The sequence below is a fragment of the Pempheris klunzingeri genome, chromosome 23, assembly GCF_042242105.1.
Source record: "Pempheris klunzingeri isolate RE-2024b chromosome 23, fPemKlu1.hap1, whole genome shotgun sequence".
In the NCBI taxonomy this organism is placed as follows: Eukaryota; Metazoa; Chordata; class Actinopteri; order Acropomatiformes; family Pempheridae; genus Pempheris; species Pempheris klunzingeri.
The window spans coordinates 2,942,694-3,014,782 of record NC_092034.1 but is presented as its reverse complement, the minus strand read 5'-3'; the positions used below and the strand labels follow the sequence as shown (position 1 = coordinate 3,014,782).

Sequence of the window (72,089 nt, the reverse complement as noted above, 5' to 3'; positions counted from 1 at the left end):
AATTACTGTTTTTGTCAATGGAGTCTGGTGGCTTTGAACCGAGCGACATAACAGCTGCTTCTAGTTAAAGAAACAGGAACTTTTAGGTTTATCTCTGCAGGGATCCTTCCTGTAATGAGGCACATCATTTGTGCCTGTAATTGGTGTTTCAAAGGGCTGTTTGCTTGTGCAGTGCTTTTGAGTGCTTATTTGTGACACAATCCACAGGATTACGTTACAGCCATTGAAAGCTGCTGAAAGAGATTCCTAAACTTTTTGTACCCACCAGTCATTTCAGACCCCAAATATGTAAAAAATGGAGCCCAGGTTTAGAAATAAGGACATGAAGGGCTCATTTAATTCATGAGCCCAGGATGTGATCTACTGTACTGATGCACAAAGCAAGATGTAGTAACTTTAAACATGTGATTGCAGTGTTGTGAAAAAATAAGTCCAAACTTCTCAATTTCCACTTTGTAATTTGTTTAGAACATTTTACACTCCACATAAAAAGCCAACAAGTGGTTTAATATGAATCTGTTGCACTGACGTAATTTGGTTTCTAGCCAGTCCCAATCAGTACGTGAGGTATCGATCGATCCGCCTGACGACCATCAAGTTTAGATTTTGACTGCAGCAAGCAGGACGATGAAGACCAAACGGTGGCGTCTTGGCCAAAGAGATACTCGTCTGTAAAAGCTAAAAAGAAATGTGGAGGTTTTGTATTTGAGGCAAATTCTCAAGATCGTGTCGCTGCAATTGGTCGAGTTGATAGATTCTGTTTCATGTCGACCAATCAGACGTCCTGCAGTCGTCCGATTCCACCAGCGACAACATTTCTTAAACGAAAATCCCACAAATTCAGCTTGTTTCCCATAATTCCTTCACTCCTCTTCAAACTTTGAAGGTGTTTGTGGCGTCCGTCCTCCTTCTTCCTTCTTCCTGTTTGTCTGATGGCGCACCTCCATCTCCCGACACCCGTCCATCCCCTTCTCTCACCCTTATCTATCCATCTTCATCTGCCCTTCCTTTACCCCTTCTCTCTCTCTCTCTCCCTCTCTGTTATCCATTTCTCTCCATCTGTGTCTTTTTCCGTCTCTACTCGCTCTCATTTTCTCTCATTTTCTCCCCCACATGTGGTTTTGCTCTCCATCCCTCTGCACTCCCTCCCTCCCTCCCTCCCTCCCTCCCTCCTCTTCTCTCATCCCTCGCTCACATATGGTTTCTCTCTCTCTGGATCTGTGTGTGTTTGGTGTTACCCAGAGTTCACTGGGGCTCCCTGCTCGTGTGTGTGTGTGTGTGTGTGTGTGTTTTACAGACAGAGATAGAGAGACAGAGTGTGTGTGTGTGTGTGTGTGTGTGTCTGCAGGCTTATGGGTTTGCCTGCCTGGGCCTGTTTCTGTTTGGGAGTTCAGCAGGGCAGCGGCAGGTTATGCAACACTTTCAAATGTGGGCCACTTAGAGGAAGACTTCACCCCCCTCTTCCTCAATCTCAGTCACTTTTCCTCATTCCTTCCTTCAACCCTCTCCTCTGCTGTCTCTCTCTTTGTTTACCTGAATGATTGTCCACTCGTAAAAATGCTTCCAACTGAGCTACACAGTAGTTTTCCAGGCGATCGGTCACTTAATCATCTAATTGTTGTTATGATTTGAGGTCATCTTCCATCATTTCTTCTGACGTTTCGCTCTCAACAGGTTGAGGTTGAGCCGTTAGCGTGGGCCAACGGTCTGCAGGCTGATTTAGAGGGTTTACGTTCTCCCCGCTTGACAGATAACTGAATCTCTCTCTCCAGAAGCTGGGAGTGTCCCTGTGAGTCAGCGTTTCATCTCCCTTTTGTTTGTCTTCCATGTAGTTACTGGACCTGTTCACGCAGTGGGACTGGTCCACCTACCTGGCTGACTACGGGAAACCCACCTGCAAATACCTGAGAGTCAACCCACACACTGCACTGGCCCTGCTGGAGAAGTGAGCGTTCACCCACACCTCCACTTTTGTCTGGTTTATTTGTCCTTTATCTGCTCCTGGATTCCTCATCTCCTTCTTTTAAGCCAGTAAAATTATACTAAAATGATAAATCGGCTATTTGGCCAATTTGAGCAATTATGAGGATCAATTTATTTTATAGTCTTATAGAACTGTAAACTCAATATCTTTTATTATTTTGACTGTTGGTCACACAAAACAAACAGTATAAAGGTAAACTGTGGTTAGCTAGCTTAGCATAAAGACAACAGATAGGAGTTCATTGACATCTCAATCAGCCCAGGTGCTAGTTTTAACATTTATGTTTGAGTACAAATCAAAGAAATGAGATACAACATGCTAATTATTATATAGATAGATAGATATAGATATAAATATATAGCTGATTCCAGCTTCACACATAAAACACACACGTGAGACTGAAAGCAATCGTCAAAACCTTTATTTGAAAGAAAGTTAATAAGCCAAACACGTGACCTTTTTAACAGAGAGAAAAAAAACAGACTTGTGGATAGTGAAAAAAAATTTTAAACCTTTATTTAACTAGAAAATTGACATTATTGACGTTAAAAATCTCTTTTAAAAGGGAGTCCTGAACCCAAACATTAACTTTTGAGAACTCCCTCCATCTCAAATGCTCTTTTCTGTCTCCTGTCTGTCCTCCGTCATGTTTTAACAGGTTATTTAAGCCGTGAGTATTGTGTGTGTGTGTGTGTGTGTGTGTGTGTGTGTGTGATGTTAGGCTCCAGCATGTTTACATGTAGACTACTTGGATGACTACTAAAGCGTGTATTATCACCTCAGGGATTTACATGGTTAAGCACACGCACATCCTCATCACGAAGATATCAGAACCAAACAACATCCTCATCATGTATCTTTGTACCATCAGTTTATCTGTAAAGTGATAACAACACACAGAAAGATGGAAAGTTCGCACACAGGCTCAGACGGTCGTATGACCCAGTCCATTGTTGAGTACAGTCCCGCTGTCCTTCCTTAATCAGGCCCAGCATTGTCTCTCCAGAGAGCCCAGGCCCGGTGGTCCCTCTGTGCCCCAGGAGGAAGCACCCTGCTGGGGCTAGTCTGGTCCGCTGGGCCCCTGAACTTCCTGGAGGTCCTTAACAGTCCAGTGTTCTGCAACAAAACACACACAGCGTCTCATGTGACAGTGAGCACACACACACATACCAAACATCTTTTTTTCTTCTTTAACAGGTGACCGTAGCAGCGACGTGTGTGTCTGTACTGAGCATGCTAGTACAATCATGCACTTCTGTGTGTGTGTGTGTGTGTGTGTTTTCCTGAATGCATCAGATGAACCGATCAGCACATATTGGTCTACTTACAGCATTCAAACAGAGTGTAAAACACAATGTGAGATACTAAAACAGACTTCTTTCTCTTCCTTTACACTCACCTCTTCCTCCTCTCTGATGCTCGTCTCACATCTCCACCCTTCCCCTCTTATTCTCCACCTCCAGGATGAAGGAGACGAGCAGGAAGAACAACGTCTTCGCCCAGTTCAGGAAGACGGACAGAGACCGGCAGAAACTCATCGACACCGTCATCAAACAGCTACGCAACCTCATCGCGCAGCACCACGCCTAGAGCGAGCCCCCTGATTGGCCAGCAGGCCCGAAGCCACCGTACCGATTGGCTGATTTTAACCGTCAAGCAGCCCTCGTTGATCTGTTCCTCCCCATGGACTCTGGCTGATCTATGCACCTTAACCTCACTGGACTTCTAACAACCACATCCATCTTTAACAACCACACAAACTGCAGCAAGCTCATTGGATAACAAGATCACCCCGTTCAATTTCATTGGTTAATTTACTGTTTCGGCGAGGCTACATCAAGTATTTTGACAGCTGCGGTTTCACTTTAACGTCACGTCATCTGACTCAAGTTAAGGATGTGACAACCTCTCCTGAATTAGCTGAAGACGAAGAAGACAATAAGATGTCGTGATGCCAAGACTTCCTACCAGCTGACGTTAAAGAATAACTCTGATATTCTATGTTTTTCTTAGCGACAAACCTCATGAAGAGTTTGTTTTCACTCAGTCCCACCGCATACACCGTCCTGCTGGTGGAAATGTAGATTAATCCGCCACTAAAAGTAGTCCGCAGCAAATTCAGCCATTCACCTCAGCTGTTTAAAATCTGAGGAAAACAATCTAGAGACGTTGCTTGTTTTGTTCTTATCAAGAGAGTTGTTGACAAAAAGATAAATAGAGAATATCTCCAACCGTATTCGTGATCTTGCTCTCGTACTTTGATCTGGGAAATAATAGTATAACGTCTAATAGTGTGGTTTCCAGCTTAAATATGTGGTCATCAAGTAGAACGAAACAAATAAGAAACGTAGTGAAAAGCACATTATAAATAAATATACAAATGCAGTGCACTCAGTTTTCCCCAGTGAAGCTTGAAAGAAATCCTCCAGCTTCCAGTTGACGTTAATGTTAATGTTGGCTTTGAGTAGCAGGAGATTCTTATGGGAATTGTGTGCGAGAATCTATTTTATTCTTTACACCACAAGCGTCCCGTTTCTCTTTCCTGGAATCGAACGGTTTCATCCCAGTTTAGATTTCTCCTCCTCTGCCGCAGTCGACCTGTAATGTCTTCCATATTGTGGCAACAGTGACAGAAGGTATTGAATGTACAGAAAGCGCCGTCTTCCGTGGCAGAAAAAAAAAAAAAAAAAAAGAATGTTACTCCAGTATCCCTTAATGTCAAATAATAAAGGGGGATGTTCACGCAACTTGGCAACCCCCGTTTCTCCTCTTAATATACAACCTGCAACACTTGAATGGGCTCAGATCTGGCAACCTTACTCCCTCTTAATAATACCGGAAAGCACGGTCGGTGTTTGGGATTCAAAAGGGGAATGTTGTCCAAACATGGCAACCCATTCCACCTCTTTCAGCGACACTTCATCGTATTCAAATGGGGGATGTTGCCTGAGATGAAGCCCATTTCTGCCACTGCGGGGAAAAAAGATCCCATAAGTCAAAGTAGAGACTCTAAATCTCAAAATAACGAGAAGCTAAGTTATTATTTTGTCTTTCTAATCATGTTTTCGTCACAGTGGCAGAAATGGACGACCACCGCCTGAGCGTTTTCTACTCTTGTATTAAAAACTGGGTCTTAAAGAGGGGATTCGTGCCCCAATCTGGCAACCGCTATAGCGTTTTGTTTGCCCGGTTGACTAGAAATGAACTAATTTGTATAGAAACCATTGTACTAATGCCAAGCACACACACTTTTACGTCTTCCATGAGCTGTGTGTGTGTGTGTGTGTGTGTCCACACGCAGAAGCTTGTTCAGTTGACGCAAAGCACATAATTACATTCACACTAGAACTAATATGGGTCTGTTCGCTTTACGTGTCGCTTTTTTCATGAACTTGGGTGCAATAATACCTTTGGAAACTGCAGCTGTGTGTGTGTGTGTGTGTGTGTGTGTGTGTGTGTTAATCGTGACGGTTTATAAAGGGATTCAAACCTACTGTGTGTGTGTGTGTGTGTGTCAGAAGGGAATTTAAGGTTTTTGCTTCCTCTTTCTATCAGTTGTCACATTTGATTTATTGAGCGACAACGTTTGTGTGTGTGTGTTTGTGTGTGTGTGTGTTCACTTGTGCATGCCGGCACTGTGAAACCAAGTGTGTGTGTGTGTGTTTATTCATCCATCCTTAGCTGTGTATCATTTGTAGGTGATAGTAAGGGAATCGGGCCATTGCTGTTGAATGTGCCTTTGCTGTATTTTCAGTTTTTTTGTTTCTTTTTTCTGCCGATAAAGCAGCAACACTGTGGTGTTTGGAGTCTGGACACAGTTTCCTGAAGCCCAACGCTGTATTTACACTAATATAACAAACTGTTGCTCTTACGCTACTTGCTAGCTTTTTCCAGAGCTTTCGGCCCACAGGCTCCTGGGGGGTCTGCTGTTATCTGCTTTTGTCCAACGTTCATTTTTCGACTTGAAACGACACGAGCTGAAATGTTTTCACGCATGAGACGTTTAGAAATTAGAGATGTTTTCTTAAAAACTTGAGGGTTTTATTGGGTAACTGTTAGTTCTGTATCCTGAGAAATAAATAAAACCCTGATTTTGCACTTTTGTGAAGATTAACAAACAATTAAGTTTCTCAAATTAAAAAGTTTGAATGTTTTTTTTTTGTTATTTGATCCGTTTTAGTTTGTAGACACACTTTTTCCTGACTGATCTGATTCTGACGTCCTCACGCTACTTTAGTTTTAGTGGCAGGAGTTTTGGACGTAGCCCACTGTTTGTCCGGAGAGCTCCTTTTTACTGCCACAGTCGCTTCTCCAGCACGTTAGCCGGCGTCCTGAATCCTCACACCGCAGATGTTGCTGCTACTTTTGTATTTTGTAAGCAGAAATCTTTGCTGAGACAGAAGCACTGTACACGCTGTTGTATTAAACCACTAATGAATGAAACTAAAGTAAAATACTAATAAAGTTGCAACAAATGCCAACAGACAAGTGAGAATATTTTGTCTTGACTGTTCTTCAGCTAATCAGGCTAACAGCAGTTAGTTAGTCTGCTTGTTGATGCTTAATGAAGCTTCCTTCTGTGTTTTCTTATTGTGTTAATGGAAAAGAATGACTTTGTTCTGAGATCAGATAGCTACTACATTTTTAAAGAAATACTATAACAACTATTACGAATGCAAATGGACAAACCCATCTCCACAATTACAGCTGTTTTTGGTGAACACTGATGACTAAGACCACCTACATTTGGAGGAAGCAAACAATGATAACAGAAATAATCAGCTTTTACTTTAGTAAAAGAAGTAATAACACAACTTGGAAATACTTATAACCAAAAGTTGCATGCATTAATTAACGATACTTAACTAAAAACACTTAACCAGCATCAGCAAACCATACGTAAAGTGAGAATACTGTAGCTAAGCTTTAGTGGAAAGTTAGCAAAAATATTTGCAACACAAAGTTAAAAATGCATGGAAACTATTTTAAGTTTGCTAACATCAGCCACCGTCCACTGCCGGTCAGGTATCTTACTGAGCAATGCTGTGTTTTATGATTTCAACTTGTCATTTGTAAGAGAAAAAATCTGTTATTTATTATCTCAAAAGTAAGTAAATTTGTGTTTTTGTACCATCACACGTTGTAAGATTTGGTTTTTAAGACGTAAAGGGTGGTGACTTCAACTTTGTTAGTTTAATCTATGACAAACTGTGTAACAGTCGAATCTCATGTTCTCTAAGTTTGAGTTTACAGAAGAAATGAAAGGTGTCAGATAAATGTAGTGAGAATCAAAAGTACTTTTTCCTTTCAAACGTAGTGCAGTCTGTCTCCTACATGTTTAGTTTTTAAACCATGACTTTGATTTGTTCACAACATTTTAAGCGACTCTGCTCTGCTGAAACAGTTAAGTTAAGAGAATGATAAATACAAATACGACCTGCGAGTCTTAAATGTAGAAACGCTCCTTAAAATTGTTCTTCTAAATAATCCTCAGTTCCCTTCAGCCACAGGAAACAGGAGGAGGTCCCTGACGTCACGTCCTGCAGCCCTGCAGAGAAACGACAGGCAGCAACTGTGTCTCAATAAAACGAGGAATAAATTCAAATGAATTCAAACACTTGTCACCGTCTCCTTCTGTCACACACGCTGCCCGACTCTCATCTCAGCCACCTTTGACCTTTCAGACGTGGGGGGGGTGTGTGTGTCTGCTGTGAGGGACGTGATTAACGAGGACTGTGTGTGTGTGTGTGTGTGTGTGTGTGTGTGTGTGTGTGTGTGTTGGCGCTGCAGGTGGGAGGCGTGTGTGCACATGTGTGTGTGTGTGTGCTTGGTCACTGAAGGGCAGCGACTCGAATCCAAAGCAACACAAACTCTCTGCGTGCTCCAGGTTTCCTCGGCCGACTGTGTGTGTGTGTGTGTGTGTGTGTGTGTGTGTGTGTGTGTGTGTGTTCCCGGCGCTCTATAGAGAAGCGGTGGAGCGCTCAAAGCTCGCAGATGCCTCACAAAAACCTCCCTCTTTCTTTCCGTTTTCCCTTTTTTTTTTTGTTTTTCTGGGCCTTTTCTGAACTTTCTGAACTCTCCTCTGTTGCACATTTGCAGTTTCAAACATTTTCCTCAAACATTCACGCACTGAATTTCTAGAAAGCCTCCTTCTTTCCTTCCTTCCTTCCTTCAGGTCCATGTGATCTTAACCCTTCCTGACCAAAAAAAAAACACTGAAGCCATGTATTTACGTGGAGTCGGTGACGAGTGGCTTGGCGGTCGCGTCATCACGTCTCAGGAGACGCTGACTCTGCAGGCTTTGGTTCCTTTTTGTGGTCACTTTTTTAGCTGCGTGGCAACTTTGTCACTGTTGGGTTGTCATCTGGGAGTCTTATTTGATCCGGATTTGTCCTTTAACTCCCACATTAAACAGATTTCTAGAACTGCCTTTTTCCATCTACGTAATATTGCTAAAATCAGGCCCATCATATCCACTGATGATGCAGAAACATTAGTCCATGCATTTGTCACTTCTAGGTTGGACTGTTGTAACTCCTTACTATCAGGCTGCCCCAATAAGTCCTTAAAGACTCTCCAGCTGGTCCAGAACGCTGCTGCTCGTGTTCTGATGAGAACTAAGAGAAGAGACCACATTTCTCCTGTACCGGCTTCTCTTCATTGGCTTCCAGTAAAATCTAGAATAGAGTTTAAAATCCTTCTCCTCACCTACAAGGTTCTTAATGTTCAGGCCCCATCATATCTTAAAGAGCTTATAGTACCGTACTACCTCACTAGAGCACTGTGCTCCCAGACTGCAGGCCTACTGGTGGTTCCAGGAGGCAGAGCCTTCAGCTATCAGGCTCCTCTCCTGTGGAATCTCCTTCCAGTTTGGGTTCGGGGGGGCAGACACCCTCTCTACATTTAAGAGTAGACTAAAAACTTTCCTTTTTGATAAGGCTTCTCAGGTTCCTGTGGATCCTGGTCCTGGTCCTGCTGATGTGGTTCTCTGCTTCATGAATCACTGCTGCGGATCGTCGGACACTCGTCATGTTTTTCAATAATATCATACTGCTAATCTGTCACATTCCTATTGTTAGTGCTGTAGTCACTGCTAGTGCGTTGGTTGCTGTTTGTGTTCTCTCTCTCTCTCTCTCTCTCTCTCTCTCTGTCTGTCTCTCTGTCTGTCTCTCTCTCTCTCTCTCCTACAGAAGCCGGCCACATTGATCCTGGTTCTGTTCGAGGTTTCTTCCCGTTAAAGGGGAGTTCTTCATATCTGATATCTGATGCTGCTCATGTGGGAATTCTTGAATCCTTAATGTTGAATTCTTGAATCGTTGGGTCTCTCTCTAATTAAAGAGTTTGGTCTAGACCTGCTCTTCATGTAAAGCGTCTTGAGATAACGCTGTTGTGAATTGGCGCTCTATAAATAAAGACTGATTGATTGATTGATTGATTGATTGTCAAGTGATGTGATTATTGTACACATGCTGACGGCTGCATCACACTGGAAAACACATGCTTGTTTAACGCTGCTACCTGCAGTGTCTGTGTATCTTTACATCACGATTATATATTATATATTCTGGTCGTAGGTACGTACAGTAGGTAATGTGAGGAAGCTTTCAGCCTCTTCATCACTCCACAAGCTTCTGATTTTGGTCTTGCAATGTGACCATCGACTGTAGAAAAGTGGACGTGACCACCATGACGTCACGCATTGATTGATTGACTCTGGCATTTTGGCCGCCATCTTTAGTCTTTAGTCTCTTTAGTCTCTTTAGTCCCGCCCTAAAGCTGAACCTGCTTCCTGGTCTATTTTCCTCTAAATGTGACCATAATTTACTAAATTAATCAGAGGACGTGAAACTAGCGAATGTGTAGCAGGAAGTACAGACATTTTCTTCACTTCACAGACCCACAAGTGACGTCCACTTCTTGTAATACAGTCAATGAATGAGTAAGAGGACTCATCACTGGGAAGAAATCAAATAAACAACATTTCTGCCGGATACCAAGTGACTGATCCCATCTTTTAAAGACAAAACAGAAAAATAAAGATAAAACTGAAAGATAAAGCTTCAGAACTGAAGCACTCAGGCGGACAAACACTGAACAAACAACATTTACTGAACATCCACTTTTTAAACGCAGATAACCATCACTATTACCTCAACAGTGTAAATAGTCCTCATGATGTAAAAATTAATACTTTTCAAAGCAAATGTTGCTTTTTCCACATGACATTTTTAGTGTTGCGTCTGATAAAGTGCATGAAATATCACCTTTGGAAGACGGAGTGAAGGACTGGAGAGAAATAAGAGGAGGTTTGGCAGGAAAAGAGAGATGAAGGTTCAAGGTGTGTTCAAGTGTGTAAACGATCATTTCAAATTCTCCCTTTCTGCTGCTCACACACTTTGAGCATTACAAGATGTGTTATAGTATATAACTCGTGTGTGTGTGTGTGTGTTTGTGTGTGTGTGTTATCTCATTATTACTTGTCTGACAGCGGTGTGTCTCAGATTCCTGCGGTCTGGCAAGTGTGAGAAGAAGCAGATCTCTCTTTCAAACACACGCTCGATAGCATCCAGACTCCAATAAAACAATCTTCTCGTTTCCTCTGCTGTCTTTTGTCTTTTAAAGATGAGCCAAGCACATTGAGAGCCTGGATAAAGCAGCTGTATATTGAACAGATTTATGGGTCTGTGTATAAAATTCTTTCAGAAGTGCTACTAGGACAGAACCTTTACACAAGTGTCTAAAAATATCCGATAAATTTGGTCATTAACTCCACCGACGAGCATCAGAATATCTCCAAAATCTGTCAACAAATTAACATGAAGTTTGGCGTAAACTTGGGCTTTGGACGAGGCAACAGTTGAGTCATTTCTGGTGTAAATTTATGGATTTCGTAACAGTGCACAATCTTTTAATACATTTGTCTTGAAGTCCACATACTTGAACGAAAAAAAAAAAATCCTTGGTGGATTTGTGATCTCACCGAGTTATTGGCACATTTAACCACTTTCTGTAAAGTCAGCCTTTATAAAGGGTTTATAAACTGAACCAAACCACCTTTGTCATGGTTAATATATGATTTTAATATATGATTTACCAATTCCTCATAGATTAGTTATAGAACATAGTTTCCAGATTGTAAAAAATCCCTGCGACTGATTGGATGACAACATAAGGAACCTTAATAAACAATATCACCAAATAGAGAGCCGAAACACCCGCAAAAGGAATTTTTCACAACCTGGCAACCCAAAAGTTGTTCTTTTTTTATCCATGCTAGCAGCGACGGCAACGTCATCGACCGGTTTGGTCCGGACATTTACAAAATGTCATGAAGATCCATCCAAAATGTGCTGAGATGGTCCACAGAGGATGAAGCACACAGACTTTTACCTTCTCAGATCTTTACATGTGCACAGTAAAGCCACAATAATCATATAATGAGGATTAGAATGTAAATTTAAGTATTAAGATATTAAAGAGCATATATTTTAGTATCAGAGGCATCTTAAAATGTGGTAAATGTATCTCTGACGGCTTAAATTGCAATGACCAGGAGTCCAGTCTTTATTTTAGTTTATATTGAAAATAAAAACTGTTTATAATTTATGTCTACACATTCATTCATTCCTTTCTTTTTGCTGAAGTCCAAATTGAGAACATCTCAACACACTATGTGTCTACAATTTGTATCACAAAGATCTAAAAAAAAAAAAAAAGGGTTAAATAAGAAATCAAAGAAGTTTGAACACTTTTCCATCTGAATCATTTTAAGCTTTTTGCTCCATTTCTCAGGTTTTATTGGTTCTGAGCTCACAGAGGTGAAAGGTCGTCCTGGGGGTCATGGGAGGTCATCGGTGTGACAGCGGTGCTGCAGGGAGGACCACACACACACACACACACACACACACACACACACCATATCTCATCTGCTATCTGTGTTTTTCTCACACTCTCACTGCCACACAATCTGTTCATCTCTATATCTTTTTATATCAGATCCTACTGTGTGTGTGTGTGTGTGTGTGTGTGTGTGTGTGTGTGTGTGTGTGTGTGTGTGTGTGTGTGTGGTGTGTGTGTGTGTGTGAGAGAGATATTCAGACTCGATAGTGTGTTCTAGCAGACGAGGAAGAGACAAACAGTTAAATATAGAAACAGGAAGTCAGTGTATAACATACTAGAATAACTTCCTCCAAACGAGTAGCAACTACAAGCCGGCGAAGGCAGGAAGCCTCGAGTCCTTCCTTGTTTCCTTTCCTTAACTAATTACCTTCTTCTAACTTTATCATCTGTGTCTGTGAGTCTTAAATCTAATATTTTACTTTAGTGGATCTGTGAGACAAAGAACATCTGTAACAGTTAGAGATAAAGATGATGTAAAATAATCATGGAGCTTCTTTTAATTTATGTATATTTATTTATATATACTTGGTCTATTATTGTTCTTCTATTATAATCATTGCTTTGTCTGGGAAACATTAATGATCTTAAAATGCCTCCTTTAGAAGATAATAATTTGAAAAAATACATTTAATTAATGTAAAACAAGTAGAACATTAAGACTTTTCACTGTGAGTCACACTATTGAACTCTAACTGTTAGAACTGTTCTAAAATAAGACATGATTATTCTAAATACTAAGATTCACCTCCATCTGTAATTAAGTGGGATTTTTTTAAATTGCATTGTGGGTAAATAGTGTGCATCAAACATCACACCCAAATAACAAGCTTTTTTTATTTATTTTTTGTGTAATTAAAGTGCTTTAACTCTTTTCACAGTGCACCTCTGGTCAAAATAAGGAAAGGAGACGGATGAAGTTCCTGTTATCTGTGTCAGTCTGTCTACACACACCTGCACATGAAGCTGTCAATACCGCCATCACTTCCTGGTTGGGCTCCGATTTGCATATCGTCTGGCTCCTGTGTGTGAGATAAAGAGTTGAATAATCAGCCCGCCAGATATCGATACAGTTGAACTTTTCTTCCTCCACGAACAGAAATAAGATAGATCAGCGATTACACAAAAAAAGATATGAAGAGAGAAAAAAAAAAAAAGTGTTTTAGTGGTTGATTATTTCATCAAAAGGCACAAAAACTACAAACGTTACAAGTTAGACTTTCAGAATAAAAGCTTTTGTTGTTTGTATGTTTCCTTGTATGAAAGAATCAGACATGTGTGTCCACTAAACTGTGTGTGCATGACTATAGCGAACACACACACACACACACACACACACACACACACACACAGGTCTAATGAAGACGGATGAGACAGCACACACACTTCTCTTCGCCTCCTGGTTATTGATGAGCCCGAGGGGTCAAAGGTTACAGAAACACCAACTGCATGTGTAACTTTCACTTTCTCCCTTTCATCATTACCGTTTTTTTTAAAGATATGACCTGTATTTTTTTCCTGGCCATGCTAATGTGTGCAGGAGAAAAACTCTGATGAATTCATTCCTTACACTTTTACTCTTGTTTTGTAAAGGCTAAAATAAACACAACACGCTCCAGTTTCTTTAGCTGCTGAGTATTGCTGAGGAGTTTCACCAAATCCAAAGCTTGACTGGGCACTTGCTGTTTGGGGCACGGTTTTGTGAAAGCAAATAATAGCATTTTAATTCAGGTCTTAACAGAATTATCCAACACGAGTATTAACTTGGCTTCTTGTGTTCTTTTGTTAAGTTATCAGAATTAGCCTGGAGTATCTCATTTCTCCAAGTTGGATGGATGACTCAAATGTTGGACTGTGTTTTTTTTGGTTCGTTTTATGTTTATCGTTTTTTTTTCAGCACAACGCACGAGAAAATGCTTGTTATTCACCAAAAATAGCTGCAGCCCAACCACCAGCCCAACTCTTCCTTACTAAAGAGTCCTACTGTGTGTGTGTGTGTGTGTAAGTGAGTGTGTGTTTATTTGTGTGTGAAGCCCTGCCAGCTTTTCTTTCCTTTTTTGTTCCTGACCACATAAGAAAGTTGAATTATAATGGAACCAATTATTAAGGCTTAACAGAGACCTGATAGCTCTGTGCTTGGGAGATTGTTATGACATATAAGTGAGTGTGTGTGTGTGTGTGTGTTTGCTAGATTTTCCCCCCGGTATTCACAGCGAATACAAAAACATTTAAGTGTCGGGCGGCATTACTGTAATTGCCGTTTTAGATCTGATTCGATACAGACCTCTCTGGGGAAATTTTCGGAAATGTGTGCGTTTATGAGTGTGTGTGTGTGTGTGTGTGTGAACAAGAACGAGGTAAAGAGAGACACAGACAGTTCAGCTGGGAAACTGACTAACTGATTATTGTTATGATTTCTGGGAAAAGAGCAGCATTACTGAACACAGATTAACTGCTATAACGGCTTTATTGCTAATTTGTCCTTTTATATTGTTATTTTTATGTTGTGGTAATATAAGTAGGCCTATACTGTTTTATTTGTTTTTGCATCACTGGCTGTGTTTAGAGATGTATCATGTCATTGAAACATACTTACTTTGGAATTTATAGTTACTTTCCTGTAACTCTTTAACCATTTAACACAAGAGAAGTCACCTAAATATTAAACATTTTTATTATAACACCATTGCAATGAACTTGGACATTACGATTTGTGATTGTGTACTCTTCGTTGTATTATACTCAAATTATTTTTATGCCATATTATGCTGAAGATGTCTGCAAAATGTGATAATAACCAGAGGTGAAAGTTTCTAAAAGTTATACATCAGTGCTTGGTAAACTAGTTCTTCTTTTAAAACCAGTTGTATATTTTTGTTTAACCTTTGGCAGTTTTGGCTGCAGTTTTTCCTTCCTCAGAAGTCTCAGGTGATGTAGAAATATCTGCTAACTGTTGATTTCACTCACTGGGATCATGACTGGCTTCAGCCAAGCAGAAGTTTATGTCCATGTTTGTATCCACACTCAAAAACACCACACCTATAGTGGCTTGTTAAGAAACATTTTAAAATAGATTACAGAATGTAACAAAAACATGGAAATAAAAAAGGATTTTCTGTTGCCTGTCGCTCAAAGATATAGAAACAATGATCGTCTGCATATAGGAGTATCTAGAAGTGTCTCTTCCCTGAACCTGCTGCCTCCTTGCCCCATAAACTTTATAATCATATAGCGTCATGCACTTTTCAAGGCTCTGGGGAAGTTTAATGAGCATTCACTGCTAATTCAAAGGGAAATAATTAACCTTACATAACTGCAGTTTGAGGTATCCAGTTATAAGGAATTCTTTTTTGAAAACTGGAGATTCTTCGCTGTGGTTGCAGTATCATATATCCACCATATCTCTTAATACAGCCATGGGAACAGCTCTGACAGTTATAAAAACTTTTATATTATCTGATATTAGTACCATCTGCACCACACGTTTGTGTCTTTATCACTTTGTCAGTGTCAGTGATGTGATTTCCTGTCTTCTTATTTTTCCGCTGCTCGCTTCTCCTGTTTGAAAATTCTTTTTTTGTACATAAGGCTACAGCTTGGCCGAAGATATTATAAGAATGACAATAATAAAACAATTATCTCCCATTAGTCTAAATACTTCAATACTTTATTGACTTTTAATGACTACATTTTTTGTTGTTTCACTGTGAGCGAAGTTTAGAAAAAAAACAAACTGTGTTCCATCTTACCCTCTTCCCTCCTCTTAATGAGAATGGTTTCCTGTTTGTGTCATTACAGTGATGGTAACTCTGTACTTTTCAAACTGATAATAAAAATAATAACTAATGACTTTGAACTTTTCCCACCACTGATGACGAAACACAGCAAGAGTTCGAGACATAAACATTAAAAGTTAAATGAAGGAGAAACAGCAGCATGCAGGAAAACACACACACACACACACACACACACACATCTGAGTCATTGTACCCAGATGTCTTTATTTGCATCCTCATCTACACACAACACAATGACTGTTAGATACAAACACTAAAACGAGATTTAACACAAACACACACGCATACCAGACATCAATTAACCACTGAACACACTCATACACACAAACACACACGCATGCTTTGGATTATCATGAGCACACTCGACAGTGGACACACTCTCAGACACACACATCATGTTGACCTGATGAACTGTGTTTTCTAGCTGACGGCGGTGTGTCATCATGGGAAACTGATGCTACATATGTTACCTATAAACCTCTGATTAACAACAGTGTGTGTGCTATGAGCAAAAGAGGGAGTGCAACGTATGTGTGGGTCCCGTGTTGTTTGTGGGAAATAGGTTGTTTGACAAGCACACACACACACACACACACACACTCTGCCCCTTGTGCAGTGCAGACTAATGGTTTTGGGATGTGTGAATCGCCTTGTTGGCACCGAACAGTGTGACTGTCAGCAGGAGATCTGACACCCCGAGGACACGCAGACGCTTCACAGACGTGTCAGTGTGGAGCAGCGGGGTTACGAGCTGTTGGGTGCTGCCCAGTAAAACGCAAGTCTGCGGTCAGACGCTCTGTCAGATGTAATCCACACGATCCATTACAGGAAGTAAGACGCAGGGATGCAGAGAGTGAGAGGCAGAAAACTACTTTTATGGCAAATTCATACTGTTGTGTTGTACTGTAAATGTTGGTTATTTGCATGATGTGGTAACGCTGGCTGTTTTTTGACATTTATGAATGCAAAACTATGACTAAAACTTTCCACTGATTTTAACCAAAATAATAAAATGTCTGAGGCTGAATGAACCCTGGATGAAGGTGTGTTGGTGTAGAATTTACCCTCCCCCCCCCCCAAAAAAAAAAAAATGTATATATGGAGCCATAATGACATTAATGCAGATCTGAGCCATGAACACCCTGACCCGACAGATGTGATGGCGGTTTTGTAGTTGTTGTACAAACCGCCAACAGTTGTGAGAAAAATAGAAAGCCGAACAAATGAACAAATTAAGCTTTACTGTGTGCAGCTATGGCAGCAGCTCTGTGAGGCTGTAAACAGACGTGGTGCTAACACAACGTTAACAGGCTCACAGTGACAATAATAATATGCTGATGCTTAGATTTAGCGTGTTAGCATGCTAACATTTCTTTACAATTTGCAGGTATTTGGTCATAAACTAAAGTATTTTATAAAAATATTTTTGACCTTGTGATTTCAATCAAAGCAGTACAGTAGTTTTTTTTTAGTTTATTTTGAAGGGACAGTGCACAACTTCTTAAGTGTTGGCTATGTTCTTAATAGTTAGCTATAAGCTAATTCACATTTGCAACCCCAGGACATGAAGAATAACACATATGTTAGGAAAATCACCACTGAAGTATAAAATCACAATTATGAGACGGCACATTGTAGACTGACTGACTGACTGACTGACTGATTGGAATTGCCACTGCTAGATTATACAAATTGCCGTGCTGTTAGCTTGGCTAATGGAAGGGAGAAAGAAAGAAAGAAAGAAAGAAAGACCACATGAGAGGTGAGAGGAACGAAATGAAAAACAAGAGACACAAACCAGAGCTAATTCAAGGGGAAAACATCGGGATCATCTGTCTCTGTCATCTCTTTTCTGTCTTTCTCATCCACTGTCGCTTGTCTGGTCTCTACAGTACACGTTCACTTTTGAATCCTCTCTCTCATGTCGTCAAATTTTCCTCTGCACGCCTCATTTCTTCTTGTCATTTATCACATCATTTTGTTATTAAAACACGCAGACGCTCCCTCTCTGTCCTCCCAGCATCACTCTTCGCCCGGCTTCTTCATCAGAGCGTTTTTTTTCTCGTCACATCAAAGGATCTACTTTCATCCCTCAGCTTCGCTGCGTCATCGTATGTCTCCGCAACAGCTGACGAGGGTGGATTGAGGTCCGTCTGTCTCTCTCTCACACTTGAACTCAAAGAAATATTTTCTTAATTTAAAACATTCTCCGTCCCCACCAATAGTGTAATGGTTCCCTGTGGAGCTTTCGACAGCCAAAGATTCAAAGAGTTTTCAGGAAGAAGGAACAAAATTTTGGTTAAATGACTCAGAAATCACAACAAATGGAGCCAGTGGCTCCTCATAAATAAGGATTTCTTCATTTAATGTGTCTCATTTGTACAAGAGTTCTCGTAATTAAATATATTGTTAAAACACCCCGGTCTCAAGATCTTAAATCATAAAGTGGCTCAACGAAAGATTCCCACAGGCCGAGACACTTCCAGCTAAATTAAATTCAGGTGTCGGGTCAAGACTCTGCTCAGCAAACGAAGACTCATCTGGGAAAAAATAAATTCATCAAGGCAGGGTTTGATCCCACAACCTCTCAGCTATCAAACCTGCTAAATTTTCAAAATGCATCTGCATTCAAATGCAGATATCTGTCTCTAAAGATTAGACAAAATGTCTCGGCCAGGACATCCACTAATCACTCAAACTTCGACCCTTGCTCCCAGAGGCTAAGTCGTCATCAAACAAGCTGATGGGTTCCAAGATTGATGCGTTGCCTACAGTACACTAGTAGGCCCTAGTTTGGAGGAGCAGGTGGGAATCTGAGCATAGATGCTGAGCAGTGTACTGTTGGGGAAGCAGAAAAACTAATTCAGCCACCTAAAAAATCAGTACGAGTTCAAGTGCACACAATTTTAGAACCTTTTCACCAGTTCACTTTGCTGAAGGAGGACTGAAGCCCCTCTCTCTTTCTCTTCACTCTCTTCAAAGCCAACAAACTCCATTTACAAAACCAGGCTGATTAGTTCTGATCCAAATGAACCCTTTAAAACACCAAAGTCACACAATATCAGAAACTGATTGAGACAGAGTCTGACTCCCTGTTTTCTACTGACAGTTAACGTTGGGTTGCTTTAACCGTGACCACGGATGTTCTGTAACATTTACCACAAGGTTTTTATTTTAACCATGAGTGAAAGTTACCTAACCTTACCAAGGTACTTTTTTTTTAACCCAAACCATGATCTTTGCATATTGCTAAGCAAGTGGTTTTTCCGCCAAACCTTAACCAAAACAGTGTAAGATCAGATTTTCTGAAATGGAGTCGTTCTGGAGGACTTGGACCAATGACATTTGGAGGACTTGTTGGCTAAAAGAGCAGCTAAAGATGCTGGGCTGGAAAGACAAAAAAAACAAAATCAAACAAGACAAAACAAGAAGATAATGTAAAAAACGAGTACCAGAGCTCTGCTCAATGGCTCGTTAACGGTGATGTTTGAGGGAAGGGACATTATCCACTCACTTGCCTCAGGCAGCACTGAGGGTTTAAAACCCACAACCTCATGGTCCACAACAGCAGTTTTTTGTAAAAAAGAATTTAAAAAAACTGAGCTGGCCGTCTTCTCTCTCAGCCACGTCTGGAAACTCACAGTTCTGATCAAATGAAGGCCAAATTAAGTTGTTGCACACCAACCAGCATAGCAGCAGCAGAAAAAAAACCCACATCCTAGTTTTACTCAGAAGTCTTCCCACATGCCCCGATCCAGAAAATTTGGCGAGGAGGGGGAACGGACACTTTGTACTTAATTAGTTCAAGGAATCTGCATGTACTGTTTAACCACACTTAGTCACTGACCCTGTATCCTGTGGGCATCAAACCGAGCACAGACGGTTCTCTTCTCCCAGCTAAATTTATCACCAAAATGTGTCTTCTGTTCAGTTCTGGTTCTTGTTTTTTAAAGGCACCGGCCTTTATTCTACCTATATTCTATCTATATTATTGTTTTGTAGACCCCTCATCGACCCCGAGGCCCCTGAGGATTGTAGTTCATTAGCAGCTGAGTTTATGCATTCGAATCTGCGCTCACATCCAAAACAAAGCACCATATGTTAAACCTCCGTCTCCCAATTTAAACAAACCATTAACCACATCTTTAACTTCTGAGTGACTAAAATGTTTCTGTTCATTTTTATATTGTTTATTCATTGCCGTGGGTCTGCAGCTGCCCAGCTGTTCCCCACACAGCTTTTATTTGGTTAATAGACGTTACCTAAGAGCACAAATGGTGATCAAATGTGCAAAGCTAATTGGCGCCGCCTGTGATTACATAGCAGAAGGTTTCAAACGAATATAATAAAAGCCTTTCAGATGATCATCTTTTTCCACAAAACTTCAAGTTCAAACTGATGTTTACTCCAATTCAGTTATTATTTATCTGCCTATTTAACCTCGTAAAACCTGATGTTGCCCTCAAACTCCCCAGTTTTAGCTAAAAACATCCACAGAGTAAGAAAATATTGAATGAAAAATGTATCAGTGCCCGGCAAAAGACAGAAATAAATCAAATATTCTTTTGCAATTCAAGAATAAAGTCAAAATGTCTTGGAAGAATAAACTTGACATTTCAAGAACCAAGTCAAACATTTGAGAGCACTGTTAAATAGTTCAGTTTGCTCATAAGACACATTAACTTTTAGTAACTTCTCAGTGCAGAGCTTTTAATTGTAAGACTGCATTTAGATTTCTTCTATTTCTTCAGTAAAGGATCTGAATCCTGCCTCCATCCTTCATCTGCCTAAATTTGTCCTAATTTGTAAATCGCTTGTGCTTCATCAACAGATAATAGCCGCCCTCCGGCGCTGACCCCGCGACTTCCCATAATATGCCTTTCCCCTGTTTTTGCTTTGGAACACCCACAAATCCCAAAACAGCAGCAAACAACAGACTGAAGATGCAAACGGAAGAATTAGTGTTTGGCTGTTACTGGACTTGTCGCTGCCTGTAAGCCAGTGTGTTACTGTAAGTGTGTGATTCGTGTGATGCCGTCATGTCATGTTGTCTGATGTAACCCAGGCTGTGGGGTCACCAGGGTGCCACCAACGAGTGTGTGCACGTCTGCGTGTGCTAATGAGATCATTACTGACTTTAAAACTTCCGTCTTGTTTTTGACTCTCTCATCAGTCTCTGTTCTTCGCCCTCTCTTCCTCTCTTCCTCTCTCAGTGTTGTCATATTGAGTCACATTTCGGTTTTATCAGTCACATCTTGACTGTATTTCATGCTATTTATTGGTTTTATTCTTTTATTGGTTTTTGAATTTTGCCTTTTACATGAAAACTGTGTTTTACCTTCCAAAAACTTTGAAATGAAGACTAAACAAATCCACCGGGCAAATTTCTTGGATGGTTCATTGATGTGCTATTGGATGAGAGTCTCTATCAATCCTGCATCTATAAATAAATTGAAAGATTTTCTTCAGGATCTTCTAAGACAGATCAGATATTTTCTTATTTGATGATGATTGATGGAGACCCCAAAGGCCCAAACAACTTTTTCTTGGCACCTCCTAGTAAACTATTCTTCAGTTGTTTCGCAGAAGTTTCTTTTTACAGATTTTGTGTATATTCAAGTTATTACTTCTCTACTTTGTACTTTTAATGATATCTGTTCTCTAGATATTTCACACTACTCAGCTGCACCTGTCAAACGATTCAACTGTGTGTGCGTTTTCTTTTTCAGGAGATTTTCCAATAAATACTCAGTGAAAATACGGAGATATTAATACTCTGTTGGCAAAACACATAAAATAAGAAAAAAAGATTGAACACAATCATTGAACTCTTCATACAACTAAAAGGGAAACTTCTGCACTCTGCAGTTACTCAGGGTCAACTCGATCAAGGTTTGATATCAGTTTGACGTCTGCATTTGGCTTTTCTAAATGTTCAGACAGAAAAATCAGGGACTTGTTAGCTTGGCGGAGGGAGTGAAGGTGTCAGGAGGTGGTTAGCCTCTGCCACAGAAGAAATTTGAATACATTGTGGTGTGTTAATATACCTATACTTACCCATACAATTCACTGATTTGACCTTAAATGTTGATTTTTGCAGCATTTCCTCACCACTTGTTCTCTTATGCTCCTCTCTGTAACCTCTCTTGTTTCCCTTTTCCTTCTTGCCTCCATCACCCCTGTCGTGTGTGTGTGTGTGTGTGTGTGTGTGTGTACGCCCTTGTTCACTTCCTGTGTCCCACTAAGCCCCCTAAAGCCTAAGCTAAACACCTCAGCAGTGAAAGGTCGTTCCAGGGTTAGAGGAAATTGAATATTCGTTCGCTAGCAAAACTCACACGCATCATCATACACGCGTTCTCTCTCTCTCACACACACTGACACAGTTTTTTTTGGGTTTTTTTTTTCCCTTTCGCCGACGGTCACACACCCATGCTGTCTCCACTCGGGCTAACTGAGGTAAGAGAGCGTGTGTGTGTTTAGGTAAAGTGTTAAAAGCTTAAACAGACATAGCTGTGGAATGTAAAGATAAGGCGTCTTTGCTTATACAAAGAAACACACACACTCACACGAAAGTGGTAATTATCGAACTTACACACATAACGGCGTTAATGGGCTAAGCACCATCAAATCTTCCCGTCCCTGACCTGAAATGGAAACACTGGAAGTCTGACACATTATACAAGAGGTCGTGACCTTGTAATGGAATGGATGAGGTAACCCAAAGCTGCAGTGCAGGATTTCAGGATGGCAACGGCGTGGTTGTTGTTTATGAACGCACAGGAGCTACTTGAATCAGAGCTGCTTTGAACCTCTGCTGAACTCTCAGCCACAATCTGTTCAATCAGAGCTACCCGAGAAATTTGTGAATCAGCTTTGAGTCACAGCTTCATTCATCCACATCATCAACTCTCCTACTTTTGTATTTTTCCTCTACAAATTCACTCAAGGACACATGACTCAATCAAACCAGAGCTATTAACATTTTTGAGATCAAAATTTGGTATTATTTAGTGACCAAAATACTTAAATGACCATAACATATGTGCAGCAGGTTGATGGAGATGAAACTGGCAATACTTTCCATGTCAAGATATCCAGTATGTATTGATATAAATGTACACATATGAGTATTTGCAATGCTGTGGAATACAATACATAATATATAATACAGAAAATACTAATTATTGCAGGCTAAGCAAACTAGTCCATATGTCCCTCTCACAAGGTTTTCCAGCTCCTCCTAGATGATTCCAAGGCATTCCCAAGCCAGATGAGATATATAGTCCCTACAGCGTGTTCTGGGTCTCCTACCAGTTGGACATGCCCAGAAAACCTTCAAAGGACAGCGCTGAGGAAGTATCCTGATCAGATGCCTCAACCATCTCGAACAGCTTTAGGAAACTCATTCTGGCCATGTGTATCTGTAGTCTCGTTCTTTTGGTTCACCACCCAAAGGTCGTGACCATGGATGAATGTAGATTGTTTGGTAAACCAAAAGCTTTGCCTTTCAGCTCAGCTCCCTCTTCACCATAATGCTGCGGTACAACACCAGCATTACAGCTCATACTGTGTCAATCCACTTGGCGATCTTGATCCACTTCACACCCACTAATGAGCAAGACCCCTCGATACTTGAGCTCCTTCACTTGGAGGAGCGACTCACTCCCAACTCTGAGCAATCCACAATATTCTGCCAGAGAATTACACTCTCAGACTCAAAGGTGCTGACTCTCATTTCGATTGCTTCACATCAGACTACAAACCACCCCGGTGTGTGCTGGTGGTCACGGCCTGAAGAAGCCAACATCATCTGCAAAGAGGAGAGAAGCAATTCTGAACCAAACCTAGCAGAACCATTAACTCAGTGACTTCATGGCAACAATACGGACACAGCCCTCACTCCGGCTATATGAAGCCCCGTTCATAGCCCTGCTATGCCATAATCCAGTTTTTAAGAATTCTGCAAGTCCACAACATACATGTGGACTGTGTTGGCAAACTCCCATGACCCCTCCAGTAATCCTACAGGGGTAAAGAGCTTGTCCACTGTTCCACAACCAGTACAGAATCCGCATTGCTCCTCCTGGATCTAAGATTCGACAGCAGCGGGTCAGAGCCACCTTTCCCACACCCTTGACATAAGGTTTCAGAGGGAGGCTGAGCAGTGTGATGTCCCAATAACTGGATCACACCTTCTGGTCTCCCTTTTTAAAAATGTAGGACATACTCTCCCCGTCCTCCATGCCCATCAGTGTCCGCGGGCCTTGCCACAGAAGAGCTCCTGGCTAGTTGTTACACTTAATGCTTCCAAAAGCATCTATTTCATCGCTGCCACACCCATAATCACTTGAGTATTGAGCATTAGTGCTATAGTGCATGATCTTAATTGTAACCTGGGTGGCTGAAACAATCTTTAACTGAGACAAAGCTGCCAGATTTTCTTCTTGGAAATTGGTGAGTTCTGGTCGTGACTTCTATGTTGTGTCTCTTTCTTTAGTTGTGATAAGAAAAGGTAAAGATAGCTGGGTTCTGTCCATCTGCTGTGCTATGATGCTATCCATGGTGCTGACACTCCCATCACCTAAATCTAAAGTTCATTTTTATGAGGCTCTGAATCAGCAATTTTGGTTAAAAGCGTGATGTGAGATCAAGTTTAAGACTTTATTATAAAGCCTAACTTAAACCATTGGGGTGGTATAGATGGCCAACAACTGCAAGTGAATACATCATCTGAAATATAAATGTTGTGGTGCAGCGATGTGTCAAAAAGAAAGCAGCATAATAAACTTTATACTAACACAAAGTGAACTTTTGATCTTTATAAATACATTCATAAATGCAGAGTTTTATCATTTCAGGCTGAAAGGTTTCTATACCTTCCTTTTCAAGATTTAAGGAGCCCTTTGTGTAATCTGTTTAGAAAAACAGGCTCTTCTGCGTATAAATGAGGGGGTTTGTGGTTCAAGGGTGCTTTGCTGGAGGATTTACATACATTACATACAGTCTTTTCTTTAGTGTAATCCAACGGGCCACTTGTATGTTTAGACAGATTAAAGATGTATAGACATACATTTGCATTTTTGTTTAGTCTTTGAATTAAAACATGTTTCAGGGGAGTGAAATTTCTGCTTTTGTTTTGCTTTTGTCCACTTGTGACACGTTTACTGCTTATAAATGAGCGAATTAAATGTGTTTTTTGCTTATTTTTATTTTAGCATTTGAGTCGTTGCCGCTTTTTCAGGCTACTTGTTATAAATGTACAAGAACAACACATACAGCTTATTATTAACTAGAGCTGGAACATCACCATGGTAAATGAAAGGGGCTGAAAAGTCAGAAGAAACACTACTAATAGTTTACTATACTCTCACACATTGATTCATATACTGAAAACCTGTTTCCAGTATGAAAAATACGCAAATTTGTCACATAAGAATAACTTCAATTTTAAACTATGTGCAAAAGTTTTTCTTACATTATTAGATTCAAGAATCAAATTTTCCTTAAAGTGTTCATTGAAATGGAAATTTGAATATCTACAACACACAACTGGGCAGCAAGATCTTCCGAGGAAGATCATGTGATGCAATCAAAAGGTCCAGAACAGCGTTCAGATGAATCTGTGGTACGACCTTTAGTTTTTCTTCTATTCCACACAGTCTCAGAATCACATAACTGTTTTTAACTAACATTGGAACTCAGAATGCAGCAGTGAGGACGTATTCACCGATCACAATAAAAGAGGTGAGAACTGGTGCTGTTTTTAGCCCTTTAATCCCCTAAATGTGTGCAGTTATCTACTCACAACTCAATGTTCCTAAAAATTAGGTCAAGAACCTCATTAAAGCACATGTAGCCTTCAAAAGTTAGGCCTTTGAACGTCAAAAAATAAGCCAGACTTTAAAGAGCTGATTGGCTCATCTCCTCCTCTCAGACATGCCTGACCTTTCTCTCATGTCTGCAGATCATTTATGAGTGAGTGTGTGACCTTCTGTCTCGGTTTTTATCATTCTCCCTCCCTCCTTTCTTTCTGCCGGGCCCCCTGCCATGTGTTTCACCTCCGCTAGGCGGCAGCATTGAGCTGCTGTCAGAGAACGAGAGTGAGGCGCTGAGAAGGAGAGAAGGAAAGAGAGAAAGAGAGAAAGACCTGAAGCACTTCAGTGCATTAAAGGGTGAGAGGTCCCTCTGAGACCTCTTCCTCATTCTGTGCTGAGCAAGGGAATAAAGGAAGGAACGACAGACAGAAAGGAGGACAGGGGTGAAGAGGGGAAGCGACAGAAAAGCTGCTGTACACCTGAAAAAAGGGCCCAAAAGTGAAGACTAAAACCAAAAAGAGGTGGGAGACAACATGAGTGGAGAGTAAGTAATGGGAGAAAGAGAGACAGAAACAAAAAAAAGAAGAGTAGAAGAGGTTAAAGATGAGTTGAAGGATGAATAAAAGGAGGAGACGTTGACAATCATGAAGGAAACTGAAGAAACTCAAAGTTGTGACTGTCTGAATGACCTTTGGCGGGCGTGTGCTGCAGCTGGGGTCAGGGTCTCCACTCTGCCTCTGTGTTATATAACAGCCGGTAATATTCACAGTCAGAGGACCTAATTGAAGCCAGTCATTTTCTTTGGAATGGATGTGGTGCACCAGCGTGCCGAGAACAGCCCCGACTTCCCCCAGCGCCTGCGTCTGATTGATCTGATTGTTTTCTGAGGACTTAGGAGGGAGAAGCCGAGGGGAGGACAGGGACACGTGGCCGGCGACGGGAGCTGGAGTCGAACCTCTGACCTCCTGGTTGAATGGACACTTCGCCTCAGCTCACAGGTCATCAGAGTTTAAGACTTTTTCAACTCAGGGGAGAGCAGACAGAGGGGAGTGATGGGAAATGGAGGCGAGAGGTGAATGATAAGGGGACGTCAACAGGTAATTTATGCTTCTGAAGACCTGAAGCTGTAATAGAGCGGAGAATGGGGAGGAAAGAGAGCAGAACTCTCCCTCACACTGCTGAAGAAGAGGGGATCAAATAATGTGAATGAAATAAGAAGACAGCCAGACAGGCAAAGACAGAATAAGAGAAAAGAAAACAAACCAAGTGGCCTTAAATAGTGAGTGAGCAATGCTCTCATCTTGGACTTCTTTCCAAGGTCAAGAACGCCGGATAATGAGATCAAAGTAATTGGAAAAAGAGTGAAAGAAAGAAAGAAAGAACAAGTGTGGACTCCCCACCGTCTCTCTGGTGAAGCTCCTGCACTGGAAAGTCAAAGGTGAAGAGAACGAGGTGACAATCTGTTCATCAAATGACCGATGAAGAGTTGTGGATCAGTGAGGGTGCCATCATGTGCCATTTGGCTCAAAATCATTTTGGAACCAAATGATGGCAGTTTCACGGTTCGTGTCCCATGATGCACCGGGAACATGGACGGAGCTGAAGTGGAGAAGCAGAATACAGACTAGAAATACACACTGAGCTTCGTGCGTAAAGGCGCATCTCAGATTCTCGGTGTGATTTTGGATCATTTTACATCAGTAATTTACTTTTTTCTTTCTTACTAACGAACAATTTGTTATTGATTTGAAGTCTAAAGTCTGTATTAGCGGTTATAAGTGATGTTACATCGGTCCTGATGTGTGCGCAGCGCTGTTTCGGTCTGCAGGTGATTAGTTCAAGAGTGCGCACGTCCTGCACGGAGACAGAAGTCATAAAAGTAACTGCGAGCCCTGCTTCTCTCTCTCTCCGTCTCTTTCTCTCCCACTGGCGCTCTGCCAGCTCCAGCACGCTCCAAGCCTCCTCTCCTCTTGCGCCGCTTGCCGCTCACTTTACACCACCCCTCCTTCTGAGAGGAGAGAGGAGGAGGAGGAGGAAGAGGAGGGAAAGGGGGTGTGGGGAGGTGGTGGAGGAGGAGGAGGAGGAGGAGGAGGAGGGAGGGGGGTCCACCAGGAGCTGAAAGAGGTGGAGCAGAGGGGAGGGATGGAGGGAGGACGGGGAGAGGGGGAGGGAAGGGGAGGGGAGTCTCTCTCCCTCTCTAGCCGACGCTGGAGTGAGGTGGGGTGGGGTTGGAGGGGGGCGACGGGAGCCCTTGGCCGCCTATTCGCCTTCCAGTTGCCTCCGCACTATATAAACACTCATTGGTGCCTCTGACTTGACGCACACACATACTCTTTACGCACGCATCCACACACGTACACACACACACACACACACACACACTGAGGGTGACTTGTATACGCAGCCAGGAGAGAGAGAGGGAGAGAGAGAGAGGGAGAGAGAGAGAGAGAGGAGCGCTCTCACTAACAGAAAGGTACACAGAGAAGAGAGTGGACGACAGAAAGTAAGAGAAGGAGAAGGAGGACGGTGGCTCCTGAGCATCTCCTGCGCACCTTTTCATTCCTGCACGTTCACGGATCTTAAACGTCTTCACTTTACTTCATCCTCCTCGTGTTTGCTCCAGAGAGAGATTAAAATTTTTGCATAGAAGTTTTGTTTTTTTGTTTTTGTTTTTTAAAGAAAGAAAAAAAAGAATTTTTGGAGTTTGAGAGAGACGCGATTCCTGGAAGAGTTTTCGTTCATTTTTTCCCCCCAAACCAAGTCTTTCCATCTCTCGAGAAGTTTTAAAAAGTAAAGCCCTTGTTAGTTCCAAGGCTCGGCTTCACTTTTTCCACGTGTCCCACGGTGTCCCTGCTTTTGACATAAACGTGTCACCTTGAGATTTTTTTGCTTGGCTCCAAATTTCTGACTTTAAAACAAAAACTTCATTTTAAGTCACTGATCCACAAACGAAACCAAAAATGAGATTTCAAACACCAGGACAGTCCCCAGTCTTGAGTGATTGTTGTCCCAGATGCTTAAATCATTAAAACAAAGTGAGTTTTAATGGTTTTATTTTTTCACTTTACAAGCTGAGGTGTGATACTGAAGATCCGGGGAGCGCGTGGCAGCACAGCTCACCTGTAGCATCTCCTTCGTTCAGCCGACACTTTGATTTGCACTTTTTACGCACAGAAACGCCACTTTGTGACTATTTTAAGATAGAGACTCAATCTATCTGACTGAAAGAACCGCACTCCACACAGTTCATTCATTCTGAAAACACAACCGCCTCTTGTCAGTTCCAGTGGGCTTTGGAGTGCGTAAAGGAGCGCTGCGCTTTTACGCAAAAAAAAAAAACTTTTAAAACATCCCGGGATCCAGATTTGGCGATTTTTTGTCACGAATACATCGTGCAAAGAGACTTTCACCAGCTTTTTAAAAGTCGCCCAGAGCTCCAGAGAGACCGCCGGGCTCTCCATCACCATGCTGTTCGACAGTTTCGACCTCGTCTCGGCTCTGGCCACTCTGGCCGCCTGCCTGGTGTCCATGGCCCTGCTCCTCGCCGTGTCCCAGCAGCTGTGGCAGCTCAGATGGACGGCAACGCGAGATAAAAACTGCAAGCTTCCCATGCCCAAAGGATCCATGGGCTTCCCCTTCATCGGCGAGACCTGCCACTGGCTCCTGCAGGTAAGCGCGCACTCACGGCGGGGAGGGGGGTTTGGTGGAGCGGGACACGGTGTCTGCGCGGGGACAGTGGGACTTTATCCGTCTGTGATGATACCTTATCTTCCTCTGTATTCACTGCTTGAAGACTTTCCAACAATTCTCTATTGCATTTTATGATCTGACTTCATTCTTTTTTCTTTTAAAAACATTTTTCCACGGGTGTTACTGTGTGCGCTCATTTAACGGACCTCTGACTGCAAGATCAACTTATTGATGAGCTGTTCTGCAGAGGGACGGAGCGATAATGTTTGATACCCACTTTTCTCACATGTGCGTTTCTTGCGCTGCAGCTGGTGATTCTCACAAAGTAAAAATCCACCAGTAGCAGCGACGAGATAAATGCCAATTAGTGCCTTTTCCACATCAATTTGGCTCAATATCCCATGATGCCTAGTGTTAGAGTTACTCGCAAAGTCTCCCCTCAGACCGGGTGATCTCCGTTTTCTTGTAAAATATGTGTTTAGTTGAACCTGGCTCATCCTCATCCTGCGCGCCTGTGATGCACCCACAGCGTCTCCAGTCCGCGCAGCCGCCGGCAGCCACACACGCACGACTTTCACTTCACTTTTGATTAGTTTATAGACCCGCAATCTCTCTCCCACTCTGCTTTGGCTCCGTAAGGCGATCAGATCAGTGATTTTTATTATCTCAGACGGGACCTCGTCGGGTCAGCCAGCCGCCGCCGCCGCGCTACTTTCCCTGCGCGGATGGGTCGAAGCTGACGGGACAGGCTGATAGGATATCGGTCATATCTGATATGGTGGCAATTAATGACGGCTGGTATCTCTGTGACTCCAGTGGAGAGTAGAACACAGAGTCTCGTGTATGTAAGAAGACAGGGTGAGGAAGGGGAGAGAGAGAAGTGAAGGGTGAAGGGTTGAGGTGAGGGTAAAGTGCACACCTCGGACTCCCTCTCTCCACTTTCTCCTCCTTAACCTTATCCTCTCTCTCTCTCTCTCTCTCTCTCTCTCTCTCTGTCTCTCTCTCTGCCCTCCTCGCTGGGGAATCCAGACGCGGCAGCTTGACTGCATCCAAAAAAAAAAAAAGTTCCCAGCATGCTGCATGATTCAGAAATCACTGCACGTTGATTGACAGACGGTGTAAAGCTGAAAAAAAGGAGAATCCTTTAACATGCACATGCTGGTTTAGAGGAACTTGGTGTGGGATATCACTCCCCAACCTGTTTGCTTTAAAACTTGAGGAACTGATCCTCTCATTGGCATATTTGCTCCTGATCAATCAGGAAATATCCCACAATCCTTTGTATTAACAAACAAGCATGCATGTGTCTGAGTATGTGTTTAATCTCTATGTTTAGATGGAAAGACCAAAGAGGGCAGAAGGGATTTTTATCAGCTGAGAGAAGCTCATGATTGTAGTTTGACCCCACGGAGCTGCACGCGTTGTCAGCGCGAACTGATGGCTCCCAGGAGCACAGGATAGAAAGGGTCAGGGGGGTGGAGGAGAACAAATAAAAAGAGAGAGAGGGAGAGAGAGCAGGGGGCAAGAAAGAGAAAAACCTCAACAAGAAAAGCAAATGGGGGGAAAAAAAAAAGAAGCAAAGCTGAGGCTCGACGAGCGGAGGCACGTTGGCCGTGTGCGGGGCTTGAACTCGTGGTGCTCCTCTCCGTTACATCTGACACCGAGCGAGACGCGTTCCCGGAATGCAACCGGGGACCAGGGCCAAGTTTATGGTGGGGGGTGGGATGTGGTGGGGTGGAGGGGCATGTCAGTCAGATAGAGGAATAAAGGCTGAGTGTGCCTATACTTATGAGGACCAAATGTCCCCACAGGCGCACACTGTGGGTCTCGGCCGGTCTTTCGCTTCCTTCGGTGGCTCGATTGGGATAAAGTCTCAACCTTATCTTAAAGTTAAGGCCAATGAAGTCAATGAAATGCCTCATAAATTTTGCCAAACTGTGTGCATGGGAGCGAAAGAGCGAGGCAGATATGTTGGGCTGCTGCCTAATCATCATCTGCGCTGTGGGAATGTGAGACGGATGGAGATGGAGATCTGATGGGACACTCTTGCCCAGATGCTGTTTTATGTCTCAGCTACTAGTCTTTTGCTTGATTGTTCCCGGAGGCGACATGTCAGACGTGCGCAGAGACCCGTCGTCTTTGCAAAAGTTGGCAAGAACGACCTCTGAATGTCTGAAGCACGCACTGCATTTGATTAAGTTTAAGGAATCAAGAAATTGTGGTATATTTTGGGTTTTTTGCGCCAAAATGGTCGTGATTACGAGTGTCAGAGCAAACGAGCATGGCCGCATTCCTGATGCACATCACAGTGAAGCGTTCCCAAAGTGTGAGTTCGCTTTGTGAAAGCAAAACGGTTGAAACTTGTTTCACCGAATAAAATGTCATCATTGGCTGCAACAACAAATCCCACAGTGACCTTTTTCGGTCAAGTGATTGATCATTGGTCATTAGTTCAAAACACTTATATTAACTTTCAGTTGTAAAGGCTAGCGCAAAAAATGTTGGAAAGTATCTGATTTGAGTTTCTGTAACAGTAAAACTGAATTTCTCTAAATATTCTTTGTTGTCTAAACTTAAAAAACGTAAAAATCAAGGACTTTTGTTGAACCTTAGTTTCACCAGATCAGCGACGCTTACATGAGTGGTTCTGGAAACATCATGACCTATTTTGCCTTTTAGGTTTGCAGACTTATTTATGGAGACGAATGGTTCAGGTTAATAGTATGAATCAATATCAAGTATCCGCTTCATTTGGTCACGTAGTTAATACTTTGGCCACTTGTGAACTTAACACTCACACTTATACACTGATATGGCGATCTTGGTAGCCAATGGTTGCTTATTTACATTGAGCAACATTAGCGTTCATTTGGAGCTCTGTTTTTGCTCCGTTTTTGGTCTCCACCAACTCCTGAGGGAAATATCTGGCTTTTCAGCTGCAAAATGCTCCAAAAAATGTTCAGCAGCTAGTCTCTGATTCTGTTCGTCTGCCGATCGGCGCTGAGCAGGTGATGTGCAGTGAAACGACACTGTGAAAGTGACGAGAGCGAACCAAAAACTACTTGACTACTAAAAATATAAAGGGTATTGATCTTTGTTGGACCTGTAAAATTAATCTGAGCACACAGATGACTCATGGGATGCAGACTGTGTGTTTCCACGTGTGAGCAAGAGGCAGTTCTGTGGAAATAAGTCGTATGTCGCATGTATATAAGTTCATCTAAGACAAATACTCATTCTTGCATCTTGAATATGTTCAAATTTCATTTTCTCTGTCCACCTTCTCTTTTGTTCGTTTACTGCCTCTCCTCTTTTCCCCTGAAGGTCTCTTTCAGATCTCCAACATAAACACTCTGCCTGCCGAAGTGTGTGAGTATGTATACGTTCGGTGTATTTTTAACTCGACACGCGCAGCAGCAGAAGCACATTTTTGTGACGGATCCATTTTAAAGCGATGTGCAGTTAGGAATAGTTTTGCGCTCGCTCTGCCAAAGACCTGTCTGCTCTCATTAGGAGCCGGGGCTTTCTGAAGGGACGGTGCCAAGCAGGAGCGTTACTACTGAGCAGACACACACACACACACACAACCACACACACACACGCTGAAACATTACCTGTACGGTGCAGATTCGTGGATATATTCGCACAAACACACGCTGGCTTTGCATGCATATTTCATGCACTTACACACGAATACACCAATGCGTTTTCCATACAGGTGCATACTATAAATTGCTGCTTTTGACATATGACGGCAAATTAGTCATGCAAGCGTGTTAAGCTCAGTCTTTTGGGTGTTCAATCATTTTGTGTAAAGTTAAGGTAACGCATATATAAATATATATATATATATATGCACAAGTTTTGCAATTGTTCAAACACAAAGTGATAGAAAGTGGCATCATTGCATTTTATAAAATACACGCACATCGAACACGCACCAAATCTTGTTTGCCGAGACAAAACCTACAAATGTAAAGTCAGACTGAAGGGACAAAAGTGGGCTCTTAACAACGACCTGCAGTTTTTATGTCAAATACACAATCTGAAGTAACGTAACAGGATTAACACATGATGAACTCTATCAACCTTTGGGGAAAAAAAAAAAAAAATTCAAAAATCAAAGCAGTTACTCTCTGCTGCCACTTGGGGTCACCAATGTGCAAAGTTCCCAGTTGTGGTTTTGATTAATTGATGGTTTAGATGTGAAATTAAAAACAATATTTTGGATAAAGCACAGGTTACTAATATGATATTACAAGATTTGTGGGTAAAGAAACTGCTAAATAAAAATGTAGTGATCAGCCTGTGAGGGAACGCCACGACACGAGCTTCCTCGTTTGACAGAATCGACGGCATCGACGCACACACTCAGACGCCAACTGATGCTGTTTCCGATCAATGAGGGGCAACCTATCTGCTACTGTGGATGCTGCCTCTACTGGTCTGGTCTTGATACACACACACACACACACACACACACACAAATACATCGTACATACACACACAAATACACACACATGCGGTGCAGACAGGCCGACCTGAATCTGGGTCAGACCAGAGGAAATGAACACATGGCACAGAGACTCAGCCTGTGCTGTGTGTTTGTGTGTGTTGTGTGATTTAAGTTTGTGAATGAGCCTGAGCCAGAGAGCACACACACACACACACACACACACACACACACACACACACACACACACACACACACACAGCAGAAGGTGCAAGTGTTATCAGTGATTGCTTCCACCTTTCATAATTAGTGAAATCTGGCCTTCAGCAGTTTGGACAAACTTTAGCAGCAGCTCATTGCACACACACACACACACACACACACACACACACACACACACACACACACACACACACACACACAGTTATATACAGCCACTAATGCGTTGCCCTGCTGTCTGCCAGCCTGTCCTCTTGTCTCTGTCTGTGATGAAGTGTAAATGACGGTGGGCAGAGTAATAACAGTCCTGCAGACCAAACACTCTCTCATCACACACAGTGATGACAGTCCTCTCTCTCTCTCTCTCTCTCTCTCTCTCCCCCTCTCTCTTCTTCTACTTCTACACCTGTCATGCTTCTCCCGCTCAATCTTCTATCACTTTTACAAACCAACTTCCTAAATATTTAACAGGCAGTTAAAGGATGCCTTTTTTTCCCCTGTTTTACTGGGGATATGGTTAAAAACCAGTGAAATTCTGTTTAAATGAAGAAAAAACAAACTCAAACTCCAGAATCAAATCCCGATTAAACCATTTTGAATGACTGATCAAAGACGGGAGGCTTGGTGGTGAAAGATCTTGAATCCTAAAGCCGGTCGAGTCCGTTTCTCCATGACCAGACCAGACCGTGGCTCCGTGACCTTCAAAAACCACTCGCCCCGACCGACCCGTGCCGAAGACAGCCGATCACCTCTAAGCTTCTCCCCTCCGGTTTACAGCGCATGTGAGAGCTTTGGTTTTTAGGTGGATTGCGCCTTTAGCCACCTCAGACAGAGCGGGGATTGTGAGGCCTGGTGCCTTCATCTATAGTAGGTTCCATTACTGCGGTCCAGCCCGCTGTGTGCTGCATAGCTGCGGTTACACAGTCCTGGACGCACACACACACACACACACACACACACACACACACACACAGTGAATGGAAATACTATGAGTATACGGGCACTAAGTCACATAACATGCAGCAGACGCACATATAGAGTATGTAGATGTAGATGTAGCTCACAGCCAGACAAACTCTGCACACGTGCACAGAAGTGTGTGAGCGCACAAAGATCACGTTACAATACCAAATGATTTTCTTTCTTTCTTTCTTTCTCTTTCTTTCTTTCTTTCTTTCTTTCTACCAGAGTGGCAGGGAACTGGCAAGTGTGCGAGCGAGTGTGTGTTTGTTGGGTGAGAGATACATAGTTCATGGAGCGGGCACAAGGGGCAGCCCTTTATGTGTGTGTGTGGTGTAACAGTGTTAACATTCAAGGCAGGACCCTTGAACCTCCGAGGACTCTTCTTCTCACACCCCTTTAACCTTTTTTCTAAGCGTGTCTCAACCTTTGTTCGCTCTTATTTTTGCCCCATTTTTTCAATCTTTTAATATAGTTTACCGCTGAGAAAGACACCGCTGACATTTTTATGTTACTTTTATTCGAAGAACGAGGCGTTTTTATGTTTCAGCTCCGTTTTTCTCTGAAACTTTCGTTCGTCGCGTTCTGCGCTATCGTTTTATCATTTCTCGCTCTCATTCCTCTACAGCTATTTGCTATTTTCTTCTCTCGCTTTTCTCTTTCCTTTCTGAGACCTAGCGCTTTCATTTTTAAAATCTTCCACTTCGTGTCGCATCTTTTCCTTCTGCATCTTTCTGTTCACCTCCCCTCCATGTTTGTCACATTTCTGCAGCTTTATCGCAAAAAAAAAAACATCACCAGCAAAATCAAAACACAAATAATAAAAAGCAGCGCTCCCCATCTAGCTTTCATCTTTGTCCCTCTTCTTCATCTCCATCCATCCACCCCTGCTCTCCTCCTCCTCCTCCTCCTCCTCTTGTTCAGATTAGCAGGAGGTGCTGGCAGCGGTCTCCCTTGCCCCCTCTTTCACCCCGAGAACACACTGCTCCCTCCTCCTCCAACACTCTTGTCGCGGGCCGCGTATAGAGCACAGCGTTAAGCTCCCTTTTCTCAATCAGTGTGTTTGAAAGCGATCGCATTTTTTTTTTTTTTTACAAGTTATGGACTTTGATATGTGTAGAAATTCTCAAAGTGAACGATCTGTTTCTTCGTCTCCCGAGAAAAGACCTTGAGCTAGTCCATCTTGCAACACTTTACAGCTTCCCTGCACCGTTTGTGGCGTTCATCTCCGAGCGAAGAAGAAAATCTCTAAGGTGTACTCTCAGTAATCTCCCAAAACAGCTGGGCACTGTCGTTTTCAGTAAATGCTTCTCAAACACGAGTAAAACAGTGCATTTGTTGGGGACTATTTTCACCTGCGGATGAACACACATTGTGTGCTGTAGTGTTCCCAGAAGCAGGATGGTGTGTGTGGGACTGAGTCAAGATAAACTCCACTGTGTGTGTTGGAGCTCTGAGGCACAGAGGAAGAAGATGCTTCGGGCTTCGGACACACAAACAATAACTGGTTTTGGTCTTTTCACAGGATGATAGAGTATCATCAGAACTCTATATGCATTTGTTGAGTTTCACACTGTGTGTCTGGTGTGTGTGTGTGTGTGTGTGTGTGTCAGGGTATTAGCTGGGGTCCCGGGGTGAGTGCTTAGAGAGTTTTGAACAACCATAATCTCCCTTCCTATAATGTCCCCGGGTCAGGGGCCAAGCCTCTCTCTCTCTCTCTCTCTCTCTCGCTCTGCTGCTCTCTCTCTCTCCATTCTCCTTGTTTTTTGGCTGAACTATCCGAAGCCCTTTTTCGTTAATCCGTCCTTTTTGAAACGAGCACCCTTCCCACCTCTCCGCCTCCTCTGCCACGCTCTGCGCTCGCTTTCTCTCGCTCTGCTCTTGGCACTCACCTCTTTCACACTTTCCCTCTCTCGTTCCTTCCTCCCCCTCCCCCCCATTCTTTATCTCTCTCCTCCACCCCTTCTTCTCTTCCCTTTCTTCTTTCCTTTCCTTGCTATTATCCTACTTTCTTATTTCTTCTCTCTCGTCTTCCCTCTCTGTCTCTCTGATGCGGTGGCGTGACTGCAAAGGGACGGGGTTCATTGTCAAGTCGAGGACCTATCGCACATTCAGACACACAGTCACACACACACACACAGTCACACACACACACACGCACATATAAAAATTCACACACTGGTTCCTTGGTATCTCTGGCACCAGCTGAATGATTGACAGCTGAAAAGAAAGAAGGAATTCCCTCACAGCCTTTGACCTCGTTTCCTCTCTCTCGTCCTTCTGCGCTGCTGCTGCAGCTTTCTTACTTTTCATTTCTAACCTCTTTTTTTTTTTTTAGCCATAGTCCTCAAGATTTAACTCTTGGCACAATTTCTGGCGCCATATTTCTTTATGCACTGTATCCCCCCCCCCCCCCATCCCCATAAAATATCACATGTCAGTCCAGCAGTCTGGGCAAGGCTGTGAATTATCGCTTGCACTTTGAGCTCCTATGGGTGACTTGCTTGTCTTTATCGCAGTCGCTCCTGTTAACAAATCAGTTGTTCTTCCTTCATTTTTCATTTTCCTGTCACTAATGATAACATTGGACTCACCTGCTGCTTCGCGGCCGCCACACCAAGCTCACAAAGATCGACTGATTCGCGCTCTTTCGTAGCCTTTCCCTTGTTACGAGTTGCCCTTGAGCGAACCGATGGCACGTACCCTCCGGCACCTGCATAACCAGTCAGCACACCCAGTTTGATTTGTGCAGCAGCAGTTAAGTAAATATGAAGAGCAGCTGATAATAAGCTTGTAAATGCACACAGAGCTGCGGTCAAATGGGCCCACGACAGCACAAAAATTAAATACATACATTATCGAACATGCAGGCAATGCAACAGACAACTATGAATAATACGGCAGATTATTTCAACAGTTGAATTTAGAGAATTTAATTCCAAGTGGATAACACTGGCTCGCAGATAAACTCCTTAAATCCACTAAAATATCATGAAACATTGAGCTTTCATGCACAAGCGAGGAGAGTATATCCATCGTCCAATACATGACATTTATCTTTTGACCGAAGCAACCCACAATAACTAAGTAGGAACAAGATCGATGAATCCCTCAAACATTTACGTACGCAGCAACATCAAGAACATCAGCAGGAGCACGACGACACGTTCGACAACTTAAATGTCCTTCCTCTCTACTCATGCATACATTTCCAAATGCTTTCATCTTCACATCATCACCTTTCTCCGTCTCATTTCACCGTCAGACTTCGTGGCTCTCTTTTCCTTTTCCATGCAAAGACTCAGATCAAGCACGTCGCTCTTTGTTTCACACTGTGTTTGCTGTCATTCATTTTTTCTTGCTACTGTTTCTCCCTCTTTTCTAGAAGAAGCCCTCTCTGCACCCTCCCAGCCTCACCCGAACATTTCTGTTTTATAACTGCTCCAAATGTACACTTTCTCTGCCACCCCACACACACACACACACACACACACACTCTCTCGCTGTCCCCGTAACTAGCATGTGTGTGTGTGTGTGTGTGTGTGTGTGCTGGTTGAGCTGCGGCGTTGATCTGAGTAAACATAATTAGCTGTGTTTTTTTGTCTTGCCCTAATAAAAGAGTCATTTGTTGGACATTTCCACTGCGCTACAAAGAGGACATTTATAAGCCCGGGCCCAGGTTCGCCCCCAGGCCAACCCCAACAGAACAGACGGGGGTATTTTTAGCATGGCCGGCGCGCTAGTTAGCCCTGCTCGGACAGTGTGTGTGTGTGTGTGTGTGTGTGTGAGTGGTGTGTTAGAGAGAGAGAGAGAGAACAAGAGAGACAGGGAGATTTTATGAGATTTTCTGTGATCATGGTGGCGTTTGTCAGAAATTTTGAGTGTGTGTGAGTGTGTCATGAAAGGTTTTTGTGTGTGTGAGACTGTTTGGATGGCGTGTGTGGAAAATCCTCAGAGAAAACCCTCCTCTCTCCCTCCTTTATTGAGGTTCTTGTAAAATATCTGATAAATCTCTGTTAAAAAAAAAAAAAAGTATAAAAAGGACTCTGTAGAAGCTGATGGTGACAAGACCAGCCCTGTTCACACTACACACACACACACACACACACACAGTTGAAAGCACTATACTTTAGGGATACTCCCTTACTTTGTTATAAAACACTATTCCTGACCCTCCTCGGTGTGTGCATAACCTGTAACCCTGACGTAACCTGAATTTGACCTTTATTCTGACCTTAATTTAACTTTAACTCTGATCCCAAACCTTAACTTGCAGCTTCGTGCAGTATTTCATACCTAATGATGCATCGGGGGCCAGTTCGACGCAGCATCGACGTGGCGTTTTGGGCAACATCGACAGAAAGGCGTCGAAAAAAGAAAAATACAGACCGTTTTACAAAGTCAGGAGATGACGGGTTAATATTTTCGCTTGCTGGTTGCGAAGAAGAAAAGTATAAGACTGTATAAAGTTACGACAAACCAGAACGCAAAGAGTGAGAAAGTACGACGTTGGGAACAAGAGATTCTGTGGTGAAATCAGAAGCATTGTGGAGCCTCGATATCCCTCATTTAGATACAACCTGGAGTCCTCGTGGCTCCGTCTAACTTTCTATAAAAACATATTTGCAGGTGAAGGTGAACAAAAAAAGCTTAATGGAGAATATAGCTGCTGTTACTCTGCCGACAGCATTTTAATGGAGCAGGTTTGGTTTTTAAATACTTTAAAATTACTTAAGATGTCAAAACACCCAATTTGGTTAGATTGTCAATTCGAAAAGCGTGAGGTTAATATAATTAATCACTTTTAGCAAAGAAAATGTTTTAATTTTCTAACTATTCAGTCATTAACAGTCGAGGTTTTCCCTCCTAATGACGCCCGACAATTTAACCAATTAGATTAAATAGTGTTATTTGAAGATATAGTTAATTTCACTAATCTGGAGATAAAATTTTAACGTCTTCTGTTTTGTTTTTTGGACCTCTGATGTCAGCATGTTGATCGGCTGCTGCAAGAAGTTCACGAGGCATCTAATTCACAGGCATCTTTGCAGTTAATTGCAGCCGTACGAGCCAAGATGGAACAGTTTAACACCGGCTTTAGCTTTACAGTAAGTGCTGCATCGGAGTGAATTAAACCGTCTGCATTCACAAACAACAAGCACAGCATTCATGTGACGCTGCAGTTTAAGCGAGCGCGCCCCCAAACTCTATTTCTGGCCTTGTTCAAAGCTTATTCACATTTACTACTAGTAACTGCACTGTGCTGGAAAAAAAGCGAGCGGCGTACCCCTTTACATACACATGCACACATCATGTTTTGTGCCTCTGCCGCCAGCTTGTACTTCTCTTAGTTGCTAGGTAACACACCCACAAGGGAGAAAAAAAGCTTTAAAACTTTATGCCATCATTAAGAGAGACCTCTTTATGGTTTTCAGCTCACATCAGAGTTTGTTGCCTGTGACCTCGGCGGTAAAATCAGCCGTAATGTTGTGGTAGCAATTTTGGTTTCTGGGTTTTTGCGAAACTAAGCGAGTGTTTACACTGAAGGCTCCTTTGCTTCACTGAAGTTTGGAGGGAAAGTGAGTGTTCAGCCTGCGCAATCAGTGTGAAGCTGTGACGCCTGCGTCTCCGCGGCGACGTCTGTGACTTGTGTAAGTGTGTGTGCTGCGATCCCGTGTGTGGTTATGTACGTGTTCTCCTGCAATAGAAGTGTGGCGTCATTACATCACAACTTTTCCATGCTTGCCTCGCGAGTGTGTGTGTGTGTGTGTGTGTGTGCGTGTGTTTTGGCAGATTTTGGAGGGGCTGGGGGGGTGGAGAGGGGTGTACACTTCTCACCTTATACGCTAAATGTCATCCAGACCACACCCCTGGCACACACAGGGATTATTTTAGTGTAACTTTTTTGTTTTATGAATATTTTTTTTTCCATTTTCTTGTGGGGAGTAAGACAGATGAAAACCCTCAGTACTGCCAAGATGTCTGTATGTGTGTGTGTGTGTGTGTACAAAGAAAATAGAGGGGAAATTGAAAGAGAAAATGTATGAAGAGATACACACATAATGCACATCACCGCACTCACGCACACACCACAAAAAGTACACAATCGGCCCAATCTGATGCTGTATCAGGGAGTGTGAAAGGGAGCCTTGTCTGGCTGCCTGAGGAACTCCCTTCGAATTGGACTGTGTGTGTGTGTGTGTGTGTGTGTGTGTGTGTGTGTGTGTGAGCAGGCCTGCCAGGCAGACATACTAAACCACTCTACATCCATGTGGCAGCAAAATGTAGCTTGGAAAACAACCCCACTCTTACACGCACACACACCCCGAGGGCTCCAGAGGCCAGCCGGCGACCTGGTGTGTGCCCTAATGTGTGTGTGTGAGCGAGTGTGTGTGTGTGTGTGTGTGTGTGTGTGTGCATGCCACAGTAAAAAGAGGAAGTGTACAGGAGCTGTGAAAACAGTTCAGGTCAACAGTTTGTACCCAGACAGGTCGACAGAGAGAGAAAAAGAAACCGAAATCTGCAAAGGTGAAGGAATGAGGGATGAAAGAATGAATGTTTCTCTAAAAATACACTCTTAAAATAAAAAAGAAAAAAGAAAACTCATCCTGATTTGCCACATTTAGGCGGCTATTCCCATTAACTATGATGTTTAAGTTGCTGAGACACTTCCTGCCATGACCTGGTCACTGGTTTTATGTCCAGTTTGGGCGTCAGTCCCTCAAAAAGAGCGGTAGCCTTCGTGTTCTCAGTGTGCATCAACGTTTGACAGCAAAAATGCGTTGTAGAAACAGCTGACACTGGTTCCTACCACCACATCAGCGGGACGTTGCCCAGAATGCAATGCAGCTGTAAGAAAAGAACCGAGTAAAACTTTATAGAAAAACTCCAAAACAACTCTCCAAAACGCACCGTGTAGGTAAAATAATGTAAACACCTCCCGAAAAGCTCTTAACATCTGAAGTAGCTTAAGCGCAATGACAAACACAGCTTCAGCGGAGGGGCGTGTTGGGCTGAATGCTAATTAGCAGCATTTTTCATCTATAAAAGCAGTCTGGCAATCAGAGTTTTCAAAGCAACATGAAACAGCTAACAGAGCTGCAAAGAGGCTGAAGCATCTGTGCTCAATTTAGGCCGAGTTCACACAGAGAAACGTTAAGATGTGAGGTGCGTCGCAAGAAGGGGAGCGAAGAGATGAGCTGCAACCGCCGGCGGCGAAATTAAACAGTAGGCGAGACCGCAAGTGTCTTATGTGTCTTTGACTGTGGTTTGATGGGTGTTTCACTTTCTGTGTGATGTGCAGAAAAATGAGCTTTCTGCGACAAAGAAAAGTGCCGTCGAGCCGCACCTGTCCATCGAGCAATTCAACGCGTCAACAAGAACAGTGGAGTACGTCATGATGCAAACACAGGAAACTGCACCAAGAAAGAGGAAGAATGTCGACATCAGATAATCCTGCTAACTAATTGGTCGCAAGGTTTTTTGCAGCCGTTGCCAGCGATTCTAAAATTTTCTGCAATTGCTGAATACGGCAACTATGGTTATTAAATTATTATGGATACTGGGGTGCAGCAGAGTTAACTCGAAGGCAGATATCTTTTTTTTTTTAATGGATTAATGACGCGTTCCCATTATTTCGTTTACACACTGTAAGACTTAGAATTAGAGGAGATAGACAGAAGACACGGTTCAGTGAAATGAGTTTCCCATTAACCTCACATTCAGGGTTCGTCATCTAAAACACGCTGTGTGTTATTTAAGTGATAAAGAAGAAAATAATAAAAGATGAGCAGATGTTCAGGCACCAAATCTTCATTTGTGAGTTGATTCTTTCATTCAGATTTGCAGCAACTGAACAGGAAGTTTTGTGTTTCCTTCATTTTAACAAGTTCCTGGCAGCTGAAGTAGTTTTTGATTCGACTGTATTAAATGTATCAAGGCTTCGCTGCAGGACTCTGAGCCACAAATTACACCGTAAACCAGGATCCCTGTGAGGGCACCTTTATTGTAGCTTCACTCAGAGTTGTGTTTGTGCACACGCTCACACCACCGCTGCGAGAGGTGTGTCTCAAACAGGAAGCAAACTACCTGCTAAAAACACACACACACACACATATAAATGTATGCTTCACACACTCAGAGGTTCTCTCTCTTTGTCACACACACACACACACACCTCCTACGGTTTCCGGCAGTGTGAGGTTTACAGTAACTCTTCATGTGAATTCCCGTCACATTAAAAGGAAAAAACGAAAAGAAACGTTTTCTCTTATCTACATTTTTTTTTTTTTAAATTCCATCACTCTCTCTCTGTCTTTTTATAAATATGGGACCACACTTCTTTACAGCACCTCATAGCGCTGCCTCTTTGGCACGAATGTTTACATATGTCACCCGTGTGTGTGTGTGTGTGTGTGTGTGTGTGAGCCTTACAGTCGTACATATCTCTTTCCCCAGGAGTAAACCGGGGTCAAACCAGTTAGTGTTGTCACGGCAATTTGCAGTCAGGCCTCTGCGTGTTTGTTTACTTTGCCCATTTTTTTGGTGAATTTTATGAATTTGGAGTATGTGTACATGCATGTGTCCAGTGCATGTGTGTTTTTACTATATGTGTGTGTCTAAATGTGTGTGTGAATGATGTGTTTGTCTGCAAGTGTTGGTGTGTATGCCTCGTGTGTGTGTGTGTGTGTAACACAGTAAGCTGGCCTCGGGCTGATATATATTCTTTTCACTCAAACAGCCCATTTACAGTTCTGGGGTCGGCTCCCTCTCGCTCTGCCGTGACCCGGACCGTTTAGAGGTCAGCGTCAAAGCTGAACCCAGGTCAGCTCGCTAACTGGCTCCAGCTCTGGTCCTCTGGGGGTTCACTGACAGAGGGGCTGCTCAAACTGTGGGGCAGGGGCCCGAAATGGGCTTCTCCCGGTAGGTCCTGCAGTGGAAAAGGGGCAAAGACGTCCTCTGCGTCCTCTGCAGAGAACTTTGGAACAATTTAGAGGCCATTTTTAGCATCTGCCTCAAACGCTCACCGCTGTGGTGCTTCTGTGCTCCTGTTCCTCCTGATCAACTGTCAATTTTGGCGTCTACTTCCTTGGATTAACTGTAGATTCAGGGTGACATCGAGTCTTTAAAATAACAAGAGGAGATTTCATGAGATGAAGATAGGTTGGAAAACTATAATTTTGGTAACTGTCCTCATTAAAGTTGTTTAAAGCTAAATTTAAGAACTCTGAGGTCCTGAAGGGGTTTCAGTCAAAAGCCAAAAGAAATGTTGGGAGCTATTGACATAGAGGAGAGGTTAGGTTATGTTTAAACACTCAAGTATCTAACACACATACAAAAGTGTCACACAATATTAGAAGAGGCAAGAGCTGAAAGGGATGAACTGTGGTTGAAACTGATCAGATCCTTCGGGAATCACTTCGAGATCTTTTTACATTCCTTCATTTGGGTCCATCTGGACGGATTGATATTTCATTCACTGTACTTGAAGCCCGAGCTGAAATGTTTTGAGGACCTTTAACCTCAACTATTCGTCTGCCGCTGCCGACGCTGAGCTTCCTAAAGGCATTCTAAATCAGTTTTCATTGAATTAACCTGGTGTATACAGGCTTCTTAAACATCTGCAGTCTCTGTATACGAGTTAACTTTTGCTCTGGGAGCCGGGATGATGGAAACATCAGTAACTTTTGGCATGTGGGGACTCACCAGAAATGGTCCATTTGGGCCCCAAACCACAGAGAGAAACAATCCTTAGTCAGAGCTTTTAGAGGTGAAGATCAAAGCTGGAGTGAAGGTCACATCCTATAGGCTGTTTTAAATTAATATTTAAAAAATGGGTCGTCAGATCCGCTGCGGAGTTTAAACGTGAAAGAAATTGGTCATTTTTATTTTGTCTGGTTTGCAAAAACACCACCAGCGTCAACTTGTTAATGGTGATGATGGTGGTGAAGAGAGGAAGAATGAAGAAGATGATTGTTGCAACTGTGCAAAGCATCCTTAAAAACCTTTTAAAACATAATCAAGGATGTGAGCTGATCTCAGTTATCTTCATGTTGTCAGCTTTCTGACAGTACAAATGTCTTCAGGCATTTCCATTCTGATATTATTAAGCTTCAAGTCAAACTACGCATAAAGAAAGTGGAGATCAAGAAGGAGGAACAAGGAAAACAACGGAAAATCAGAAGTAGGAGATGAAGGGGATCTCCATCAACTGAAGGGACAGGAAGGGTTTCTCTAACATCAACTGTACAGGGTGGAGTGTTTGGGGATTTCCTCAAAATAAAGTCTCTCACACCTTCTGCTGTATGTCTCCTCTGGGGGAAAGAAAATTCCACCTTTCAGCAGAATTCACACCATTTCCTCGACAGTCTCTCTTGGCCGAGCTTTCCTCTAAACTGCCCCATTTCTTTTCCTCCCGCTTCAGGCTTCGGAGTTATTAGTGTCTCTGTCTTTTAACATTAATGTAAATCCTTAGGAAGTGAATATGAATTACAGGAAACGCTATCAAAGTAGATCAGTTGTTGTTTCTCCAGCGGATTCTTTTTCTGTTGTCGTTAAAATCCGTAAAGCTTCATGCCCGCTCTCTGTCCTTCTGTCCAGGGTTCAGGCTTCCACTCGTCACGGAGGCAGAAGTACGGCAACGTGTTCAAGACCCACCTGCTGGGCCGCCCCCTGATCCGGGTGACGGGTGCCGAGAATGTGCGGAAGGTGCTGATGGGCGAGCACACGCTGGTGACGGTGGACTGGCCTCAGAGCACCGCCACGCTGCTGGGACCCAACTCACTGGCCAACAGCATCGGAGACATCCACCGCAAGAGGAGGAAGGTCAGGACACACACTCCTGAACACATGAATACACACACTTGCACGTGTGTTGCTGGGGGTTGGGATATGTTGCATATGACACATAAAAATGGCACATAAGCCTCTTCTTCTAGGTCCTCTGCAGAGGAAAAGTACTCACAGCTAAAGTCATACTGGTAATTGCACCGAGAAAGACGTCCTTAACACTTTGTCCTGCAGCAGAGAGCATTCGCATTAATGTAAAGGCCACGGCACACACAGGTATAAATGTCAAATACCACGGTGCTCTTGTTCCATTTTTTAAAACAACGTTGTAATTAAATTCTCAGCGGCATTAGAGAATGCCAGGAAATCACATAAATCCTCAGGTGACCAGCCGAGTCAATCTTATATTTTCAGCTTTCACTCTTGGAGAAAATCCAGCAGAATTATTTGTACTGTATTTGCAGCATGTGAGCAAATAGAGCAGTTAAACGTGAGCCCCAGTCTAATCTCTTATCTTGTCTGAACTGTATTTGGGTACTCCAGACTGTATATAACATACAGCAATTTATATAGTTCACATCTGACGAATGATGAAAGTGAAATTTACTGGAGGATCTACAAGTTCAGTGGGTTCAGACTGGTTTTTTATCGGGAAGGAGCCTCCCTGCAGTTATAAAATAAGCACTTCTTCGTCCGAAAAATAAGAAAAGCAAAGTGTTGGTCTCCAAAGTAAAGTTCATGACTGCTGCAGCCTGAGAGATCAATGAGAACACTCTTCCATTTTCACTTCGTTTTTTTTTTTTTTCCCCAACACACTGCTGTTATCCCCTGCGGTCAGGAGAAAAGGCACACTTTATGGTGCACCAAATACCAAATATTTCAGCTGCAATGGTACAATCCTGCCAGATTTGTCATATTTAAGCATTTCAGAGACAGTTAAACAGATTTCATGGAAAAGGCCGTATAATATACAGTTCAGTCGGGTATAAAACACACACACACACACACACATAAATACACGTGTGCACTCGAAAGAAAATAACTCCCACTGCATGAGAAGGAAAGCAAAAGAGGAGAGGAGCATTAAACATGTACAATATACATACAGCACACACACACATTTGTCAAAAGCACTGGAGTGATCTGCTGCACAATGAGGAAGGTAGGACACACACACACACACACACACACACACACACACAGAAAGAGAGAGTATCAGGTAAAGCTATCCCAGCCTCTCGGCCTTATCAGCAGCGTCCTGGCTACTGAAGCGTGAGAACGACCCCTCCATCTCTTTATCCTCTCCTCCACGCATCTACATGGAGAAAGAGGGATTCCGGTTCGGACTATTCGGACTATTCGGACTATTACGCCTCTCCTTCTCTGTTTCTCAGTCTTTTTTTTTTTTTACCTTTGGTCTCTCTTTGCTTGCCGTCTTTCTCTTCTCTCTCTCTCTCTCTTCTGTGCCAGGACCATTTCAGGTAATCAGCCACTTACTTCTCCCTCCTATTATCCCCTTATCCCCAGGGCACATACCTTCCCTCTCTCTCTCTCTCTCACACACACACACACACACACATTTGATGCACTTACACACAAAGTCACAGATAAATACACACACACTCACAAAAGACTAGAGTCTGGAGTGTTTTCCTGTAAATCTGTCTCTAGTTTTGTCTCTCAGGATCCTCCGTGGAGGGGGAGAGGAAGGAGAGAGATTTTTTTTTTGGAGGCGGGGTCAGATTTCGTTACCGTGGTGCCCGGGGACAGTGAGAGGTCGGCTGGGTCTAATCTGGGCTCTGATCCCCTCTCCTCTCCCTGGAGACCCCCGCACTAACCTCATGTAATGACCCCTGATTAGGAAGGCAGCCTCCAACACAGCACAAAGAGGGGCTTTCTGTGGGGGCCCGACACACACACACACACACACACACACACACACACACACACACACACACACACACACACACATGCATATATATATCAGTACACAAAAGCATATGTGCACCCCGCTCTCAACCCAAACAGCCAGATACAGAGATGGAGGTCGATAATGCTGTTCAAAGTTGTATGTTTAAGCCCAACCACACTGCTGAAGTACCTTTGAGCAAGACTAGCTGTACCGTACCTGCTGCCATGCTGTCCGTGACCTCTGACCTTCCCTGGGGAGGCAATAGGAAAGAGGGACAGAGAGATCAAGTGATGAAGCATCATATCACAGAGTTTGGAGAGATTTTAAATTGAAATATAGACAAAACAAAACATAAAATAACGCCGTAAAAGCACAATGTAAATCTTTTTTTTTTTAGGGCCGATACATTTTCATATAGTTAAAAATCTTAAAGTTGATTTAGCATAAACGTATTTTAACCTCCATCCAGTTAAAATGCGTTAAAAAGTGTTTCTATGTCCTGTTACAAAACACCTTGGGTGGCTCTGCTGTGACAATAATCTGTCAACATGCAGGAAATAATGCTTTGAGTTTGTTTGGAAGAAAGAGAGAAAGAAAGAGATTGATTGACAGGTGCCAAAAGTACAAAAACACCTGAAAGAGAGTAGCTTGACGCCGCCCACTTACAGTGATATATTTATACATGCATGCATCTGTGTAAGGGTGAGGTTCACAGCAGCTGTTCCATATTCTGGCTGCTGTGAGACTCAAGTCATTGTAGATTCAACAGACAGCAGAGAGAAAGCAAGAGGGGGGGATAATGGCAAGGAGGGCAGAGGGGTCAGCTGGGCAGCTTTCATGGCTTGTGTACGTGTGTGTGTGTGTGTGTGTGTGTGTGTGTGTGTGTGTGTGTGTGTGTGTGTGTGTGTGTGGTGGGTTGGCAGAGCTGCCTCCTGTTTTCTGGGTAATAAAACTAAGTCAACAGACAGAAGCGAAACAACATCAACTGAGAGAAAGAATGAGCGACTGGCTTACTGTCTGACCCACTGGACCAGAACTGCTCCTCTGTGTGTGTGTGTGTGTGTGTGTGTGTGTGTCTCTGTCGTCCTTGTGGTTTTCGTACGGAAAAACAATCTTCACACAGCACATTAGCCTTTGGTGAATCAACAGAGCCAGCCAGTTTCCATATAACCCCGTGTTAAGCTAGGAAACTAACTCCCTCAAAGAGCCACAGCGGCCTGCTTTTCCACTACAGGCCAATCAGGGCCAAACAGGGCCGGCCAGGGCTTACACATCATCCTTGTCTGAAAAGAACATAAAAAATATGTACTTCTGCTGCAGACAGACAGAATTTATCACTTTTGCCGCCGTATCAAGGCTGTAGTCTTTTCCCACAAGCTTGTAGACAGTTGGGAGTTAGAGATGGTTCACAACTTGGATGGAGCCTTGCAGCTTTTGCCTGAAATGTTGCAGCAGAAGTCGGTTATAACAAGTGATCTGTAGGTGTTTACTTCTACAGACAGACTCCTTCCCTTGCATCAAGGAAACGATAATAGTGTAGGAGTTTGTTAATGAACTGATGTGCATGTTTTCAGACATGGACATACAGTAGAGTGACTGTTTCAGTAGCTGCCTGACAAACTTATAGGCAGGAAAGCAATGAGCAGAGCGATGATATAACATCCGACAAAGCTGGACAGCTGGGTGATGAACCAGGACAGCTTACTGAGCACCGACCCACTTGTGTGTGTGTGTCACCTTCATCTTCTTCAACCCTTCTTCCCCTTCACTTTACCCACTGAGCAAAATGTGTGATTGAGACGATACAAACAGACTAAATGCACAGAAGGGTTTATAGTCCACATGCTGAGATGGCCTCAGCAAGTCCAACCTGATCTGAAGTGGAAAAATGTCCCTCAATAACACTGAGTTAATCCAAGTTAGGATCTTTAAGGCCACACACACACACACACACACACACACACACACACACACATGCAACTACGCAGTATGTTGACAGTGGCAGCTGGTTCTTTATTTTCACCCTTCTGACATACCTCTCTGTCTTTTCTGTTCCTACCTCGTTTTCTTTCTCTCTCTCTCTCTCCACTTACGTTGGCTCTACATTTTCCTTCCCCCTTGTTTTTCTTTTATTGGAACCATCCCTACATCCCTAAATTTAGGAAAAGGAGAAACACAGGCAGGGAAAAACAGAGGCTGAGACGGAGAGAGAGGGAGATCAGACGTGTGGAGGGATTCACACTGACCTCTTCAACCTGTTCATATGCAGGCAAACCAGCCAGTGTTTTTCTCATAGTGATGATAAAGGAGGACATTCGATATAGAAGAACCACTAGTTTGTGCTTCCTGACTGTCGTTGTAGCTCATAAAAAATTATTTCAAGCATTGTACTGAAGCTACTTGATGCAAAAGATGCCTGTCTGGTTAAAAATAACTCAACATTTACTCAAAGGGTCTTCTTTAGAAAGCCCTAGATGATCCATTTGTTCTAAACAATTAGACCGACTGGATTTGAATCTAAATATAAGATACCTTGATTAAATAATGCAGTGTGCACCTCCACATGCCTCTTTCTCCGAGCGTGTGATGGCAAGTTTGCCTCCTGTGCTTCTGCTCATCACCAGTAGAGGGCACTGCCAATTCTAACCCAGCTGCAGCCCATCCTGTCCGTCCCCTCTTTGCTTTGCCCAGCTCTCTCACCCTCTGAGGTCAAATTCAAAGAAAAGCTACAGAAGAGATTTCACCAAAAACTAATTTAAATGCTGCTGGAAAATGCATTTTATTTATAATAACTAACTTTGAAATGTGGGGGAGTTGAAGAACAAAGTAGCATAAAATGGTAAAAAAGTAAATGTAGTTAGTTTCTTTCCACTACTAGAAATATATATACTATAACAATCCATCATATTTTGTCGTGGGCTAATATTTTGCATGCAAATCCTCATTATGCAGAGTAACTAGTAACTGCAGGAACACTTAAAGGTACAAGACTTCCCTTTAAAACACAATACAACGAAAGCTTAAGTCTCTACTGCAGCATAATACTTTGGTGCAGCACTTCATGTAGTTTTTCTAATCTTTTCAGCAAACTTCTTTTAAGCAGTTGAAGATATTTTTCATTCCTGGTATGATTCTGTTAACATTATTGATTAAAAGCTAAAATAATGTGATTTGCCTGCCTGTAGCTTTACATCTCGGAAAGCGCTTCAACAGGCCAAGAACGCATTCCTTTTCTGATTCAACATGCGATGGTAGAGGCAGAGAATGTGTGGACTGCTTGTTTGACTAAGAGAAAAGAGAGAGAGAGAGGAGTAAAAAGTATTTTAAAAAAGGAGGGATGGAAGGGCAGGGAGAGTCGGGAAGAGGTGGGAGCATGGAGAGAGAGAGAGAGAGAGAGAGAGAAGGAGGGAAAGGAGGGCAGAGAGAAGAATAAAGGAGTCTTTACATGTCTGTGGAACCAGCAGCTCGCAGCACTTTCACATAATTTAAGACATATGGACGTTATTAGGACGACCGTGTCTGCTTGTGTGTGTTTGTGTGTGTGTGTGTGTGTGACTATATCAATGTGTGCGCAAGAGTCTGGGAGTGTGTGTGTGTGACAGTGTGTGTGTGTGTGTGTGTGTGTCTTTAAGCCTGTGTCTTTGCGCTGCAGGCTACAGAAGACAGTCACGTTTTTGTGGTGCAGCAAAATGACTGTTGTACTGAACAATCCCCGCACCACCACCACCACCACCACCACCACCACCACCCTCAGCACCCTCAGCACCCTCAGCACCCCCGTCCTGTGTCGAACTTGGAACGTCCCAGAGTGACACTGCATAAAAAAAAAACTGTGTTTGATTGGCAACCAGGCCTTGTAGGGAGATGCCATGTGCATATGTGTGTGTCTGAGTGTGTGTGTGTGTGTGTTTGTCTGACCTGTAGTTACCTTTCAGAGTCTTGGCCTCCTGTCGGCCTGCACACACACACACACACACACACACACACACACACACACACGCAGGCTCACTGACTCACTGATCCTTCAGTAGCTGAACCTTGCTGGTACGCCGACTCTATTTATGTGTGTGTGTGTGTGTGTGTGTGTGTGTAGGAAGAGGCAAAGTACTCACCTAAATTGACCAATTATGCATAATCCAGCACAGACGGGTTAAATAGCACAATGTTACACAACCTCCTTTGGCTTAAAGAATATTTTGTCCGATCGCCTTTCAATGATTATTCCTCTCTCTTTTTCTGAGACCTTACAAAAGATTTCTCTGATGACTCTGAAGCATGTTCGTCTAGAGCTGTAGTCCTCTGGAGAGTGATCGACACACGAGCAAACATCTGACACGGTTAGAAACGGCTGAGTCATGGGTTCAAAGATACCATGGAAGTGAACAGCTGAAACTCCAAGTGAATCACCAAATGAGTGATTAACCAACCGATCACCACCCAGTGTACTGATGAATAATGAATGATAAGGGAACCGACTACATCTCTAACAGACGTTAAAAGGCGTACTAAACAAACGAGTGACAAACTGACCACAAACTGGACTAAGTGACCTGTCAAATTACTTAAATGATACGAGATTACTCGATATAAGCAACAAATACAACAGAAATGGACATCAAGGGCCAATTTTGGGCCAATCTGCAGCAAATATGCAACCCAGTAGTAATATGTAATCATAGCAACGCTCTGTAATTTTGAAAATACTAGAAGATAGTTCAGAGATACATCAATCATCCCAGTTTCATCCCAATCCAACCAGTGGTCTCCAGAAACCCTAACCGTTATCCTCATACACCAAACCCTGCAGAATGGATGTACGAACAGCAACCGATCGATCAAACGATGACACCAACACATCGTCCAAACCGCCTAAACTGAGAGACAGCGCTGTGTTTCTTCTTAGGCTGCTTTGAGGTCAGATAGTGTTGTGTAATCCCCTGTGGTCAGGGTTGGAGAGCAGGTCATGTAAGCTGATCTGTGACCAGCGGCCCCAGGGCGCGGCAAAGAGGAAATGTAGAGCTGCTAATGTCTTGGAGCGCTCTGTGATCTGCACCAGCCACTCCCTAACGCACACAGCGTATATACAGTGCATACATGTAATTCACACATGCAGCAGCAGCAGCAGCTCAGTAGACTATTGTTCATTCATTCTGGGGCCGATGGAGGGAGGGAAGCAGGGTTTGGAGAAGAAAGAAAATGAGAGGAAAATGAGGTAGGGGACAGAATAAGAGCATGAGTGCCCAACTGATGGTTTGGTGGCTGAAACATGGACCTCAGGAACCACATGTACCCTCGCTGGCCTGGACTCAAATCCCACTAGGAGCTTCTCTCCTCCCTCTCAGCCTCCATTATGTCTCAAAGAAAAGAAGCAGAAACACTTTGTGCTTATAACCGCGATACTTCGGTGTGTTAGCATATGGAAAATATATCCCAAATACACAACAAAGTCCTTTTCTATGTGCATGGTTTGCTTGAAAGGCTACAAAGTTCATTTTTAGTACACTCCTATATGGTGCACTTACACAAAGGATATATAAGCATCCAGTCATGGTTAATAAAAGTAAAGTCTACATCGTGTTAAGCATAGTTTAGTTTATCTGCATGATTATAAAAAGTTGGAGGCAAGTCATAAAATGAACCCACAGCGTTAAAATAAATCGAGCGAATCCACAGAGAAGATGCAATCATGAGTTTGAGCAGGTTAGAGAATAAAAGACCTCATGAAAAACACAAAAAGTACCTCAAAATAAACAAACAAGGAGTGTTTGTAAGGCTCTTACAGTGATTTGAGGGGCCACAAGTTCACATACTCTAAAATCTGCAAATTCAAATATTCCAGTGTCGTCTCATTGGGCAGAAAATACAAACCATGTGTTCCAGTCGCTGAACGTACATCACAATGTGCTGCACTGCCTTCCTGTGATTACTGGTCACATAAAACCTCGTATTGTCACTTCTGTGAAACTTAATGTGAAGACTTGGTGAGAGTTTTTCGCCCATCCAGCAGTAATATTGGTCATTCCCTCTGTTCTCCTGTACATTCAGACCAACTTGTGACAGTTTTGAGGAGAACTTAAAAGGTTAAATTCACAAGAATGTTATTTATCCAAATAAAGCTAAGTGTTAGTGACTGATTCATATTAATATAAAAGCCCCATTCTAGTCCAGCCTGCTCACTTTTCTCTTCTCCTCTCCAATGTTCTCCACTTCTAAATCATTTCCAAAACTGTTTTAAGGGCAGTTTTGGAGGTTAAATCAGATGGAATGTTATTTGTCCAAACAACACTGACGACTGGTGACTGATTCATACTAAGAAATACGACGAGCAGCCAGGAAAGACTTAACTCTCCCCCCTCCTCTCTCTTGCTCTTTCTGTCTGTCATCCTAGTTCTGCTGACTACAGGGGAAAACCTCCACAATGTATAAGTCTCTGTAAAGGGGGGGGGGAGGGGGGAGAAAGAAAGAGAGAGGGAGAGGGGGGGAGACTGTGAGGATGAATAAGGAACGGGCATCGCAGAAAATGAATAAGAATGAACTCATGATGGAAAGTCTTGCCTAGGTAGAATTCAAGGGAGAAGAAGAAGGGGATTAAAGGATAGAGCATGTTCTAAAGATGTGACAGGAGAGAAAGAAAGAAGTTTGTTTGAGCCAGACTCACGATCGTTGGGTCTTTTTTTTAATGCTATAGTGCCACTTATGTGTGAATTTGTTTGTCACTGACCCGTCACACAAAGTCACACCTGCGTCATTGCAGAAATTAATGTGTGTAACAAGTTTTCATCGCAATCTATCCACTAATTTTGAAAATATTTGACTGTGTGCCAAGTCATAACATTTATGCGCAGTTCGTATGAATCCAGGCTGACCTTCATTCGTACAGTACGTGTCACGATCAGACAGGTGCAGTCACATCCTGCCCTTTTTAAATTCCATTCTCTGCCTCTGACTCTGTCTCTCCAGGTGTTTGCTAAAGTGTTCAGCCACGAGGCCTTGGAGTCCTACCTCCCGAAAATCCAGCAGGTCATCCAGGAGAGCCTCCGGGTATGGAGCTCCAACCCTGAGCCCATCAACGTCTACAGGTACAGTGGGGGTCATGGAGTAGAAATGCATTCACAAAAGTTGGTAAACCTACAAAAAAACAGAATGCCAAAAGCTAAAGATCATGTCCCGATTGGTTGTCTTTCCACAGGGAGAGCCAGAGGTTGTCGTTCACCATGGCGGTTCGGGTGCTGCTGGGATTCAGGGTGTCAGAGGAGGAGATGAGGCATCTGTTCTCAACCTTCCAGGATTTTGTTGACAACCTGTTCAGTCTGCCTATAGACATGCCGTTCAGCGGCTACAGGAAGGTGAGTGTCGACATGCTCTGCTCCTTTTTAGCTGCAAATGTTCTTAGAACAAAAGAAATCTCTTGGTTCTGCACACTCTCTGTAAGTTAAGGCAGGAAACACATGTCTCAACATCACAGAAGGAACATGAACCGATTTGAAAATATGATGTTTGCGTACATACAAAAGATGAGAAAATCAGTTCGTATTAATTGGCTCCTTTTAAAGATTTTTTTGTCAAAATTTACAATAAGCACGTTGTGTATCCTCGTGCTAACTTTCCTCTGTACTCTGTATGCTTGCAGGGTATCCGTGCACGAGACACCCTGCAGAAAAGCATAGAGAAAGCCATCAGGGAGAAGCCGCTGTGTTCCCAGGGGAAGGATTACAGCGATGCGCTGGATGTCCTGATGGAGAGCGCCAAAGAGAACGGCACCGAGCTCACCATGCAGGAGCTGAAGGTAACATGCCTACTCAAAAAAAAAAAAAAAAAATGAAAAGGTGTGAAATATATGCTGGAGAGAAGCCAGACGCACAAGAAGCTACTCAATCACACAGGGGAGCATAAACACATCCAGCACAGGAACACACCAACCCTGATGCACATGTGTTCACATACAGAGAACACACTCGCTGTTAACCTAGCATGGTGCTGCCAAAAGGAACTCTCTTGGCTGGCTGAACACACACACACACACACACACACACACACACACACCAACAATTTGCATAATTTGTCCAACAAATCATGTTGTGATCATAAGAAATGAAAGTGAATGATGATAAACATCTTTATGTAAAATATGTCTGCAGGGATGCTGAGCTGATGCCCACAGGTAGACAGTGACAGTATAAGACACACACACACACACACACACACACACACACACACACACACACAGACACACCCTCTATTTACCTATTAAAGTAATTCTGAGGAATTCTGTGGAAACTCAACTCTCTCTGCCTCTTTCTCGCTCTCTGTGGTTTCTGGGTTAAGTCCAGGGCCAAAAATAAGTCAACACTCCCCCTGCTAGGGGTCTGAAAGAGGCCTCCTGTACGCACACACTCACACACACACATATATAAATATATAAATACACACACAAAGTGAACTGGGGAGCCCCTGTCACAGAGGACCGGGCTGAAGCACTCTCCCGCAGTTTTCTGACGCATGCATATAGAACGCACATACATGTAGGGTGAGGCCGAGATGTGTTTTGACACAGATGATGGCAGATGAGAGGTTTATAATGAGCGTCCTGCTGCCCAGCCTCAGCGTTACTTATTCCACTACCTTAATAATGGGCACGGCACAGTGAACTAAATGTTGTTATTGGATATGAACGTCACATTTCCAAACACAGTACTTTTCAGGAATTAAAAACAACATACTTTTATTATGTATTGGCTTCTTTCTGGCCCTGCGTCATGACGAAATGAATGCCAAGCTTAAGGTGTGGGGTGGTGGATTTGCACTCAAAATAGGGCCGAGGTCCCATGTTGAGTTGGCTCACAATTTGGCTTAATAACTATTGACAAGAAGATTTTATATTTTGAAAAGAGTAAATCAAAATACCACAGACATCTTTATTACATGCAGGGTGAGAAAATCAGTTGTCTTCAATCATAAATTATGTAAATTGCATTGCTACAGCCTCAAAAACAGTAGTTGTGGCTGTAGCCGGGCATTTGGCTGATATCCGCTCTCACTGTTCAGCACATAATTCTACCATCTACATTTCCACTCTCTGGACCCTTTATTCAAGTGAAGAGCAATTAGCCCATCAGAATCTGAGGGAGAAACCAGTTGGCGTGGCCACAAAGTAAAGACAGATCAACTCACATGACCTCGGTGCAGTTCTGCACTCAGTGTAGGTCTGTGCTCTGTTAAATGGACTTTTTGCTCCACTTTCTGCGTCAGTGGCTGGCTTTTACCAACTCTGGCTTAAATAATAATCGTAATAGTATGGTGATGGTTACCGAACTTGTGTTTAGAAGCTGTATATAGAAAGTGTAAAACCTTCCATGGTATGAGTCGGTATCGTAGCTCTTGTTTGTCTATTGTTGATTTTTGTTACTTTAGGAGTCTAAAACATCAGACAACCACCACACTGACACACCAATTCTATGTCACCCCATAGGAGTCAACCATCGAACTGATCTTTGCCGCCTTTGCCACCACGGCCAGCGCCAGCACCTCACTTATCATGCAGCTCCTCCGCCACCCTGCCGTCCTGGAACGCCTCAGGGAGGAGCTGAGAGCCAGGGGTCTCCTCCACAACGGCTGCCTCTGCCCCGAAGGAGAGCTGAGGCTGGACACCATCGTGAGCCTCAAATACCTGGACTGTGTCATCAAGGAGGTGCTGAGACTCTTCACGCCCGTCTCAGGGGCGTACCGAACCGCCATGCAGACGTTCGAACTTGATGTGAGTGGCAACTGCAGTTTCATCTTTGCTCTATGCAATGGTAGTTCTGTTCATTAAGATGGGGACTTCTAGTCATGATTGCACCCTTTTTAAACCGGCTTCCCTTCTCTGTCTTCTCGTCTCCAGGGAGTCCAGATTCCAAAGGGCTGGAGTGTGATGTACAGCATTCGGGACACTCACGACACCTCAGCTGTCTTCAAGGATGTGGATGCCTTCGACCCTGACCGATTCAGCCAGGAGCGGGGAGAGGACAAAGAGGGACGCTTCCACTACTTGCCCTTCGGCGGTGGCGTCCGGTCCTGCCTGGGCAAGCAGCTCGCCACTCTCTTCCTTCGCATCCTGGCTATTGAGCTGGCCAGCACGAGCCGTTTTGAGCTGGCCACCCGGCAGTTTCCCCGTGTGGTCACGGTGCCGGTGGTCCACCCTGTGGATGGGCTGAAGGTCAAGTTCTACGGCTTGGACTCCAACCAGAACGAGATCATGGCCAAGTCAGAGGAGCTGCTGGGAGCCACTGTGTGAAGGTCGTGGTGTTGACGAGTGGTAAAGGGAGGGGGGAGGGGGTGTGTGTGTGAGTGATCGAAGAAGTCTTTAGGGAGAACACTGAAGGAAGGAAAGAAAGAATTTCAGAGTTTTTCTTCTCCACCCGTGGTCTGCCAAGTTGGAGGTTCCTTTTCAGACTAAAAGAAAAGCAGAAATGTTCGTCTCTTGTTACAACTGATGATGATCGGGACTTTCCTCTGAGAAAGGAAGAAGCTGCCAAAAAGGTTCTTAATTATGCTCTATTCTGTGTATTTTTTTTTTTAAAGAAATACATAAACAAAATGTATGTACAATAAAGCTATGTAATATAATTTGAAAGAGAATGTGGATAGTGCACAATGGGAGAAAGAGAGGTATGGTGGTGCTTTTGGTGAAATGAAGTTTTGAACTTAGAAGAGTAAAAGTAAAGATGGTTGTGGACGGACGGCGAGCTGGATGAAACAGGGTATAGGACGAAAGAACATGATATTTTAGCATTTTGCTTGTGCTTAATTAAATGCAGTGAACCATTTCAGTTGTCTAGCAGGGTAAAAGAGATGGATATTTTACAATGAAAATTCTGCTCAAAATTGGTCAATTTTGAACCTGAATTTTTCTTGATGCCACCCAGGTTCAAAAGATTTATTCTTTTTTTTTGCTACATTGAGCAGGATTTGAAAGAAATCAGAAATCAGCAGTGGCTTCCATCAAAGGTCCATCGAGATTTAAATAGCTTACAACATGCAGTCAAAAGGATCATAGCACATTGGGTAGCAAGTTGTGGCACAGATAGATGTGTGTTGCTGAGCTCGTCATATTGGCTCTGCAGCATTTCTTCAAGCCAACTGCATCATGATGCAGAGAATACATTGTACTGCTAGTGATGGAGGAGATGCTGGCTGCATATTTTAAGGGGCAGAACACATAACCTTTTGAATCGATGCGAATGGGCAATTTGTTCAATTTCTTTTATGACCTCTTTTCTAGCTGTTGATGTTCCACTGTGATGTTAAACACAACAAGTCACACATTGCTTCCATTCATGTGTCGTACAGTAGAATAAGCTTCAGCTCTCAAATGACCAGTATCACAAAAAAAAGTAAAAAATGTGCTTTTAGACATGACAGCTCGAGGTGCCTCTTGAGGAGGTAAATCCTTGCTGGATGATTGACATCATCATTATGGCTTTTACATTTTCCAAACCTGAAATCTATTCCGTCTCTGGGTTCCAAATTACAAACCCTAAAACCTCAAAGTGAAGAAAAATGAGAGACTATGCCATCTTATCGTGTCTTATTATCTCTACTGAAAACCTTGTGTTGTAGTCTCTGCTAGCCACAAGTTGCCCACCAGCATTGACTCAAAGTGTTCCCCATATGCAATCTTGGTGGTGTGTGAACTCAGGTGAGGAGTATACATTGTGGTGAATAAAGAATAAGCCTTTGCTTTTTGATATTTAACTCTAACTGACTGCACATAAATAATGTCACTTACTTACTGTTTCAGAGCTGGACCGATTACTTTTTGAAAAGCTGTCAATTGCTTTGCTATTTTTCCACATAAACAACAAGATATCAGGGGTCTCCAATAATGCTTGCTCTCACTTGATGTATAACCTTCTGCGAACATTTTGTATCCCCCCCCCCCCCCAAGAAAGCAATTTTGTTGGTGCAAGCACAATCAACCAACAGGAATTCCCAATTGGCATCACACAAGATAGAAGTCACTGAAAGGAGGTCAAACAGTAATGAGGTCCAGGTCTGCTTAGTAAACTCTTTAAACCTGTGCTTTGATACATAAAATACACTTTCAAGTTGCATTGAGATTGTACTCTTGGTGACTTTATCCCGCATCGAGGAATATGATTTGAACTCACTCTCAGGAAGCGGCGCGACTTCCTGGACAGGAGGAGGAGAAAAGACTGAGGGATACGTTGGAGGTGGTGGGGAGGAGACCTACATACATGCTGCTTGAGTGTCGCTTTGTCATTCTTTGTTTGTTTATTTGTGTGCTGTTTTTATTTTTCCCATCTCCTTGGGGCAGCCATTTTGAGTTCTGTGGAGAAGGTGACATTCCGTCTTGCTGCTCCTCCAATCAACGCTAAGAATGCAAAACAAAATAAATTCCATGGTTTAAGCAACTTTATTAGCTGAAAGAGATTTATTGTTGAGGTGATTGCACAATCAGAACTCTCAGAGCTTTGTGTGTTCCGGAATCGGAGAGGAAGATTCTTATGGAAAGCTTCTGCAACGGAACTCTGGGACTTGTCAGCAGAACTCTCGGACATTCTAGAATCCCTGAACAGAGTTCTAAGTTCCGAACCGAAGCTTGAGAGAGAGGAGGACCAATGAGGTTTCAGAGGAGGGCAAGGTCACGCTCAGAGGGCTTTTTTTTATTTTTTTTTATTGGATGATTCTGTTGTCCAATAGCATTCCAGATGGATTCTGCCTGTGCTAGACATTGTTCACTCTTTCTACCAACCACACCACTGATTTTTCATAATAAAAAAAATATAAAAATAGATTTTTTTTTGCTGCTTTCTCTTGTGTACATTTTCTAATTGAGAGTTTGAGATTGCAATAGTTTGTATCAAGTGAGATTTCCTATTTCTTTCCCTTTATATATATAGCTGATTAAAGTATTTGCATTTTGTGAAAGCAAAAAGAGCATTGATAGGTTATAGTGTATATTAATTTGTACAATACTCTTTTTTTTTAGTAAGCCATGGGGAAAATCAGCTATTTACATCTACTAATAACCTAATATTAATGTTATTGTATGATTAATATTGTTGTTATAAGATATTTGAAATGCTATTTTTTATTCTATTACAGATTTAGAGTTTTTAGCCTACATGAGAAGGTTTTTGGTAAATATTGGATGTATTTAGAATGTTATGTATTTCAGTTATATTGTAAACAGTGTTTAAAATGTTAATATTGTTGATTTGATTACTGTAATAATTATTATTTGTTTTGTTATTCAGACTTATTATCACTGCATTTTATTTGATATTAATTATGGAAAACAGAAAGCACTTGCGAGGTATGTCTATTTTTTAAGTGCCATGCGACAACACTTCCCCTTCCTCTCACCTGTTGGATTCTCTGAACCTGTCTTATGTCATTCTGTACATAATCTTTGTGTTTCTTTTTACAGGAAAAATGTTCATTTAGTTTAAATATAAATGTCTTGTTCTACTTTCTTCCTTTCCTTTTTTGTTACCGTGATTGTTAAATGTACTCCTGTAATAAACTATAAAGTAAAAAGATATCTGAATAGTTATCTTTGTACCCCAAAGAGAAAATGGTTTGCACAAGAATATACAATTTGTTTTGCTAAATAAAACATTTCAAGTAGTGAAATCTTCACTCATCCTGCCTTTAAACTGCAGACATTACTAAACAGTGTAGCAGAACAACTCAGCAGAGAATAAAACTAGGCTGCATTTGCAACACAGCTTGAAAACAGAAGACTGATTCAAAGAGCGCCAACCAATAGCAACATATATTCTTCACTCAGCATTCCCATGTAGCTGTTGAGACTTTATTCTGGTGAAGTAAAAACACATGAGGGTGTTAATGCAGTGGACATCCAGATACCCAAACCACTTCCAGAGCTGGTAAAGCATGCATATATACTAAAGTGCAAAAGCAACTTTCTGTATCTTAAGAAACCACATGACACAAGCACTCAGACAGACTCAAACAGATGGCAGGCAGCATGCTAACGAGCTTGGAGTACTGAAAGCACTAACATGTAAATCAGAATGGTTAGAAAGCTTGTGGATGGAGAACAAGTGAGACCAGGTGCCTTCTGTCAGTTTAAATAAACTGTTAATAGCAGTAAACGCTGCAGAGACACATCCTTCCATCAACAGTATTTCAATACAGTATGTGATCTACTTGCCTGTTAAGGTATTTATTCCTATATGTACACGACACCAATATAATTAAGGGTTCTCCACATGAGGTGCAGAACATTAATATAGCAGCACAGAGGTGTTTACTATGTAAAGACACAGTGGAGCAATGGCACTTTAAGCAGATAAGCCACACATCCTCTGATTATGTTGTAATCTGAGCTTCTCTGTGCTTTGTTTTGGTTTTCAGAACAGCTACATGTGCATGTTAGTGCATGTTGCACATTCATGTTAGTATGTGTGAGTCCCCGTGTTGTAGATTAAACCAACACAGCACACACATATATTCACACACACACACACACACACACAAAGCTGAAATGTAGACACAGACTTGACCCAGTGGGTGAGCTAAGTTAGCTTGTGTTTATAATATGGTGGTTTTTAACAAAGTTGGGGAGAGAAACCGTAGAGGACATGCCAGGGTTTGTAGCTGTTGGCTGCCTCAATAGTCATCTCAACCAAGACCCTCATAGCTGCGGAGGTAAGTGAGGACGAGAGAGGAGAAGAGAGTACAGTGGCGGCTTGGCTTAGAAAGCTCCAGGGACAGGGACAGAGGACATGGAGCGGGTTGGCTACCTGCTCTGCCCTGTGAGGTGTACGGGATGCTGCACAGGGTGAGCTGCTCAGACCCGGGGATCTGGGAGATACTACGGCAGCAAAGCGTCTTCACATCTTACAAGTTACTGATCATTTCCAGTCGGGGAGGGACAGTATAGTTTCCCTCATACATTTATAACCTTTTTATGCACTGCCTCCTGCTTTGGCAGTGACATAAATCCTTAAGACAAAGCCAAAATGTGCAAAACTAGACTGAAAACATATGAAAATGTACGCAGGTCTAGATGCATAAAGGCCTGTAGATCTTTGTGGATACCTTTGATCCAAAGCTCCTGGACCTTTAGAGTAAGTCCTACTGGTAATGCTGAGCATAAAGTGAATGGATACACTAGTTTCTACTAGTTTTAGTAGTAGTAGTAGTACTAGTCTGCACTTTTGAGGACAGGTGCGTCAGAAAAGCCATGTTAGGAAAAATAAAAATCCTGCGCACTATTCAAAGATCCCAACCACCAAACACATGTGGTCTATAAAAAGGATAACACCGCCTTATGTAGGGAATAGCATTCGATTAATATTTAGCGTTGACTGGTACATAAATCAGTCTCCAGAGAGGAGTCAATAAAAAGCAAAACAAAGATTCAAAAAATGCAAAGTGACAATAAAGAATCAGATCAGAAATAGAGCACAGTGTTAGTTCAGATAGAGTCTTGCTTGCATTAGCTGACTGGCATCAGTTGTTTCATTCATGCTTAACATCCAGTCATATTCATGCAGCATGGCTATTAATGTTATACATACTCCTCATGTTACCCTGCAGTTTGCTGCTGCAGCTGCCTCCACCATGTATAAACTGTTTGCGGACTTCTAGGGGTTCAGGGGGGATTAGTGCTCCCAGCAGAATCCTTGTTACTGCTCAGATTCTTTAGGATCCCCCTCAAAGTGCCAGAGCCTTTATTGTGAAATGTTTTCTAACTCTTCCAAATGAGTCTAACAATAGGACTGAGACTCATCATGTGGTGAACACACAGAAACGGGTGTTCTGGCTTAGAGTCTCAGCACACTGACTGACTGATGTCTCAATGCCTTTATACAGTATCTGTTTTTATTTCCCAGCCAGCAGATCATTGTGGTTTGTCAGCATCAAGAAGAAACAGGCTGTGTTATGTTCTCTGGGAGTTTTTCTTTAGCTTGACAGGAGACAGAAACAAAAAGAGAAAGAGAAAGAGAGAAAGCTATTACAATGAGCACAGATGTAAAAAAAGCAAACAGACTTCAAAGACATGGATTGAGAGTGCGCCCACACACAGAACACACAGCCCACATAAAGACGTGCACAAAAACACACGAGGCAGTTTGCTAATAAATGATAACATAAATAAACATATCAAATATAAATCTATATGTAATATAGATCAAATAAAATGCTGAAAGAGGCTTTGGCTGTACAGTAATGTGCAGTGCTTGTGAATGCACACACAGCTTGGGGGAACAACAAGGAGTTCATTTCTGTTTGTTTGCAATTTTGCCGCCAGGAGAGACTGTTTGCCACAATAAGTGCTCCAAGATGAACCACTTCAAGGGAACCAAGTCTGTGTCTGTGTGGAGTGGCCTGTTTTTTTTAACCTCTTAACTGATTCAGTATATTCTGTATTTTCAGGTCTGATGTAAAAGTGTGTACTTTTCTTGGAATAAAACAAACAAATGGTAAAATAAAAGCATAAAATTCAGCTTATGAAAGATAAAACTTTCTTCTTTTGCACTGAAACTACACAACCTTCATGAAATAACACATTTAAGAGAAAAAGTTCTTAACTTTAAAAAGTTAAAAGCATGCTTTCGTCAGCCACACCAGGAGGGGAACCTTATTTTGGAGAGCTTCTTTCCATTATGGGATACCACTTATTTTCCTCAAACAGAACTAAAACACAACTCATTTTAGGTAAAACCTAAATAAGTTCTACACTTTGAAGATTAAAACATCTAACAAAAAGCTTGAGGAATTCAAAATGGCTTTTTTTTTAAACTTGTATACCTGCAAAGATACTTGAAATCCTTCAAAAATGAGGTTCATATGTTTAAAGGTTTGTAGGTTTGGTAACACTAAGGCAAGTAGCTACTTGGCTAAAGTTATGGAATGATCACCTTCATGATTAAAGGAAAATTCCAGTATATGCCAACATGATGTATTTCTCATGACTGTAATCGTTGGGACTCTGAGTCATGCCAGCTTTGTGCTCATCACCTCCGTTGGACCAATTTAGGGAAACAAAAACAGGCTCCAAGTAAACATTATTTTTAACAGGAATCATTTCAAACACTTGATTTCTGTTCTACCTTTGTGAATGATGAAGAAAGAAAAACAAAGGGAGGAAAACACAAAGAGAAAGCGACAGAGAGCTGGAGAGACGGGACAAAGCAGAGAATCTGAGAGACCTCTCAGCTGTGACTCTCATCCCTTCAGAAGGATTAAACCACAGTTATTATCCACCAGACTGGATGTGGAAACACAGCTGAAGCCACAGCCAGCAGGTACGAGGGATCATGAGAAATACTGAGGACAGACAATAACCAATCAGCAAGCAGGCAGAATCAACACGATCCAACAGCTACAGGAGCGGAAGTGTGACGGTCCATCTCAGGACAGGATGATAGGAAGAGGAACTGAATAATCTTTATGCAGGACTCTAAATCCTCTGTCTCTGAACAGTTTACTGATGGGCTCAGGCAGTGAAAACTTTACTACACAATAATGCAGAAGACGAGGAAAGCTTTTATCGCCTGAATACTGTTGTTATATTTATTATTTTGACCCTCTAATTGCTTCTCTATCCCTAAAGTTTGAATCACAGTGATGTAATCCTGCCTCCTCCTGATGTTATTTTGCTCTATGAAGCTTTAAGAAGTGCTAAAACTGCAAGATTAAAATATCACTACAATCATCCAGGGGACATAAAGGTCTAATGACATCATGTGGATACATGCACTTCTCTTATTATTCTTACTTTTTCCTTTCATTGTCTGCACATGATCTTCCTCATTGCTGTAACTTGGGGTTTTCCTGCATGAATGCCTGTCAAACAAGTGTGAACTGCTCCTGGTGTGATATTTCTTTCTTTCAAACTGACTACAGACCAACACACATCTGCACATCCTGCTGCAGTTTGTGGATGACAAACTTCCAAAGAAAACATGAATCTAATGCTGACACGTGTGTTTTAAGGAACAGCTCTTACCAACAGAAACTCCTTTCGCAATCAATATCAAAGGAAAAGTGCAGACTTTAAAAGGTATTTGGAAGTTTGCCTTCTATAACGTCAAAAAACACATGCTTCTTCAAGGTATCTCATGTCAAGGACTTTCGAGTTGATTCATGTAATATTTTGATTGCTGAAATTCTCATCTGAGAAGGCTGCACTCTCCATCCATCCACTCATCTGTCTATCCATCACTCAACAGCCTGCGTACAACCAGATATACATGGAAGTCGGTAGATACTACCGCATACAATCTGGATATTGCCAGTTCGTCCTTGACTGTGAAATAAGAGAAAATCTCAAGAGAAACCAAGACTAACAACTACCTACTTGCTAGCTTGATTTGGCGATTAAGCATAGATAGTATGCATGCTAATGTTTGTCATCTCTGTGCATTTTAAATTGATTTAACAGTCTTTTAAATAATGCTTACCACTGTTACTCCTAAGTTTAGCTTGTTAGCGTGCCAACATTTGCTAACTAGTACAAGAGCAAAGTACAGCCTAGTCTGAATACGACTTAAATTAGAAGGTATTGAATCATAAATCATTGGATATATTTCAATTTTGACCTTATGATGTCGCTCCATGAAAAGTCATGGGATCACTTCACAAGCACTGTAACTATCTGCACCAGAATTGCATGGTAGTCCATCAAGGTGTCGAGACAAACAAATGTTAACCTGCTAGAGGGCCGTGACTATCTGTTGTAAATCTCATGGCAATTCATCCAATAGTTGTTGAGATATTTCAGAATGGTAGACCAACACTGCCATCCCTAGAACCACACGGCTAGTGTGGCTAAAAGTTATCAAAACAGTGATTCTCTCTAGTCAGCAAGACAACAACACAAGACAACGTCCTTTACTCTGTTCTCTGTTCTCCTCTGATAGACAATTTTAAGTGAGTGTCATTTTGCAGAGCAGCACAGGAAGCCCCCTAGAAATCAGATCATGCAGTTACTTTCACTTTGACCCTGGTCCCACGCTTAAGTAGTGTTCTTTCAAAACCTCCTTGTTTATTTAGCCAATCTTTTCCAGTAGAGAACATGAAGAAGAGAAAAGGTGTGACTTGTTGAGAATTGGAACAAAGGCAGACGGAAGAAACGGTTATAAAATGATTGGCACAATAAAAAAAACAAACTAGAAGTATAACCAGATAGAGAAAAAGAAAGAAGCAGCGGGAGTGTGGGTAAGAGGAGGAAACCACGTTGATGACACATTGAAACGAGGAACTGAAAGAGTGACAAGCGGCGTAGGTGATGACAGGAAGATACAATCATAGATAAACCATGGGGATTACCACAGGTGTGTGTGTGTGTGTGTGTGTGTGTGAGGGTACGGTCATGAACGTCAGGTGAACTCGTAATGATGTGTTTAAAGCCCAGCAGGTGCAGGAGTCAAACTGAGTTCAAAGAACAAAACACAGACACACTCAAACACATACCCAGGTTTGTATTTCTATACTTGTGAGGACCCACAAAGACACAATGCATTTCTTACTGTCACAACTAAATGTCTCATCCAAGTAGTTACTCCAACATTTACCCTAAAACCATAACCCTCTAACAACTATTTTGAAAAATCAGGGACTTGACAAATTGTCCTCACTTTGCAAAGACGTCCTCAGAAGTTGAAGTGGGTCCTCACAAAGATACAAGTAGGAGAATCACACACACTCACACTGAACTCCATAAAACAACAGGACACACACACATGTGGTACAGTAGCTTGAACAACATATAAAAAATGAATTCACTTTCTGTGTGAGGTGAATCCAAGATGTTCTCGTGCTTTGATGTGAAGCCCGCCTGACCCGACATGAAAGCCCAATGTGAGCAGTCATCTTGCCATAACAGCACATTGGTATTCTTTTGTATTGGCGTGTATTGATGAGTTTCTTAACGTGCCAAACAGTGCCACCTATCTCCCAAGATGTAAGATGAGTGTGCAGGGAGGGAAAACGGTACTAACATATAGATAAAAGACTGTAAAATCTTAAAGGAGACACATATATGCAGTGAAAAAGCAACCCTGAAAAAAGGAGTTTCACGAGTTGAACCACAAAGAGGCTGATCATGAATTATTGATGAAGATGGTAATAAAGTCAGTATCAGTTTCAGACAGTCTATGACATCACCCTAATGATCGCTGGTGCAAGGTCTCTGGTTTGGTACGGTGTAAGTGTGTGCATATCCACTTACACACGTCCCGAACAGTAGTGGTGGATCCTGTATTTGCAGATATATTTGTTATAATTTATCCGATCCACGATGGCAGAGCAGATCATTTTGTTTTCATTATGTTTCCAGTTATCCTTGCGGTGGGTGAAATAGCACAGCATGCTGATCCTCCCAAATCCCACCACCTTAGTGTGGGCGCCCGGACCAACCAGTAATACCAGTCATCAGTGCTGTGACATGAATGTGATCCCTCATCAGCCTCCACAGTCTTTGGGGTTTACTGGATCTAAGGGCCAAGCAGGAGGTACCACCTATGGTTCCTCTTTCATTGAACTAAACCTAGTCTTAATCCCAGTGTTAAACAACAATCCCTAGGTGAACAACCCTTCACAACTGTCTGTATGAACCGGTGATGTAAAAAGTCTACACTGGGAGGAGATCAGGGTGACTGGATGGGACTGACTCCAGACTTTCACCCAGGAGCCTGGGGTTTGTGTCCCGTCTGAAGCTTAACTTACATCAACAACATGCTTATTCTAACCCATAACGTGACGCTTTCCTAAACCTAACCCAGTAGTTTTGGTGCTTAAACTTAACAAAAGTGCGTTACATGTGTTTATCATAGTTACCATGGCATCAAGTATGACAACGTGTTGAGGAGACACCTCCTTAATATCAAAGGGCGACGGCACTGACCAACTTATATCTAATATCACACAAAGAAAAAGCAGATGAACTGCTTGGTCTAAGATCAAAACAAACCTGGATCAGCAGAACCTCTGAGGGTCTGACAACAAAACAGAGGTCTCTCAATTATCTTACTGTATGAGATGGGCTGAGGGTCAATGATGACACATTGACCTGCCATTAAGGAGAAACACAATCTCTTCCTCTCAGTGCTGATCTTTCTGTAACCCTAAACCATAAGAGGGAAGTCTAATGCATCCATAATCCATATAACTGATTGATAAGGGAACACTGAACATCAGGGATGATGATGATGAAGGGTCAGAGAAAGCATTAAACATTTTGGGAATAAGAAGAGATTCAAGAAACTATGGGTGAGAGTAAAAAGAGGAAAAAGAGAATAAGACAAGAGGGGGGAGAATGGGAGGTAATGGGGGAGAAGGAGGGAGGAGGAATGAGAAAGGTTCGGTAAAGCGAATACAGATATTGTAGGTGTGAGACGGGGGAGGACACATGAGGGAAGAGAGGAGAGAAAAGACAGGGAGGTCAGACTGGAGTGAGGGAAAACGAAGGAAAAAAGAGGAGAGTAAGAAGAAAGGGAGAAAGAGAGACAATGGAGACGGAGATGAAGTTGAGGTGAAGGAGAGAGAAACAGGCGACAGAGAGGAGGACACAGAGGAGAATAACTTAGAAGGCAAAAGAGGACGGCAGCGTTGAAAGAGCGAGGCAGGAAAGAGGATGATAAGAGAGAGAAAACAAGAGAGGGAGATAACGGGAGGAAAAATATGGAAAAAAGAAGAGCAGGAGGAGGTGTGTATCAGATTTGTGTCTTGGCCCTGCCAGCTAACATCCCGTATCAGCCCATTAACATCTAAATTGTTGAGGAAAGCTTCCTTTATCAGTGCCATCACACACACACACACACACACACACGGACTATTTTGACTACACTTGCCCTCCAGTTCTTGGGCTCTTATCTGTTTTTATGAAGAAACAATGGCTTCTTTCAGTCGCCTGCCCTCCCTCTCTGTCCAACTCTCTCCGTCTTTCTCCTTCTCCCCTCGTCTTCCTCAGCCTCTCTCTCCATCCTCGGAATGCAGATTTCCGACCACAGGGTTTGAAGTCGGGCTGGAGGGGAGCTAATTATTATGGAAAAGAGAACAAGACACAGAGGGAGGGAAGGAGGAAAAAGAGATAGAGAGAGTTGGGAGGGGGGAGGAAGAGACAGACGGATGTAGAGAGGGAGACGTGGAGGAGAGCAGCGCTGTTGTTCATTAGCAGAAGAAAGAAACAAAGAAACAAACACACAGAGAAGTGAAGAGTTCATTTCCCATGCTTTATATGCCCGTTAAAAGGGGGCTGGTAAGCAGCTGGGGCATATCCCAACATGCACTGGGCACAAGGCGAACATCTTGGGTTGTGATCCACCTGACCTGTGCGTCGCTGTGGAAGGACGGACGTCAGGAATTAGCCCTAACCGCCGTAATTAAACTTAGGTCTACGCTCAAAAACACAAAATGTTCTTGGTTAGAATTCATAGTCTGGGTTACAACAAGGCCGAGGGCATTTTCAAACCTTGGTTGCTTAGTCTGGTTGAATCAGAACCCTGTGTGGAGCAAAGCGACCACATTGAACCCCCCAGAGGAAGTGGTCTTGGCCTGGTCAGAACTGAATTCTAGGGCGGTTGTTTGTGGTGTCAGTGTGAACCTACCTTAGTTTGACCCAAATATAAGTCAGACAAGACTGAGCTCAACAGCATCTGTAGCCAGGTGGATAACATTTATATACATGCAGCTGCAACTCTGGAGTTTGGTGCCTTGCTCAAGGACACTTTCAACGTATGAAACATACTTTAGGAAGTGAGTTACCATCTTGACATTTGTGCAGACTTGTGCTGGCAGGCAGTGGGAGAGGATGCACCCTGCGTTTAGAACAGCTTCATTCAGAAACACAGTTTGTCAGAAACTTTCCTGTTTGCAGGAAATATTGGACAGAAAAGTCCAACAAGCTGTGAGACTAAATGAGACGGGAGAAAAGAATATACTCCGTCTATCAACTACACAAGACCATATAACAAACCAGCCTTTTGCGAATGTCAGTCTGTCATGTGCTGACATTTGAGGAGTTCATTTACAAAAACCGGCATTTCCCAGACAGTGCTAATATCCAGGCGGGCCGCCCAGGTAAATTAACAGAAGCCAAGTACTTCTCTTAATTCATGTTGGGCTCTTTGATGCATGAAGCTGGTGATTCTCATCAATGTAGATTTCGAATAGTCAAGATCTGAATGCTGCCAAGTGCTGAAAGCTTGTCATTGAGCTGCATGTTCATAATTTATTTCACTGCATCTGTGCTGCTCGTGGCGTCCGCGCCAACATAAACTGAATGGAGAGACAGTTTGAATCGTGGCCTCGGTAATGAGGAGGAAGTAGTTAGCTAATGTTGTTGCACTGCCATTAGCTAACACAGTAATACTATAGTAGAGCTGAAAGCCTCACGGTTCTCATACTGTATTGATAACACTGAACAAGAGAATAGAGGGACTGTTGTCTCATTCTGCTGAGTTTGACAGGCAAAAGACAAGATTTAACTCTCTACAAGCTGGCAAATAAAGTTCTTCTTATTCTTAGAAGAGAAAGATTTGTTTTATGGTCACAACAGCTTCTTAAATTGAAATAATTTGAGAAGCATGTTGATGGATTCAGCTCAAGACTCAAAGCGCCAGGGGAAAAACGTTTATCAGTCGGTCATCACCCCGACTAAAGACACACTGCTCCAGTGGACTTGTGACACTATTTAAGGTTGTTTCAGCAATCTGAGTGTGAGGCTGTGGTTATTTCCTGCAAACAGTGCATACCAGTGCAGATCCAATATGAGTTCAAAAAGTCTTTTAAAGTTACGCCCATTCATTTTTCTCCCTCTCTTTGATTGCAGATGAGCTCAGACTGTTGAAGTGCTGCTGCAGTATTAAAAAAACTCTGGTCTTGTAGCCCTACTAAACGCCTAAACGCTTTAGGCTCACTGTGCTCTCGGCTCAAATTTCTAAGGTCAACTTTGAGGCTATGCGTCGCTATTTCAACTGCAACTACTCTGAACAGCAGCATCAGCATTTAGTGTTGTAAAGAAATATATAAATAAATAATGACGCATAATGAAAGCAAAATAAAAAACATACACGAGGGAAAAAAAGGGAAAAATGAAATTACTGTATTCAGATTCTGTCCAGTATTCTTTTCAAATTGCCACGTAACAACTAAACTTCAGCAAATCTCTGCCAACCTTTGAAATCTCATGGATTCTTATTCCTGCTGTCACTAACTCCCAGAAGAACCCCTGCCCCCCCCTTAAAAATGTAAAATCCCAGATCGTCTTCATGTATTGTTGGAGGGGAAAGCGGTGGGGTAACATATTATTGTTGTCACATTGTTGGCTGGGGAGCGCAGCGGGTATGATGGTCTTTAATGTAGTAACTGGGATGTTGGTTTGTATCCCAGACCTCTGCTGAAGTTCATCTGATGCCACGAGAGTCTGGAGGGGGCTTAAGATGCTGGAAAGCTGGCGAATAATGAACGCACACACGCAGACGTCCATGCATATACATAAATACATGGAAAATCACAGTAGCACACACTCAAAGAAAGAGTAAAACACATATAGACATTAATCACACAAAGACAAACATGAGAGGACAAAGAC

The 72,089-nt window shown here is 42.6% G+C and overlaps 2 protein-coding genes across 2 annotated transcripts in view; both read left to right on the top strand.

Annotated features, from left to right (window-relative positions):
- The window catches only part of exoc6b (exocyst complex component 6B), an 87,637-nt gene extending 83,952 nt beyond the window's left edge, over nt 1–3,685 (top strand). The window contains exons 21-22 of the mRNA XM_070854597.1: nt 1,833–1,945; nt 3,448–3,685. Of these exons, the coding sequence (XP_070710698.1) occupies nt 1,833–1,945; nt 3,448–3,574 (240 nt within the window). The 3' untranslated portion in view covers nt 3,575–3,685. The remainder of the gene's footprint in view (nt 1–1,832; nt 1,946–3,447) is intronic.
- A 25,159-nt stretch (nt 3,686–28,844) lies between these two features.
- cyp26b1 (cytochrome P450, family 26, subfamily b, polypeptide 1) lies at nt 28,845–58,426 on the top strand. Its single transcript, XM_070854540.1, has 7 exons — nt 28,845–29,162; nt 45,415–45,639; nt 54,476–54,594; nt 54,705–54,861; nt 55,146–55,301; nt 56,985–57,269; nt 57,396–58,426. The coding sequence occupies exons 1-7, from the start codon at nt 28,959–28,961 to the stop codon at nt 57,786–57,788; spliced, it is 1,539 nt and encodes a 512-aa protein (XP_070710641.1). The 5' UTR covers nt 28,845–28,958; the 3' UTR covers nt 57,789–58,426.
- The last annotated feature ends 13,663 nt before the right edge of the window (nt 58,427–72,089 follow it).

Bases quoted from the DNA above. Each gene is read 5' to 3' on its own strand.
- cyp26b1 (XM_070854540.1), top strand. From the start codon at position 28,959: ATGCTGTTCGACAGTTTCGACCTCGTCTCGGCTCTGGCCACTCTGGCC. The intron at 29,163-45,414 runs GTAAGCGCGCAC...CCTTCTGTCCAG, and splicing joins CCTGCCACTGGCTCCTGCAG to GGTTCAGGCTTCCACTCGTC. The intron at 54,595-54,704 runs GTACAGTGGGGG...GTCTTTCCACAG, and splicing joins GAGCCCATCAACGTCTACAG to GGAGAGCCAGAGGTTGTCGT.